This window comes from Lepisosteus platostomus, chromosome 16, assembly GCF_059453375.1.
Source record: "Lepisosteus platostomus isolate fLepPlt1 chromosome 16, fLepPlt1.hap1, whole genome shotgun sequence".
NCBI classification, from domain to species: Eukaryota; Metazoa; Chordata; class Actinopteri; order Semionotiformes; family Lepisosteidae; genus Lepisosteus; species Lepisosteus platostomus.
Genome location: NC_142626.1, coordinates 9,639,669 through 9,711,757, shown reverse-complemented (window position 1 = coordinate 9,711,757; position 72,089 = coordinate 9,639,669). Strand labels below are relative to the sequence as shown.

The following is a 72,089-nucleotide window of genomic DNA, read 5'->3' as shown; positions in this document are numbered from 1 at the left end:
CAATACACCATCAATTAATACTTCATCTGTCATTATTACAGATCAGAGAGCTTCATCAGTAGGGCCCTGCTGACCTCACCCAGCTGAGAGAACTGCATACTACGGTCAGCCTTTCATGAGTGATGGGCTCCCTGCGACCCCTAGTGGTTCAGCCACTGTAACTACCACCTCTCAACAGTTTCCTTGTGCCATCTCGGAACTCTTGTCACAAAACACTCATTCCTCCTAACTAGCTGTTGAAAGTAATGAACGAGTTTTGAAAGTGGGCAGCACTGGTCACTTCTAAGGTCCGACTTAGTATTGTCTTATAATTTACACCTCTAAACTGATTACATTAGAAACATTCAATCACACATATTGCTCTCTAGGTTCACTTTAGAAACACTCAAATTGAAATCAAATAACTTTAGATGTATTACTACTCAATTACTCTTTTGCAAAGTAATAACAATTACCAGTCCAACTGAAATATATTAATATTTTTGTTGTTTAATAAGAAATACATTTGGATTTGTATGGTATCCATCTATTGATAAAGATATGGATGCATTAATGCATTATGTCGACAATGATTAATATGTTCAAAACATAACTCAAAGCCTATTGGGGTCAAAAAAGGGACAATGGACATGGTTTAGGGTCCATATGAATAAATTCCAATTGGATTCAAAGTGCCATTTCCTTGCTGTAAAGGAAGCCAGTATTGTTTAATTGTAATAGACAGATTTCCAGTATGTGTTTATGTAATTCTGGCAGAGCATTGTAATATTGACCCAACCGCATACTGTTTTTCAGGAGAAAAGAATTCCACTATGGGAAATATCGTTTCAAACTAATAGTGACCAGGGAAAACATTGTTTGGTAAACATGATTTAAATTTTCTTTAAAATATTAAGAATTAAGCAGAAGTATCAATCCTGTCCAATGTCAGCCAGGAACGTTCTACAGTATATTCATGTTTTTGCACTAATGTGATCCAGTGTTCCACTTTGTATGCTGCTAAGTACTATTACTGCTCAAACCATGTGAAGAGATGGTTTAATTTAGTCCCTTATTTCAGTAACCCCTAGAGGGCAACAGGTGTTGTTTTGGATTTGCTGCAACAAGTTTAGTACTGTGCTGTGGACTAATTTCAGTGGTCAAGTTTGTTGCAATTGGTTTTTAAAGTAGCGCACTAGTTTAGCTCGGAGCTGTGTGCTCACCACGGGTTAACTCCATATCTTATTTGCAGTACTGCTACTTCAACTAGAGCATGTCCATTATTGTCACACCAGAAAGAATAATGTACAATACACAAAGATATACAGTAATTATAGAGAGACAGAGGAATTACACCCGGGAGAGTAGGAATCACACAACACCTTCAGTGGAAACTGGGGAACGCATGGGTTCAATTGCAGCAATATTTATTGGATATTGAAACTTTCAATTGCTAGAAAGGGAGGAAATGAATGCACCTCTAACAGGATCACAGTACAGTAACGATCCGAAATCTGAAGAATACGTCTGTAGCGCCCTCAGCAGGCAGTGTTGGGCACTGAGCAGGCAAGCAGTGGGGCTGGTGATGTCAGCTCTTGGAGAGCATGCTGGGATAGTTGGAACTTGTCTGGGAGAGTTAGGAAATGTCAAGGACATTGCTAACTCCTGTGACTTGAGGGGAAGGACAGGAGTTTGTGTAAATGGTATGTGAGTGCACATGTGTGGAGATCCCATGTTTCCCGATCCGAGTCTGTGACCTCATGTTCCCACCCTGACACACTGACATCTGTCAGTCATGACGCCTCCGTCACTAGGAAACAGTCTTCAAATTTTCTTTGATATATTTTTAAGTTTTATGTTTGAGAAGTTATTGTTTTACAGGTGCCTGATACTTTGTTTTCTATTTTTCCAGTGAGTTGGAGTTTTTGGTTTTTATTTGTGCACTGTATACATGTGTTCTAATTTCTCAAGCTCTGGCATGTGCGAAGCACTTACAGCAAAGAAAAATACTCTTACTAGAAAAGGTGATGATTATACATTCTATTATTGAAGATAATCCGACACGCTCTTTGCTGGCTGCTGTTCCTTCTTCGCCATTTTAAAACAGACTCATCCATCAAGTTCCACTAGAAATCATTGATCAACACTCGAGTCCTCAGTTCGTGAACGAATCGAGTGCTGTGGTTTTTAACTTTTGGGAAAGCAAGTGCAAATACTCAATTAGCAAGAAGCACAGACAGAAGTAGCGGCCTGTTCCCTCTGTGACTTCACTCTGTTTCCGTGTTCAACACCATGAGCAACATGACTCACTTTCCAGGGGGAACCGCCTCGGTGACAGTCGTTCGCATTGAAGGCGCCTCTCTGAGCAGCGCGCTCCAATCCAGGGGCTCCGTGCCCGCGGCGAAAACTGGTCTTCGTCATCATTGGTGTCCTGCCTGACGCTGCTTCTTCCTTGCCGGTATGAAACAGACTCATCTATCCAGCTGCCCGACACCACGCAGGCTTCTGTCCTGCGAGAAACGACCCGAGCCAGCGGGACTTTCCGAACCGACCGAACTCACAGCCTGACTGATGTACCATTGGTTGCCTTTACTTAAACATCCCATTGAATATCCGTCATTTAGTGGTTTCTGTGATGTTTATGATTCAAGTTCAAGTTCAAGTTTATTGTCATTATACTCATATACAGGTATATGGTATAACGAAATGTTATTTAGCTAGCTCTCGGACATAAGTAGTACAAAGAAAAAAACGAAAACAAAAACAACAACAACAACAACAACAACAACAACAAAACAATTGTTTAACAAAAGAAAGACAGAGACAACAGACAGTGTGCAAAAAACAACAACAGGCAATGTGCAAAAACAAAAACAGGCAATGTGCAATAAAACAGCAAAAGGCAATGTGCAAAACAGCAAAAAGGTAACAGGTTATGTGCAAAAATATGCATCAACAGAATGAAATAAAGGGATAGAAATTATGGGGAGTGAGCTTTTGAAATGCATGGTAGAGGTAGATTTACAATGTGTGTTTGGGTTTTTGGTAAGAGAGAAGGCACTGTGAGGTTCAGATCATAGGTGAGAGTTGAGATGAGAGTGAGAGAGGCTGGGAGTTTAACAGTTTGATAGTGCGGGGGTAAAAACTGTCTCTGAGTCTGGTAGTCCGGGCCCAAATGTGCCGGTACCGTTTTCCAGATGGTAGCAGATCATAAAGTCTGTAGCTGGGGTGTGTGGGGTCTTTGATGATGCTTAGAGCTTTCCTCAAGCACCGTCTGTCATAAATGTCCTGTATAGATGGGAGGGCAGCCCCAGTGATGGACTGGGCAGTTTTCACCACCCGCTGTAGGGCTTTACGGTCAGCAGTACTGCAGCTGCCATGCCACACTGTGATGCAACCTGTCAGTGTGCTTTCTGTACTGCATCTGTAAAAGTTAGTGAGGATCTGGGGACATATCTTAGCCTTCTTCAACCGTCTTAGGAAGTACAGGCGCTGTTGAGCTTTTTTGATCAGACAGGTGGCATTGAGAGACCATGTGAGGTCCTCGGTGATATGGACGCCAAGGAATTTGAAGTTTCTGACCCTTTCCACTTCAGTCACGTTGATGTGGATAGGGGCATGTCCGGTTTGCAGTTTCCTGATATCAACGATCAGCTCCTTGGTTTTGCTGACGTTGAGGGTGAGGTTGTTGTCATCACACCACGTTGTAAGGAGATTGACCTCCTCCCTGTAGGCCCTCTCATCATTGTCTGTGATCAGACCTACAACTGTGGTGTCATCGGCAAACTTGATGATGGAGTTGGTGTTGTGTTTGGCCTTACTGTCGTGGGTATAGAGGGAGTAGAGCAATGGACTAAGCACACACCCCTGGGGGACCTTAGTGTTTAGAGTTAGTGTGCCAGAGGTGTGGTTTCCAAGCAAAAAATGTTTTTTTGATTTTATTATATTTATTATCTATAATGTTAATTAACATTATTTTATTAGTAATTTTCACTTTCATAGCCTATTAAGCTTAATACCTAAATACATCTAAACATTATTTATGTGTATTTATTACACAGTTTATAAATGATGTACAAACCCAGCTCTGTTCACTGTGATTGTAGTAGTTCTGCAGCTGTTCTCAGCCTCAGTCCTAAGTGGTTCCTGTTGATGAGCCAAAGCAGCTCCTGTAGAGCTGAGTGAGGTTTTTGTACAGACTTGTATCACAGTGTGAATGGCTAACTATAGCCACTCTGACCACTGTAATTATCTCCTGCATCTTCAGCCTGGACTCCAGTGATTGTCAGTGTAAAGGCTGTTCCAGAACCACTGCCAGTGAATCGATCAGGAACCCCAGAATAACGGTTTGTTGCAACATAAACCAGGAGCTGTGGAGCCTGACCAGGTTTCTGCAGCTACCAGTGCAGGTAGTTGCTAATAGACTGACTGGCTGTACAGCTGATGGAGACAGAGCTTCCTGGGAGAAGAGACTGAGCTGGAGACTGAGTCAGAACAATCTGCCCACTGGACACTGGAAGTGAAATAGCAACAAGAATTATAAATACATGCTTTTTATGAATATGTAAATATATACACCAGCAGCCATATCAGCCTGCAACTCACAACTGGCAACCCACTGAAGCTAAGCAGGTGTGAGCCTGGTCAGTACCTGGATAGGAGACCTCCTGGGAAAAACTAAGGTTGCTTCTGGAAGAGGTGTTATTGGGGCCAGCAGGGGGCGCTCGCCCTGTGGTCCATGTGGGTCCTAATGCCCCAGTATAGTGATGGGGACACTATATTGTAAACTGGCGCCGTCCTATGGATGAGATGTAAAACTGAGGTCCTGACTCTCTGTGGTCATTAAAAATCCCAGGGCGTTTCTCGAAAAAGAGTAGGGGTCCTGGCTAAATTTCCCATTGGCCCTTACCAATCATGGCTTCCTAATAATCCCCGAATTGGCTGAATAACTCTGCTCTCCTCCCCACTAATAGCTGATGTGTGGTGAGTGTTCTGGCTCATTATGGCTGCCGTCGCATCATCCACACTGGTGGCGGTGGAGGGGAGTCCCCATTACCTGTAAAGCGCTTTGAGTGCTACATAAGTGTAAGCAATTATTATTATTATTATTGTTATTATTATTATTATTATTATATATACATTGGTTACATTTCTGTTGAAGTTCTTTAAATTGTAGATTTATTCTAAATTTATTCTTTCACACTTTTGTTAATATTGTAAAATTAATGTTAATAAAATAAAAATAGAGAACCAATACTTTTTACAAACATTTGTATTATATATATTTGCCCTAGAAAATACATTTGCTACATTTCTATTGATGTTCTTTAAATTTGAGGTTTGTTCTAATTTTATTCTAAGATCTTTAAAACTGAGGTTAATATTAGGTTAATATTGGGAAATTAATGTTAAAAATATTGTAAATATTTTTTACTTATTCTAAATTTATTCAATCTTTAAAATTTAACTTTTAAAGGTAAATTAATGTTAATAAAATAAATATAATAAAATTAGAGAAGTATTTTCTTTAATCCTGACCTTGAGCAAAGAGCCCCAGTGTCCCCAGCAGTAGAATCAGTGGCATCATTGTCCTGTGTGTGTCAGTGACTCTGAAAGGGCTGAACAGTGACTGATCCACACTGTGAGTCTTAAAGTGTTTGGAGCAGTGAGGCGGCACAGGTATGCAAAGCTCCTTCCTGTAAGCAAATCCTATCACAGACAGTTAGAAAAGCTGATATGGGAGAACAGGTGCAATCTGCAAGGGTTGGGTCTGTTGTTATGTGTATATAATATGTAGTGCATATACCGCTAGATCAGTACTCTGACATTAGAGCTCTATTACATCCTGGCTCCCCTCAGTTTGCTATTGCCCTTCTGCCCAAGACACCCTCAGCATGATCATTCAGTGATGGACCTGATAACATCCTAATCAATCCTCAGCTGTGATTTTGTATCTTAACAGTTAGCACCCAGCTCATTTCATTGGTAAACTCACTGGCTCCTCTTCTCTCTCCAACTAACTTGGCAATTCTGACTTTACCCACCAGGTGACTGCAAAGCAGTCCAAATCAGGGTTTACCTTTTTTCCAACATGCCAGACCCAAAGAGTGAGTCGGTGAAGAACTGAATTCTGCCCAATAAATTCTTACTGCAACAAACTAAATCTTCTTTTTCATGAACCAATTGTTAATTTTAACTGATCATTGGAACTGTGAAAGTTGGACTCTGAATATAGTTGCATTCAGAATATCTAAACACATTCAGTTAAGCACTGTAGCTGGGGCAAACCAAGTTTATCCCACCTGTCTTCCTTGTGGCTGTACCCAGACAGACAACTGTGACCAGAATGTTCTAAGTGGGGTATTTAAGGCAGGCCTATCTCTAATTAAAAACAAGCTTTTTCTTTAAACATTCTGAAAGCATTGATCCAGCAGAGACTCACCTTCCCCTGGAGGTCCTCTTGCCAGCACTTGGGGATCCCAGTCCTCCACTGGCCTTGCTACAGAACCTGCTATTCCTCTGTCTGTTTATTCTCGCCAATCTCTCCCCAGTGACCCTGCTGTCTACTTTCCACACAGCTCCTCTTGCACTGGTCTCCCCACCTTCTCCACAGACAGTTTCCAGTCTGCAGACTGCAGCCTTCACTCGCTCCCAGCCCAGTCAGCCCACTCATCTCTTGCTCTCTGCTTCCTGCTCTCTTCCTCACCTCCATCTCATCTCTCTGATCTCCCAAAGATCCCTGCAGTCCTGCGCTTGGGGCTCAACCTGTCATTTCACTGCAGGGCTTAATAGTGGCTGCAGCATAACATACATGGTGTACAACTTATTGATGCAACACCAAAAACATGTATAATAAACTATCAGTCTTAATAGAATATATTTGTGAAATGATCTGCTGATAGAAAAGTTTGATCATTCACTCAGGACTACCAAGATAAGACGTAATAACATCAGAGTTAATATATATCACATACATTAACTCTAATTAGATCATATCTCATAATATATATATCAGCTATAAAGTGTTGTTGTCAACCTTGTAGATTATGTCAGTCTCAAGCAGTTAAATAATATTTTTCTGACAGTTAATTAGCAGATTCTACTGGAAAATCCCTTACTACCAAACTTTTATTAACTTTTTATTTTTGTTTTTGTTTTTGCTACAAAATACTAGTTTCTGAATACCCTTCCACTCACCAGATATTCTATAAATACCAGTGTCTCACATCTGAAGTCATAGTAATTATTTTTAATAAAAGGTCCATCTTACTTTGTAATCTCCTCAAACAATGTTTCTGACAGCACAGTCTGATGATTTTAATATTTTAATTTTTATCGTAATACCTTTTTAATTTGTCTCCTGTTGATCATCATGTCCTGTTGATCAGCAAGCAGAAAGGGCACAGGAATGTAGCTGAAGAGGCCCCTGTCTTTAGCTCCATATGGCTCTCATGCTGTGATCTCAGCCACAGAGTGACCTGGTGCTTTTTGTGTGTGGGGAAGTGAGGGAGATGAGTTTGTCTTTCTCAGGACAGTGATGACCCAGTACTCTCCATGATGGATGTTTGCCAAAGGTGGCTGGATGTCTAGCAGAGAGTCATCTAGACATGATCATAAGGTCCAAGGTCACTTTTCATCACCTAGAGGAAGATCCATCAATGGGAGAACTCTAGGGTGGTACCAGAACCTAACCTGACAGCAACTCAGCCAATCACCAGCTGTGATGTACAGAATTGTGTCCAAGATATTCTTTCTGCAACAGAAGAAATCTTGTGTTCATGAACCAACTGTTATGTTTGCTGTCTATGTTTGCTGTCTAAGACAGTTGGACTCTTTCTTTTGTCGACATGTTGGATGTCCGAATATATTCAAAAATAAGTTGTAGCTGGGACAAACCAAGTTCTCTCACCTGTCTACCTTGGGCCAGAACCAGGAAATCAAACGGTGTACAAACTTTGTTTTTAAAGACTAAAGTTCAGCAAGACATGGTTATCCACAGGTGAACCCAGCTGCCTGTCTGACTGCATTTCCACAGCAACTGGCCAGACTGGTAAAACTATCCAACTCCACAGTGCCCCAGCTGCTATGGACCTTGGTGTGAGTGTGTGAGTGTTTGTGTTTGTGTATCTATCTGCCCCACATCTTCACTCTTAAAATTATTTAAATGAGAAATAGAATAATCACAGTTCTTTGAATAATGTGACTGTGTTAAATGATCTCTTACAGTAGTGTAATAAACTTGTAAGTGCACCTGCAGGAGGTTCCAGCTGCAGCAGTGCAGTCTTTGGGCAGTCCTGCTGAGGGAGGTTTTTGTACGGCTGTGTAACACTGTGTGAACAGAGCTTTACTGTTGATGTAGTGGTAACTCTGACAGTAATAATCTGCTGCATCTTCAGCAACTACAGTATGTTGGGCTGGGGAGCAGCACATTGAACAGAACATCTCTGACTTCAGGGATCGACTCTGGGGGAGTTTGCCCTCTGGTGGCACCAAAGTGATTTTACTTTTCTGTGAAAAAGAAATTGCGAAAACTATGAAAGAGAAAAGTACATTGAATGTACAGTACTTTTCTAAGCCAATATAATTTTCCATCTCCAGAACTCACTGACCTTGTGCAAAACCTGAAAACCGTCAGAGAGCCAAACATTCCCTTGTAGCACCAGTTGTGTTTCCTGCTTTTAAAGAGGTTATTTTTCCAAACACTACAATCCCCCTGAAGCTCCTCAAATCCAGTGCAGAACAGGCTCTTTGTGGGTCCTGGCAGCAAAATAGAGTATCATCCTGGTTTCTTACTAAATACAATCATATTAAAAATTAACAAGTAATAGGTTTATTCCACGCTGAAAAAAAGAAGAAAGAGAACACAACGTTTCAGCCACGGAGTCTTCTTCAGGTGTCACACTTGAAGAAGGCTCCACGGCCGAAACGTTGTGTTCTCTTTCTTCTTTTTTTCAGCATGGAATAAACCTATTACTTGTTCCTTTGCAGCCTACGCATCCTGACGCAGCTACCCACCTGAACTACATATTAAAAATTATACATACTGGAGATCATCGGATTTGTAATTGGTTTCAGATCTGTACATGTAGGAACAGTAGGAACTGTTCAATCAGAATTAAAAGCTGACAAAAACAGGTTGTGTAAAGATCCGTGTGCAGATGCTGCACAACTGAAGTGTGATAAAAGTGTAAACAAGCAAGAATATCAATGAAGTTATGAAAATGCATTGGAGGAGCAGAACTCAGCTGGAATGAAAACCAGCAGACTGTGTTTCTGCAGCCCCAGGGCTGGGAGCCACTGCTCTGATTTATTTTCATGCCCAGGGAAATGTGAGAATGACTCTCAGTGAGACTCTGACCTCTGGAGGGGCTCTGTCTGGGCATACAGACCTCCAGGCTTTAGAGATCACTGTGCTTTTGAAAGAGCCCAGAGGCCCTGCAGGTTTTTTTAAAGCTCCGTCTTTATAAATGGAACGGCTTCAGCAGATGCTTTGTCATTCACATGCAGGGCCGCCCTCACAGCAGAAATCCTGGACATCTCGATCCCCGCATGGAGCAGAGCGGTGTGTTCCCCCAATAAGCAGACTCTCTGAAAGGGCACGAGCAGGTCCTGGTGATAATCCATCAGTTGGAAGGGTGTGAAGAGCACAAAGGCAGCCAGGCTGGACTCATCTAGGCTCCAATTCTTCACCAGCCCACCTTCGTACAGAGCGTGGACGCCATTGCCATGGATGGCGGCCAGGTCGCTCAGCGCCAGCTCCTGGCAGGCCTCGTTGCTCCTCTCCAGGAAGAACAGGGACTTGTCCAACCAGGTGTGAGATGCCAGACCACATCTTTGTGAAAAGGTCTCTTGTAGTACTAAAATAAATATGTAATTGCACCTGCAGTACTGTAGGTCTCAGCTGCAGCAGTGCAGTTGCTGTGCAGCCCTGCTGAGGGAGGTTTATGTACGGCTGTGTAACACTGTGTGAACAGATTTTTACTGCTGATGTAGTGGTAACCCTGACAGTAATAATCTGCTGCATCTTCAGCCTGGACTCCTGTGATGGTCAGAGTGAAGTCAGTCCCAGATCCACTGCCACTGAAACGCTCTGGGATCCCAGTATAACGGGAAGATGCATAATAGATCAGGAGTTTAGGAGCTTCTCCAGCTTTCTGTTGGTACCAGGCTAGGTGGTTATTACCATACACTGCAGGACTGGTCTTACAGCTCACAGTGACTGTCTGTCCAGAGAGAACAGATTTCACTGTTGGAGTCTGAGTCACAGTAACCTGTCCACTGGATTCTGGAAACAAGACAAAACACAGAAAATGCAGGAATTCAAGAACTAGAATGCTTTAATTTATTTTAGCTATTTTTACATTTCTGTTAAGCTTGTACATAATACGCTAACAGCCACATCTTCCATCACAAATTAAAAATATATTTCAGACAACAACTAGCTAAGTATTAAATTGTACTCTGAACAAAGATGAGGAGAGTCCAGATGAAGATGGTGATGAAAGTCATTGTTGCTGTAGGTTCTGTTGCCATGAAGGGCAGCTCTCAGTCATGAAGTGTTAAACTCACAGGGCTATAAACACTCCCAGAGCACTGAAGCATGTGCTGCCAATGCAAAGTGTCTCTTCTATGCAAATTGTCTTCCTAGCTTCAGCACCACTTGTAGCAAGGCAGTATTCCATCTGGGTACTATGGAAGCCTCACTGGCGGAAATGGGATTCTATAAAAATTAGTGTAATTAATTTGATTTTTATCAGGGCACTGTACAAGACAAGTCTTCAGGCCTATAGATCCTATAATCCTGTACGATTCGTGAATATAGCGTAACGGAACGGCCGACATACAAGTTGTACGAGTGTGGTGACAGCACCACCCTCCCCTGCGCATAACAGGGATGCTGGCCGCCGGGGCTAAAGATAGTGTTCTTTAGCTCAGCTGGCAAGACATGGGTTCAAGCCAATGCAGTGAGGCACAAACTAGGGTGGGAGCGGAGAGGGCACAAGCCCTAGATCCCGAATCCTTTGCAATAACAAAAGGACAGACAGTGAAATGTGGGCTATTTTGAAGTCGCAAATGTGAGATATGAAGTCGCAATTCTGAGATACTAACTCAGAATTCTGAGTTACTAAGTCGCAATTCTGAGTTACTAAGTCAGACTTCTGAGTTACTAAGTCGGAATTCTGAGATGCTAAGTCGCAATTCTCAGTTACTAAGTCGCAATTCTGAGATACCATAGCACGTTTTTTTTTTACTCCCTGGCGGAAACGGGCTTCCATAGTTATTCTATTATTCACCACAAAAAAAAAATATCCTACACTATAAACACCCCAAAGGGCTGGTTTGGCTGTGAAGTTGTCTTCGACTTTCACTTTGTGTCCTTTTCTCTTATTTAATAATTTTAAAATCACCAGTTTCTTACTCTGGGTTTCTGAGATCCATATCAACAGGCAGGAATTTATTTTCCTGGAAATCAATGTGTCCACAAAGGACTATGGTGAAATTCACTAAGTCTTGTGCTTCTCCTGCAGCTTCTTTCTTTCTGGTACTGTATCTACCTGTACATTTGCAAGCAGTGTGGTTCACTGCCTGTCAAGATTTAAGAACGAACAGGAAACAAGTGGAGGCCATTGGGCACATCAAGGTTGTTTGGTTGCTACTATCTCAGTGATGTGAGAATCTCATGCTTCTGTTTCTTGAAAGAATCCAGAGTATCAGCTTCACCAACACAGCTGGGAAGGTTTTTCCATACTGCTACAGCACTGTGGGTGAAGAAGAGTGGATCCGATGCGGTATTTTCTGAAAATATGGAAGAAGATGCTCTACTTCAGCAGTGGTGAATTGAGCTCAACGTGAGCATTTTCTCCAGGAATTTTCTCCTGTTTAATACAGTACATAATTTTAAGAGGACCTACTGTATACAGAAGAAACACACAAGATTTTTGTGATTCATCACTGTTGGCAATTGTATGTCTGCATAAAAAGAGCCCCAAAAAGTATTGTAAGAGGGCCAGCACAAATTCAGCTTAGAGACAATGTTTTCCAGCTCTGATCTCTGAGAGATTTTGTAAGTCCAGACAGAACATGTGATGAAAGAATTTCCACTCCCTCGCAAAGATCAGGGGTGTGAATTAACAAAGTAGAACTACTTCACCACACTACAGTACTTAAGCACAGTTATTGAGATCTGTACTTAAGTATTTTAACTTTTGCCCAAGAATTGTTGTATAGAAAAGACGCTACTATTACTCCACTCCATTTCCCAGAAACATCTGTATTTCTTGTTCCGTCAGGGATTCTGATGTTTTTATGGGCTGGGATTCTGATGGGTTAAAGCAGGGGTGCTTGTTGATTGCTAGTGTTCTAAGCCCTGTTGGTTTTTACCTCCTAAGAACAACACAGGGCTTCCCAGTTTAACATCCTTAATGGAGATCATAAAACATGGACCTTAAACGTGGAATTATTTTCCAAAGGAAATATGGAAATAGTGGTTAATAGGGATCTAGAATACATTACATGTGACTATTTCTCCATAAGAATCAATGTATTACAACACTAATAGGGACCTAGGGACATGATGACATGAGTCTATAGTAGTGTCCATTCATGTTGTCACGGGAGCCGGTTTTGACTCCCTTGGAGTGCGTTATTAAAGACGCATCCTATATGCATCCAATATGCAGATGGTATAATCCGTAAAAGACAATGGAGGAAGGAACAACGGGGTTAGGATGGTTGACAAGACGGGGGACTGTGACTGTAGTGAGCAGGTGCAGGAGGGAAATGCGGAAGCAACCAAGTCCAAGGAAGTCCAAAAAGGGAAGTTGGGTCGCAGTCCGTAATCCAAGAGCCGGGAGATCCATCCAAGACAAACAGTTAAAAATGGGAACCGGGTCAGAACCGGCACAGAAACAGGAACTAAAAACATAACAGGACCAGGCGCTCTTAATCCCAGACCCAGGCAGTCAGGACGCCGGGGAAAAGGCCTGCCTTCAGACAACCCGGAAAATAGGCAAGCCTTGTGGCATCCATCTTCCAATACTGAGCCAGAAACTGAAGAGAAGCTAGGCTTTTAACCAAAAATCAAATGAGATGCACCTGAAAATCATAAAAACTAATCATAACCGAAAGGGGTAGGAGCGCCCTCTAGAGGAGGGATGTGGAACGTAACTCATGTCTTCTGTCTGTAAACAGAATGACCCATTACGCTGAGCACTTAAATGTAATGTGTCCTGGTCTGAAAGAAACACCTAGAATTTGAAAATTAACAATGAATGAGAAAAAAAGAGTGAAGGTGTCAGTGATGAACAATATTTTTAATAAAATAAATAAAAATAAACATTACAGTGCAGAATGTTCATCACTGGAACCCCACAAGGCTGCTGTCTGAGTCCAAGGTTGTACTCCCTATTTACTCACGACTGCACAGCAAGACACAGCAACAACCGCATCATTAAGTTTGCCGATGACACCACTATAATAGGACTGATCAGTGATGATGACGAGTCCACTTACATGGATGAAGTTGTACAGCTGCTTAGGTGGTGTCATAGCAATAACCTGGACTTGAACATAAAGAAAACGAAAGAGCTAATAGTGGACTTTCGGAGACACAGGCCATACACTTACAGCCCACTCAGTATTGATGGAACGGAAGTGGAAACAGTCACCAGCTTTAGGTTTTTGGGAATTCACATCTCTAAAGATCTAACCTGGACTGTTAGAACACTGACTCTATCATGAAGAAGGCTCAGCAGCGCCTTTATTTCTTGAGGTGCCTCAAGCGATGGGGGATGCCAATACATGTGTTGGTGAACTTCTACTGCTGCACCATCGAGAGCGTCCTCACCAACGGGATCACCGTGTGGTATGGCAACACCTCTTCGCGAGAAAGAAAGGCACTGCAGAGAATGGTCAATATGGCCCAGAAGATCATCGGCTGCGGTCTCACCAAGATTAAACAGCTCTATGAGGACCGCTGCCGGGATAGAATTCTGGCCATCACCCCAGGCATGAGCTCTTCACCCCACTGCCCTCAGGCAAGAGATATAAGAGCATACGGACAATTACCACTAGATTCTTCAATAGCTTCTATCCACAAGCAGTGAGACTGGCGAACACATTTAGCCATCCCCCTCGGACCACACCTACACCATCACCATCTACCTCTTTATGATTTCTTATCTATTGCACATCTCCAGTCATTGTTTACACGTCTGTATTGTTTACATTCAAACTGTCTACATGTTTACTTGCACATTGTCTATTGTTTGTTTGTACATTGTCTTGATGCACTGTTTGCACTTTGTCTTGTTTTTTACACTTGTTTTACAATCGAGAGACTTTCTGTAAGTAAGAATTCCATTGTACCAGTACCAGTTACATATGGCAATAAAGTTCAAGTTCAGTTCAGTTCAGTTCAGTTCTTAAAATTTTAAATTTAAATAGCATTAACATGTAGTGTGATGTGTATGAACAGTGCACACAAAGATTCAAGAAACACACAGCAAAATACTTTTAAATGAAACCTTTATGTACAGCATAATGTTAATTAAAATGATATTAAATACTGTATATATGATAAAAAGGGAAATACAGTAAATTTTCTCATATTTGAACTTATTTAGCAACATAGTTGCACTGAACTTTGCAATCAGAGGTTAAAGTCAGGGCATAAAAATTACATCAACATGGCAAACACATACAAGTTTTAAATAATATAGTAAGTGAATATCTATAATGATTGTTATATATGAGAAAGCTATTTTACAATAATTTTGCTAGGTTTTTTTACACTGCATCCTTTGGACTTAAGTCAGGGAATTTTTACGCGCACAATCATAAAACGTCAGTGTTATAAATGCTGGGAGATGTTAAGCAGGGACCCTCAGTATACACGTCAATCTAATGTTTTAGCCCTAAAGTGAGCCAAGTGCTGAACCTATTGATTTTGTCTCTTAATTTCAAAGCTGTGGACCTGATAGAAAAGGCGCTGAATGTTCTCCAAGCTTAGAGCAGCACACAGAGAGGAAGGTTTCTGCCCTCACTGGACCAGCTTGTAGAGATCTGACTCTGGCCTGAGGTCAGTACTCCTGACCTGGCTGGAGCACATTTAAATGCACACCTGCTGTACGAGACCTGTCTGAAATAACTGTTGTACGTGACGCCTCATGAGTAACTGAAAGGAAAGGATAACATTATCAGGAAAAACCACTGGGCCAGTAGTGGAAATATTTTCATCTCAATACGATTGGTAGTGGTCAATCACAAACTTCCATTCACGGTGTAGCGGCGAGGCTTAATAATAATGCAGAATTAAGTGTTTCTGAGCTTCCCAAATGAGGCCCCATTTCTCTGTTCATCTCTGTGGTGCAGCCACAGAGAAACCATTCATGCAAGATGTTTTCTTTTGATAAGGACAGCTCCCAAAGGGGGATGCACTTAGCTAAGCCTGGCTATCATGATCAATGGTCACCCATTGGCGCCTATCTGTCTAGGGAGTGCCAGTTGGACATCTGGACTGCATTACTAAGTGTCAGGAGTAAGTGACTCATATCTCACCTTGATCAACCAATCAGGGACCGGTAGGGCCGAGTAACCCACGTGGGACTCTGATGCCCATGGAACTTTCAGCCAATCAATGAGCTGAAGTTCCTCCAGGTAAAAACAGGCAACACAGAGAGCCTGAGAGATTCAGATTCAGATTCAGATTCAGATTCAGAAAGGGAGATTCAACAAGATTCAGATTCAGATTCAACAAGATTCAGTAAGATTCTAAAGGGAATTCAAAGGAGAATTCCAGGGCAGGACGGCCCAGGAGCAGAAGGCTCCCAAGGGCAGGACATTCTCGCAGCGCGCCTCCTGACCATCCTGAGACTCAGCCCGGACAACCACGGAACGGCCAGTGTGTCCGAGTGCCAGAACTTTCCTTTGTTCTAAGAGTCTAGAGTGGAGGTTGCCAGAGAGTAACCAGCAGCAGGCCTCGTGAACAGGTCGGAACTGTGGAAAGCTGAATCACTATTCAGAACTAGCTCTTCATCAGGAACGAACCGGTCCTCTTCCTGACTTGCTGGGACCCACAATCATCTTTTCTCCTGTGCACAAACTTTGCTAGTTAAAGCCAACAGTGAACATCAGCAGCGCACCGTCGCAAGCCGCACAGCACAGCCTGGCACCGAGCCAGAGAGCGCGGATTGGACAGCAACAGCCTGCAACTGTTCCTTTGTGCCCGCAGGAGATCTGAATCCCCAAAGATTGGATGAGTATTCAACTTCAATGCATTACAGCTCGAGAATTCAATTGTTATCCCAACCAGTTGATATCAATTTAATTCCTAAGAGTTATGTACTTGTTTTGAGTATCTAATGTAGAAGTTGTAACCAAGTTCACTTTACGAAACGGTCTAAATGAATGATATACGGAACGTATGTCCTCTTGATATGTGTAACACTTTGTAACTGATTGAATATATACCTTTTGTATTCTGATAACCCTCTCGATAAGATCTGTTAGGTTTACATGCATATTCTATGTATTAATAAATGTATCCTCGTGTATTAGTACCTGTGTGTGCGCGTTGTTTGAGTTATGTCGCATGGTTGGATTCTAAAGCCATCAAAAGAATCAACTTTGTGATTTACTGCTACAATTAATAATTGTCTCAGTAAATGCCCAAACCCTACAGAACTGGTGCCTTCAGAGAGCCACTATGATTACATATTTGGCGTCCCTGAACCGGTTTTCCCTAAATTATTTGGCGTCCCTGGGTCGGCTTAATCTACAACGGTAATAACATAGGGTGACCAGAGCTGGACTCTGACTATACAACCCCCTGCTAGAGTTCAGGACATCGTGGAGGTTGTGCCTTATGTGTGTCTTCTCTCATTTTTTTTTGGAAATATCTGCTTTCATCACAAATTAAACATCTCAAACCTTCACTGAACTGCTTTTTGACTCCTTGAATCCCTACACAGCCATCGTCCACACCAAATGTCTACTTCTGTAGACAAAGACACATAATTGCTAATGTGAACTGGACAGGTTTATTTTCTACAGACACACTGGCATGTCATGCTCCTGCAGACACCTTAACACTGTGCAGAAAATATACACAACCACAACCTTCAAACATAACAACTCATACAGCAATTTGTCCCTGTGCTCCAGCAGCATGCTGGGATTGTTTGTAAATTAATATTTATCTACAAATTATTTTTGTATGTTTAGTACACATAATTTATAAATGTTGTTCAATCTCAGCTCTGTTCAGGAGCTCTGCAGCTGTTCTCAGCCTCAGTCCTCCGTGGTTCCTGTTGATGAGCCAGAGCAGCTCCTGTAGAGCTGAGGGAGGTTTTTGTACGGCTGTGTAACACTGTGTGAACACTCCGCTGCGTAGACTCTGACAGTAATAATCTGCTGCATCTTCAGCCTGGACTTCTGTGATGGTCAGAGTGAAGTCTGTCCCAGATCCACTGCCACTGAAACGACCTGGAATCCCAGACTGACGGATTGAAGCCCCATAGATCAGGAGTTTGGGAGCTTCTCCAACTTTCTGATGGTACCAAGCAAGACAGGGGTAATTTGAGCCACTGTAAGAACAGGTACCCACAGAACTGCTGGTCTTGCATCTCACAGTGACTGTCTGTGCTGGGAAAACAGATGTCACTGATGGAGTCTGAGTCACAGTAATCTGTCCACTGGAACCTGGAACGAAATAAATAAAGGTATTACTGGGAATGTAATTTCATAATGATATGCCTGAAATGCCCAAAATAGAATCATTTCTTGCAATCAGTTTCTGCATTGAAAAAGGACCAAAACGCGTTATGTTTCATTGCATTAATTTAATTTCTACTCACCATGAAAGCTGACAAGTGTCCAGATGAAGATGGTGATGAGAGTCATTGTGGCTGTGGGTTCTGTTGCCATGAAGGGCAGCTCTCAGTCATGAAGTGTTAAGCTCACAGGGCTATAAACACTCCCAGAGCACTGAAGCATGTGCTGCCAATGCAAAGTGTCTCTTCTATGCAAATTGTCTTCCTGGCTTCAGCAGCACTTGTAGCCAGTCAGTGCTGGAATCACAGGCTACACTGAAGACATGTCTGCTGGAATCTGCTGGTCCTGCATCATTATTCATATTCCAGGAGTTACTACAGGTTACAAACCTCATGTTTTCTAGAAGATATAGTCCATTGTTTCTGACCAAATTCACTTTGGGATCTTGTTCTATTCTAACAGCATGGGACAGTTACTGATATATGTTTGCCCACTGTTGTTTTTAGTTAAGACTCACAACATGGATCTTCCACTGTTCAGTCCTTTCAGAGCCACTGACTCACACAGGACAATGATGCCGCTGATTCTACTGCTGGTCTTGCAGCTCACAGTGACTGTCTGTGCCGGGAGAACAGATGTTGCTGATGGAGTCTGAGTCACAGTAATCTGGCCACTGGAACCTGGAACAAAATAAATGTATTACTGGGAATATAACTTTATAATGTTAAAATGCCTGAAATACCTAAAGTAGATTTGTTTCATCACTTTGCAAATGGTTCCAGAACTGAAAACCTTATATAAAGTACAGTACCTTTACATGAATTTAATGGCTACTCACCATGAAAGCAGCCAAGTGTCCAGATGAAGATAGTGATATAGGTCATTGGTTCTGTGGGTTCTGTTACCATGAAGGGCAGCTGTCAGTCATGAAGTGTTAAACTCACAGGGCTATAAACACTCCCAGAGAACCGAAGCATGTGCTGCCAATGCAAAGTATCTCCTCTATGCAATTTGTCTTCCTGGGTTCAGCAGCAATTGTAGCCAGTCAGTGCTGGAAACACAGTTTCTGCTCTGACGTCTATGAAGACATGTCTACTGGAATCTTGAACTGCTCATTCTGAATGATAAATGAAACCTCTTTATCACAGGAATATTCCAGGAGTCACTACAAGTAACAAACCTTAAACCCAAATTTAACTCTGTTTTAGAAGATGCTATCAATTGTTTCTGATGAAATTTAGTTTGGGATCTTATTCTTATTCTTATTCTATTCAATCAACATATAACGGTTACTGAGATAACGTGCTCACTGATGTGTTTAATCAAGACTCACAGTGTGGATTAGTCACTGTTCTCAAGGGCACTTCGCTCGAGGTGGGCATTGAAATAAAAATTAATAAAAATGTTTTTACTAAGTTAATTTAAGTAGGTGGCTGCGTCAGCATGCGTAGGCTACAAAGGAACAAGTAAAGGTTTATTCCAGGCTTAAAAGAGAAGAAAAGAAACACAATATTTTAGCTTTGTGTTTATTTTCTTCTCTTTTCAGTATGGAATAACCCTTAATAATAATAATAATAATAATAATAATAATAATAATAATAATAATAATAATAATAATAATAATAATAATAATAATAATAATATTGCTTACACTTATATAGCACTTTTCTGGACACTCCGCTCAAAGAGCTTTACAGGTAATGACAGGGACTCCCCTCCACCACCACCAATGTGCAGCCCCACCTGGATGATGCGATGGCAGCCATAGTGCGCCAGAATGTTCACCACACATCAGCTCTCAGTGGGGAGGAGAGCAGAGTAATGAAGCCAATTCAAGTTGTTCCTAAGTTAATTTTAGTCCTGTTATTTTAATACTAACATAAATCTTATTCACAATAGGTCAATTAAAAAAAGAAAATAAAACAAACAAATGCGTTTTCTCAGGCAAATCAACACTACTGTGCAGTGCTTAGGTGGAACTCTAGGATTTGTATCTGAAAAATCATGGAACAGAAGGTGTTTTAATCATTTAAATATCCATCCATCCATTTTCTAACCTCTGTATCCAATATAGGACCACAGGAGAACCTGAGCCTATCTGCAAGATGGAGCTGACAGGGAAGGCTGCTGTCCTGCGAGCTCCCATTCGTCCTTGTCTATTTCTTTATTTTTTGTTGTTTTTCATACTGCTAACTGCACATACTGCTTGCTCGGTGATTAGTTATGACCGACAAACACTTATAAACATAAGATCGAATATTGGCACAGTTAAATCTACACCAATAATAACTGCCGACTATATGGACTGTGGTGTCTCACCTGTACCTGTACTGGGAAGAAGACGGCGTCGCAGGAAGAGGGGTAAACGGACAGGCGTTCTGGGAAGATTGAGGCAACGCAGCAGTAGCGCCCCGCTCCCGAGTATACTTCTTGCTAATGTTCAGTCACTGGACAATAAACTGGATGAACTGAGGGCAAGGCTTGCTTTCCAACGGGACATCAAGAACTGCAACATGCTGGCGTTCACTGAGACCTGGCTTGACCCGTCTGTTCCGGACTCTGCTATCATCCCGGGAGGATTTCCTATTCACCATCAGGACAGAACAACGGATTCGGGTAAGAGCAAAGGCGGCGGGGTATGCTTCATGGAAAACAATTCCTGGTGTACAGATGTGGAGATTATTTCAACATCTTGCTCTACACATCTTGAACATTTGACAATAAAATGTTGCCCTTTCTATCTCCCGAGGGAGTTCACATCGGTAGTTCTCACAGTGGTGTATATTCCGCCGCAGGCAAATTACACAAAGGCACTGGATGAACTTCACTCTCACCTTAACAGACATGATAATACACATCCTGAGGGAGCATTCATCATAGCGGGTGATTTCAATGGTGCTAACTTGAAGAAAACAATGCCTAACTTACATTAACACATTGACTGCCCGACGTGAGGAACAAACACTTTGGACAATGTTTACACTCCCTTCCGGGATGGTTACAAAGCCCTCCCCCGACCTCCTTTCGGCAAATCCGATCACACCTCCATTCTGCTACTTCCCGTTTACAAGCAGAAGCTTAAACAGGAGAGGCCAACGTTAAGAACCATTCAATGTTGGTTGAATGAATCGGATTTTATACTAAATAACTGTTTTGCTATCACTGACTGGCAGATCTTCCACGAAGCTGCTGAAAATAAAATCAATCTGTATACGGACTATGTTACTGGCTACATCAGTAAATGTATTGAAGACGTGGTTCCCAGGATTACTGTTCGCACCTATCCAAATCAGAAACGTGGGTAAATGGTGAGATACGCTCCAAACTGAAAGCTAGGACAGTTGCTTTCAATTCTGGCGATATGGATCAATACAAAAAATCCAGATACGACCTCAGGAAAGCTATCAAAATAGCTAAATACAACTACAGAGTAAAATTAGAGTCATATTATCATGGCTGCAACGCACGGGCCATGTGGAGTGGTATATGCACCATTACAGACTACAAAACGCAAGCCAGCTATATTGCACAACAGTCTACCTCTCTTCCTGATGAGCTAAATTCATTCTATGCTCGGTTTGAGGTCAGAAACGCAGATCCAGTCAGGAAGATTCCAGAAATCCAAGATGGAAACCCACTGATCAAACCCTGATGCCATCCCCGGCCGCGTTCTGAAGGCATGTCCAGACCAGCTGGCAGATGTCTTCTCAGACATATTCAATCTCTCTCTAGCTCAGTCTATAGTTCCTTCCTGTTTTAAGAAAACCACCATTGTCCCTGTTCCTAAGAAACCCAGAGTCAGCTGCCTGAATGACTACCGCCCTGTTGCACTCACAGCAGTTACAGATGCAGCCATTCAAAATGGGCGAGGTATTTCGCGGCATACCCCAGTGGGCGTGTCACGGTATCACGCAGTGTCACGCGGTTAACCGTGCGTCATTTGACGCTCTGCCGGAAACTATCCGGTGTCACCTTGTAAAACCGCCAGGGGGAGCTTAACCTCTCATGTACAGCATTTGAGCCTTTAATTTTGAACTGTGTATTACAGCATGTTAATCATCAGTCATTAAAATGTTGGTATATTTTATGAAAGCAAGATTGCTCAGTTGGACAAAAGTACACAACCTACCTTCATCAGAAATATTTATGCATCAAAGCCTTTACCGAAGATATTACTAATAGTATTAATAATGGATGACTTTGGACAAGCTGTATACTCAAAGTATAATTTCTTTAGCACATTTGTACAAGCACTTGGAATCTGTCCAAGCCATACTTTGTCAGGCATTTTGTTTTACTTCAACGGGCATAAAAACTTCCTTGCTTTTAACAGGGCGTTTCATAATTTTTAACTATGAAAATGATTTAAAATGCGACACTTATCATTCAACTAGAGCTCAAAATATCACAAGGATCCTCAAGAGCACAGCAAAGAGTGTATTAAAAGACACTTGTATTTATCAATGCTTTCTTTTCCGTATACCAGATTTTATGGAACCACTTCAGAAGGGTGTCAGCCAGTCAGATTCCAGGAATCGGTACTTTAAAGGAAAAATACACACGGTATTCCATTTCTCCCTAACGATTTTAAGCATCGAAGTATTTAACTAGCATGTGAAATAGCGTGTGAAAAAGTGGTAGTTTTAAGCTTTTCTGCTAATATAATATGGAATCGCGTATCTAAAGAATTTAATAACGGTATGATTATATTGGTGTACTGCGACAGGGCTGTGTAGGGCTGTTTCGCCTCCCTGTGCATGGGAGCTGTCTTGTAGCCAACTGGTATAGGTGTGTGACTAACAACGCAAAGGTTGTGTGTTCGAATCCAGTTGCTGCTGGACTTTTCTTTTAACAAACATTTCTTCAAAAAAATAGAATAGCGATATTATGGACAATCAATTGACTTTTATATTTCAAAATATCGCAACATGATCGATTCTAAGTCATTTTTGATAACAATGAATAGTCACCTTCTTCCCTTTTGACAACGGTCCCTGCTTCTGCTTCCTGATTCTATTGTTTGTGTGTGTGCAACAGAGTAAATTTTCATAGAGAAATGGAGGCTGGACAGTATGCGTTACAATATAAACATTTATATTGATTTAAATCGTGTTCTGATTTAAATCGCAAACGCGTGTTTAATTATATGTGGTTTTTAATCATAATCAGGCTAATGCAACATAAATTGATACACTATCTTTGTCTTCTAAGTATCTTAATAAACTTTCTACCCGTCAAGATTTATATTTCTTGGGATTTTGGGATCAAACGTGGAAGGATTAGATTGTAATCGTTTTTATTTGTCAAATACGTGATTGTATTTCTGAATGTTATGTGACACCTACAGTAGTTCACTGCTTTAAATACATCGAATTAAGAAAGTTATGTGTAGCACATTAGATCTTTTTTCTGAACCAGGGAAAATCTGATCATGTTTCTCTATAACAATAATAAAAAACTTTATTTTACATATTGCCTTTAAAAGTGGCATCTCAAAGCAATACAGTAGATCGAAAAACAGTTAAAAGGGACCAAATTAAATACCAGACAATCGCAAACGCGTTTTCAATAAAATTATTTTATTCATTCAGCAGAGAGTGAGAGGGACATCCAGCAGAGAGAGACACGCACACCGGTTTTCATTGACAAAATTGTTTTTTTTTCAATTCCTCTTGTCTAACAGGAATGTTTTGTTTGTGGACAGACTGTTAGACTAGAGGAAAAGAGCGCCTCCTCCTGCGAAGCATTAATCGCGTATCTAAGGAAAATTGCAGTATACCTTTGTTCATGCACATCATTATACAGTATCTCATTTTGTATTTCGATAAAAAAAATCATTTGCCAAGCCACTATTGTTGTTATTGTTTTTATCCTGTAAAGCGCTTTGAGGAGCGCCACACCATCCTTACACAAAGCAGAAACTGATTGTATTTTCCGATAACATACAAGTGCAAAGATTACAGATTTTAATCGTCTTTTTTCTGAACCAGGGAAAATCTGATCATGTTTCTCTATAACAATAATAAAAAACTTTATTTTACATATCACCTTTAAAAGTGGCGTCTCAAAGCAATACTGTAGACCGTAAAAACAGTTAAAAGGGACCAAGGTAAATACCAGACAATCGCAAACGCGTTTTCAATAAAATTAATTTATTCATTCAGCAGAGAGTGAGAGGGACATCCAGCAGAGAGAGACACACACACCGGTTTTCATTGACAAAAAGTAACGTGAGACTGTCTTTCTCAGACTTAAATTCCCGAATGTCCCCCGCCCCGGTCAACAATCCTAGGAAGAACACGAAACAGCCTGTTAATAAAATTGTTACAATTTTGTTTTCGGTCAGTTCTTCCTCCCAGAATTTATAGATCGCATCGATCAGTTCCTGCTTTGTGACGGGCTTAGGGGTTTTCCGATCGTAGTCTTTCAACGAATGCCAAACCATCTCTATCGGATTTAGATCTGGGGATTTGGCTGGAGTTTTCACCCAGTTCACTCCTTCTGCTATAAGCCTCGCCCTTGCTGCTGTGTGTTTCGGATCGTTGTCTTGAAAGAGACGGTGCCTTGATCCAAACTGCTCCCTGATATATGGGGCAGCATGCTGTGTGTGCTTCTACCACGACTTCCTCTAAGAATACACGGTCCATAATTCCTTCGAAAATAAGAAGTGGTCTCGGGCCTCTTCTAGATATACCCCCCAGACATGAACCTTCAGTGGATGTTTGGGTTTTGGCTTGTCCACATGTCTCCCCTTTTTGCAAAATGCCATTGTTGAAAACTGTTCCAGAGCCACTGTTGTTTCGTCGGTAAAAAGTACATCCTGAAATGCCTCCCCCTGTTCAATCCATTGGAGCGCTTGCTTGAGTCTTTCCTCTTTGTTTTTTAGCCTTATCATGGGGCATGTGTTGGTTTTTCTGTATCTCCATCCAAGCCTCCTGCGTACTCTTTTTATCGATGTCGGGCTAATATTCGCACCGAGGTCAGCCCATAGCCGTCTTTGGACTTGCATCGCTGGTAGCTCATCATTTTCATCGGTCAGTTTGTCGATAGCTCGCACAATAGGACTTGAAAAAAAAGAGATCAGCAGTTAATTTTAAAAATAATGTGCGTAGTTGTATTTACATGCAAGAAAGGTATTTTTAGAAATTTATTTACCTTTGAATCGTCCTCGGTTTAGATTCTCTTTGCCTCCTCTCCCCTTTATAATGCCGTCTCACTGTGCTTTCAGAAACGAAGATGTCCATCGAAGCCAACTGCTGTACAATGTCCCGTGTTGACTTCCCATGCTAATGCCAGGGAAAGACAAAGCGATACAGTGGTGCAGCTTGAATTCTGTACCTATATACTGTATGGTATGGTACAGATAAAACTTACACCATACCGATGAGCTAATGCCAGGGAAAGACACTCCTATTTTATTCAAAACACAATACGCCAGGAAATGTGTCTGATGCATTAGCAAGTTAAAACAATTGGGTCGAAAACCTGGGCGTAACACCATTTCCTTTTTCTGATCACTCACTTTCTGGATACACATCTCACCTGTCCTGTTCTTTGTTTTCCTGGTTTGCTGATTATGCCTGCTGCGGTCCACTCCTACCCTCACACCTAAAGAATACTATTTTAAATTTCTTGGCGCAGTTCATTAACCCTTGTATGTGCTGTCCGCGCCCAAAATGCAATTTAAAAAAAGTAAAAAACCGCGCTCAAAATGCAATTTAGAGCTTAATAAGATACACTCCACAGGCATTCACAACAGCAACATATGAAACGTTTATTTTTTAATCGCGTATCTAAGGAAATCTCAGTATTTTGCACGTACTGTATAGTTAAGTTATTACTTGGTTTTCAAAGTGCAATGAAATACAATATTGTTGTTGCTGCTGTTCTGGTTGTTTTTATCCTGTAAAGCGTTTTGAGAAGCCACCTTTAAAGGCGATATATACTGTAAAACCGTTGATTCTTATGGAATGTGTTCCGCAGGAGATTCAGATTTGTATTTATTTATTTTTTAATCGCGTATCTAAGGAAATCTCAGTATAACTTTGTTCATGAACAAACAGTGGCATGTAACATTATTATTAGTTTTTTTGTTAACAAGGCTCGCCAGCTAATGTGAATCGAAACCTGTCTTGCTAGCTTTTAAAGTCGTGTGAGGTGTAAACGACAATTGAAATAGAGAAAAAAAGACCTGACTGACAAGATTTAATTAATGTAGATCAGTAAATCAAGGGACAAAACAACTATTGCGCCCGGGTCCTCAAAGGGCTTTGACGTGCTAATGCGTTGGTTTAACAGTCCGGGTTTGGCAAGCCTCTAATGTCTCCCGACTTCGGCAAAAGGCACCTGCCTTTCATTGGAAGACAATGAACACACTCTAGCCGTACATGTGAATATAGCATAAATACACCAAGGGATTGGGTGAGCTCCCATCACAAAAAAAAACTGTGAACCTGCACTACAGTGACCATAGTACAGTATGGAGACCAAGACCTTTTACGGGAAGAGATGGGGTGCTTCTGCCGCCCCAGCTTCCAAAGAGCGAAGGGTAAGCAAATACAGCAGACTTCATATGAAATACGCGATTACAGCGCATATTACAAGGTATTATTGCCGTTTTGAATTTTAAATTCAATTATAATTATTTATTCGTAGCCTGTTCTTCAAGAAAACACCGCACGGGCGAAACGATCTACCACCAGGACAGTAAAAAAGAAAGCGGTAAGACGGAAAAAAAGAAAAGTTTATTTTGACTTCTGTTCCGCGACTGATGAATACTACTGTGTGACTTTATTTCTTACATGAATTATGTTATTTTGCCACAGGCCGTGGGTCTCTGCTCTCAGCCACTGGCCAGGGTGCCAACCTGTAGAAGCAGCACCTGCATGGAGACATTTCGGCAGCAGCGGGAGCAGTACGATGCATTAGTGGGGAGGATTGGGAGGCTAGAGACACTCCTGAAAATGCAGAGGAAGGAGACAGTATGTTCCAGCAGTCAAACAGTTGAGCAGCTGTCTCCCGAAAAGTGCCTCTCCCCGCCGCGCAGGTTGCAATGCCTGGCGGAAGCTCTGCCCCCCGCAGAGCACACACCGCCTCAGGACACTCCATCCCGGCCTCTCCATTCACCACCGCGCAGAAATCTGTTGATGCCGTCCCCGCCGTCTATCTCCCCCCAGGAAGCACAGTGGAATTCACAGAGGCCAGTGGGACGAATAATTCTCCCAGATGTCCAACTGCTACCCATCACCCAGGAGATAGAGGGGGGGTTGTACTTGCAGTGCATCGGCATAGATTGGAAAGCAAGAGCCGACCGCTACACCGCTCTCGTGTTTCGAAATCTTGTGACTTTTGAAATTTACTGGGGGTGGACCACGTCTGTAAATTTCGATGGGTCCAGAGGCAAAAGTGCCTTGCCTTGCAATCTCCGGGAAACCATTAGTAGCATGGTGAATCGGAGATTCTCAACACTTGCTGCGTGCGACTGGAAAAGAATTCGTGATCGGATCAACGAAATGCTTCGTAGGAGGAGGCGCTCTTTTTCTCTAGTCTAACAGTCTGTCCACAAACAAAACATTCCTGTTAGACAAGAGGAATTGAAAAAAAACAATTTTGTCAATGAAAACCGGTGTGTGTGTCTCTCTCTGCTGGATGTCCCTCTCACTCTCTGCTGAATGAATAAAATAATTTTATTGAAAACGCGTTTGCGATTGTCTGGTATTTAATTTGGTCCCTTTTAACTGTTTTTCGATCTACTGTATTGCTTTGAGATGCCACTTTTAAAGGCGATATGTAAAATAAAGTTTTTTTATTATTGTTATAGAGAAACATGATCAGATTTTCCCTGGTTCAGAAAAAAGATCTAAAGTGCTACATATAACTTTCTTAATTCGATGTATTTAAAGCAGTGAACTACTGTAGGTGTCACATAACATTCAGAAATACAATCACGTATTTGACAAATAAAAACGATTACAATCTAATCCTTCCACGTTTGATCCCAAAATCCCAAGAAATATAAATCTTGACGGGTAGAAAGCTATGCTGAAAGTTTATTAAGATACTTAGAAGACAAAGATACTGTATCAATTTATGTTGCATTAGCCTGATTATGATTAAAAAACACATATAATTAAACACGCGTTTGCGATTTAAATCAGAACACGATTTAAATCAATATAAATGTTTATATTGTAACACATACTGTCCAGCCTCCATTTCTCTATAAAAATTTACTCTGTTGCACACACACACACAATAGAAGCAGGAACCGCTGTCAGAAGGGAAGAAGGTGACAATTCATTGTTATCAAAAATAACATGATCATGTTGCGATATTTTGAAATATAAAAGTCAGTTGATTGTCCATAATATCGCTATTCTATTTTTTCGAAGAAATGTTTGTTAAAAGAAAAGTCCAGCACCAGCTGGATTCAAACACACAACCTGCCAGTTGTTAGTCAGGCATGTAGACCAGTAGGCTACAAGACAGCTTGCATGAACAGGGAGGCAAAACAGCCCTACACAGCCCTGTCGCAGTACATGAATATAATCATACCGTTATTAAATTCTTTAGATACGCAATTCCATATTATATTCCCTATTAATCAAATTCTAAAAGTATGCTTGTTGACTCCGGTATCACGTTAGTTAAAGACTTCGATGCTTAAAATGTTTAGGGAGAAATGGAATACTGGTGTGTATTTTTTTCTTTAAAGTACCAAGACCAGCTATATACTGTATGTTTATGTTCCAAAATTAATATCGTTTATGGCCTTCACACGCGTTACAGTATGCTCCTATTCTTTTTATGCTCAGCTACTAAGATTTCCCTTCAGTGGTAAAATTCAATACAACGGGCACAGTAAAGACGTTTACAGTAAGTCTTTCTACGACAGACCAATGCACCACGAGTGCCCCTGTCGGTCAACCAATCATGTACCGCGGTACGCAACGTCATCTTGCGTCATGATACGCGACACCGCAGCCAATTACCTGCGGTACGTGTCTGTACCGCGCACTTTGAATGGCTGCATCTGTATCATGAAGTGCTTCGAGAGGCTGGTCAAAGCATACATCACCTCCTCACTGCCTGACACCCTAGACCCACTGCAGTTTGCATATCGCCAGAACAGATCAACAGAAGATGCTATTGCCATTGCCCTTCATACTGCCCTCTCACACCTGGATAAGAAAGGAACATATGTGAGAATGCTGTTCGCATTGAACACCTCCCTCTGTAATTGGATCCTGGACTTCTTGACAGAACGTCTGCAGGTGGTGAGGGTGGGCACCAACATATCCTCTACCCTGACTCTAAACACTGGAGCCCCCCAAGGCTGCATGCTTAGCCCTGTCCTCTACTCCTTATTTACCCATGACTGTGTCACCAGGCATAACTCAAACTCCATCATTAAGTTTGCAAGACGATACAACAGTCATTGGCCTGATCACAGATGTTGAGGAGTCTGCATACAGGGAGGAGGTTGAAACCCTGACAGCATGGTGCCAGGAGAACAACCTCTCTCTTAACATCAGTAAGACAAAGGAGATGATTGTGGACTATAGGAAACATCAGGGAGGAGACCACACACCTATTTACATCAATGGGACTGCAGTGGAGAGGGTCAGCAGTTTTAAGTTCCTGGGAGTTAACATCTCAGTGGACTTAACCTGGACCCACCATACCAACATCGTGGTCAAGACAGCACGGCAGCGCCTGTTCTTTCTCCGCAGGCTAAAGAAGTTCGGCATGCCGTCACATATCCAGGCCAACTTCTACAGGTGCACTATTGAGAGCATCCTGACTGGTTGCATCACTGCCTGGTATGGGAACTGCTCCGCCCAGGATAGCAAAGTACTGCAGAGGGTGGTGAAGTCAGCACAGCTTATCACCAAATGTGAGCTACCAAGCATCCAGGATATCTACTCAGCTAGATGTCTGAAGAAGGCCAGGTCCATTCTCAAGGACCTCAGTCATCCCAGTCACAAACTGTTTTCCCTCCTACCGTCCAGTAAACGGTACCAAAGCATTCGGTCAAAGTCCAACAGACTACGGAACAGCTTCTACCTCCAGGCAATAAGACTGCTAAATAGCCAACCTGCAGCTCCTTTAGCAAATCACCTGTAATGGCTACATGGACACACAGTTTTCACTGTATTCAGCATAACTGCACTACATGTATATATTGCACACACCATGGACACATAACAGCTCTACACATATTACGTTTTATTCAATTTCAAGAATGTAACCTCAGTTTTGTGATTTTTGTGTTTTTGTGAATTTTGTGATTTTTGTGATTCTTGTGATTTTTGTGAGCTTGCAGAAAAAGACATTTCATTGCCAGCAACTACTGCTGCACGCCGTATTGTTGTGCATTTGATAAATAAACTTTGACTTTGACTTGAGCCCATCCTGGTAAGCAGCGGGCACAAGACAGGGTACACCCTGGACGGGACACCAGTCCGTCACAGGGCTGTTCCAAGCAGTCTTTCATTTTTTCTCCAGACTGGACCCCAATAAATAGGAACAGTGCAGTCTGGCTGCCGCTGTGCCAAGTGGTCTCTTTATCCCCCAGACCCTGTTAGACAGGGAGAGCCCAGTCTGGATGCTGCTGTGCAAAGTTGTGTGCTTTTTTTCGTGTTTCCTTTTTTGGTTTCTCCTGACCTCACACTGGTGCCTCTACCCCCAGAAACTTTTACAATGTAAGGTTCAAATGATTTTTTTTGCGGAATAATATCTATTTTATTTTCAGTGAATTGACTTGTCTTTCTCTTTGTACATTCTATAATGTATTTCAGATAAACTCATACAAGACAGTTCTGATAATTTGTGAAAGTAATTAGTAAGTATTTTGACATCTCTGTAACAGAATGTTCAAAAACTAGCTGTTAGTTCACATCATTAACAGCAATAAAAACTAAATAAATAAGGGCAATATACACGTGGTGTTTTCTTTTATTATTCATGCAGTACATGACAGCACTGCCCCCGTTTAACCTGGCCTCATCAGATCTTAGAAGCTGAGTACAGTGTCATCCAAAGAAAACCAGGTTTCTGCTGTCAGTGGTGCTGCTCAACTAGAATGTTAAAATAGCTACTCTATTTTTGGTTAAACTAAAAGGTTACTCAAAATAAAAATAATCAATTTTATTACAATAAATTTAATATATTTTAATGTTAAAATTTACAATTGTTTCTTCAATTAAGAATGATATAAAACCATTAAAATGACCTGCATTTGTACAAGCTCACAAAATATACGTCAATGCTCTGGGAGTGTTTATAGTAAATTAACATATTATATACGTAATATTAACAACATATTAATAACATAATATTAACATTATTTGGATTAAGTGGAATTACGAAAATTCCAAAAATGGAGAAATTCCACTTTAAATTATGAAAATCAATTTGTAAAGCGAGGTACCAGTGAGTAAAAGAAAATAGATGCATGCGGGTGACGAGATAAGAAGGAAATGGTTAACGGGGGTGATCAGAAATCGTAGTCAAAAGGGAAAGCGAAAAGGTCCAAAAGCCAGAAAACGCAACAAATCTTCAATATCCAACACATTTTCCAGGAGTCGAGGTCAAGTAGGCAATCCAAAAGTCCATAAACAACGAAGCAGTCTAGTTACAGGAAGGCTCTGATGTGAGGCTCACAGAGTACAACCCAATACGAGGAAACAGACAGCAGGGTTTAAATAGACAGAAGGGGAGGCATGGTGATGGGCTAACGAGGCCTGGTTAACCTACGCCTCCCCAGAGTGGATGAAGTAGGCTGTAACCGTGTAAGTGCCCAAATGTTAATTAGTTTTAACATTATTTTACGTTTCATAACTTAAATACATCTACTTAAACATATATAGAATATTCTAAATATATCTACTGTAGATGCAGGAGATTGTTGCTACCATAAATATGGTAGTTGCTGTTACAGACGTGGCCTGCAGTCCATGTCGGGTTTTGTTGTAGACCCTATGCGATGCGGTAAGAGCTGGAGAGCTGGAGGTGTGGTATGGGAAACACACAGGGGTTTAATAGTGCACAAAATAACAGTGACAGTCCATGAGACAGTGAGCAGGGGAGACAAAGAATGGCATCCAAAACCGAGCAGGTCCAAAGGCAGGTCAGGGCACAGTCCAAGAGTCCATCAACAATTAATCCATCCTCTGACGCGACAAGGTTAAAATCCCCGGGAAGGGGGAAAACACGAACACACGCAAAACTAGGATGACGGGGCGAGTTCCTCCATACCCCTGGCTCAGGAAATGGGAGGTGTCAGGGATGAGGCCTACGCCCTCAGGCGATGGACGTAGGGTATCCTAGGCGGGCCTCAAGACATCCGTATCCTAATGTTGAGCCCCGAGGACTGGAGGAGCTAGACTTTAAATAGTGGTAGACATAACAGGGTACACCTGGGGAACATATCAACAATCACGGGACTAATGACAGGAGTATTGGAGCCCCCTCTATGAGAGGAATGTCAGGCGTGAAAGTTACCCTCTCAAACAGTGATACACATCTTTTCAAAAACCTCCCTCAGCTCTACAGGAGCTATTTGATATTTAATTTTACATTTTACAATTTTACAAAATTATTTAACATTTATATTTACAAGTATATGTAATGACTTAAATATATCTACAACGTATGTACTGTATGTGTGCTTATTACACAATATTTGTAAATGATATACAAACCCAGCCCTGTTCAGTGTGATTGTAGCAGCTCTGCAGCTCTCAGCCTCAGTACTCTGTGGTACCTATTGATGAGCCAGAGCAGCTCCTGTAGAGCTGAGGGAGGGTTTTGTACGGGTGTGTAGCATTGTGTGAGAGGAGTACTGCCATACTGCTGACAGTAATAATCTCCTGCATCTTCAGCCTGGACTCCTGTGATGGTCAGAGTGAAGTCAGACCCAACTGTCACTGAAAGGCTCTGGGATCCTAGTCTCACATGTTGCTGCATAAATCAGAAGTTTGGGAGCTTCTCCAGATTTCTGATGGTACCACACAAGACAGAGGCCAAATGAACTACTACTGTACTACCACAGTAACAGCTACCCAGAGAACTGCTGGTCTTACATCTTACAGTGACTGTCTGTGATGGGAGAGCAGATGTCAATGATGGAGTCTGATTCACAGTAATCTGGCCACTGGACTCTGAAACAAAAAAAACAAACAAATGTCTTACTAGAAATTCAATTTGATTATGTTAAAATGCCTGAAATGCCTAGATCAGGTTTGTGCAATCCACTTGCAAACATTTCAATCCAGTTTCTGGACTAAAAAAATAATATAAAATAACTTTACATTGCAAATCGCCCTGTGTTATGTAACATTGCATTAATTTAATGGCTAATCACCATGAAAGCTGACAAGTGTCCAGATGAAGATGGTGATGAAAGTCATTGCTGCTGTGGGTTCTGTTGCCATGAAGGGCAGCTCTCAGTCATGAAGTGTTAAACTCACAGGGCTATAAACACTCCCAGAGCACTGAAGCATGTGCTGCCAATGCAAAGTGTCTCTGCTATGCAAATTATCTCCCTTAATAGAGCAGGACTTTTAGCCAGTATGAGCTGTAAACACAGTTTGTGCACAGGTCTGTGAAGACATGTCTACTGGAATCAGGTCCTGCATCATTCTGAATGATAAATAATGATAAATGTGTTTGTTTGTCACAAGAATATTCCAGGAGTCAATACAGCTAAAAAAAACAGTTCTACTTCATGTTTTCCTGAAATATTGTCCATTGTTTCTGATTAAATTCACCATATGCCAATTACATTTGCATTTAGTTAAATCTTACAGTGTGTATCAGTCACTGTTCAGCCCTTTCAGAGTCACTGACACACACAGGACAATGATGCCTCTGAGTCTGCTGCTGGGGACAATGGGGCTCTTTGCTCATAGTGAGAACTGAAAAAAAAATCAGTCTAGTATTTAAGTTAACTAATTAGTAAAGTTCATTTTAGTCCTACTATCTTAATACTAACAGAAATCATTATTACAATAGGTAAATAAAAAAAAATGAAATACATGGAAAAGTAGCAAATATATTTTTTAGGCAAATATGCAGTACGCACAGTAAGCAACATACAATATACAATACAATATACTGTACAAGTTACAATATTTACAAACAAGGTGTGCATCTTGACAGAAAACCCCTGACCACTGCCAAGTATTCAAATCCTATTTTTTTTCTAGTTGAGCTTCATTTTTATTAGAATCTCAGTCTCTAGGGGCCACATCTCCTCCAGGACATGGTGTTCCGACACAGCGCTTATCAACATCTGTGTTTTCCAGCACTGGGATTTTGCGGCCATCAAAGCAGCCCTCCACACTCTACTGTTACGGATTTGGTAAGAGAAACCGAAACCAGTGAGTGAACCCACTTGCAGGAGCTGACAAAGCCTAGCCGTGATCCAAAGAAAGCTGTAGTCGAAGGAACGAGCTGAGAGTCCAGGGGAAGCCAGAGATCCAAAAGGGAACGAGTTACCGAAGCCAAAGCTTGATCCGAAATCTTAGACAATAGAGCAATCCGATAGTCCAGGGGTAGCCAGAGATCCAAAACAGAACGTGAGTAACGAAGCCAAGCCATGATCCGAAAAGCCGTAGTCAAAAGGGGAAAAACCGTAAACCGAAAGTCAAGAAGAACACAAGGTAGAAGAAGGAGTAGCGCAACCAGGAAGCTCGAAAGGAAAAACCAATACTGAGCAAGGAGGTAGGGAAAGACAGGTGTTTAAGTAGGATGAGTAGGGGGTGTGGTGGTGAATAGGAAAACTGATAGGAAAACTGATGGAGTAGGGCTATGCCTACTTCTGCCTCTTCCGTTGCCGGGAGGCAGGGATCGTAACATTACCCCCCCCCTCTACGGGCAGCTCCTGACGCCCTAGCGGGACGATCCGGGAAGTTAAGGTGGAAGTCTTGGATGAGGTTGGGATCCAGAATATCCTTCTCCGGAACCCACGAACGCTCCTCCGGACCGTAGCCTTCCCAATCGACTAGATATTGTAGGGATCCACGAGACTATCGGGAATCCAGGATTTTATTGACAGTGTAAGCAGGGAGTCCATCAATTACTCGAGGCGGTGGGGGTTTTTGTTGCGGTTTAGACAGGGTGGATCTGTGAAAGGGCTTAAGGAGGGAAACATGGAAAGTAGGGTGGATCCGAAGAGTAGGAGGCAAGGCCAGACGGTAAGTTACTGGGGTAATCTGGGTGAGGACACGAAAAGGACCAATGTACCTGGGAGCAAGCTGGCCAGAAGGTTGCTTAAGAGGAAGGTTACGGGTAGACAACCAAACAAACTGACCACGTCGAAATCTGGGTGGGATACGACGGCGCCGATCAGTCACCTTCTTTTGCTGAGCTGCGGTGCGATGAAGGGTGGCTTTGGCCTTCCTCCAGAAGGTCTGCAGGTTTGTGATATAGTCCTGAACCGATGGGACCTCCGTGTTGGGATGGGAGTCTGGGATAAGAGGAGGTTGATAACCTAAGGCACACTTAAAGGGAGACGTGCCAGTAGATGTGGTATACAATGAATTGTGTGCATACTCTGCCCATGGAAGCAAGTCCGTAAGTAGGTCAGCAGTTCCTGGTTCATGCGTTCCGTCTGACCGTTGGCCTGAGGGTGATAAGCTGAAGTAAGTGAAACTGAAGCGCCCAGCGACTTACAGAAGGCCTTCCAAAATCGGGAGACAAACTGAGGGCCCCTATCTGAAACAATATCTTTAGGGATGCAATGCAGTCGGAAGATATGCAGTACGAACAATTCTGCTAGTTCTCGAGCTGTAGGTAAAGATGGCAGGGGAATAAAATGAGCAGATTTGGAGAAGCGGTCTACCACTACCATAATAGTAGTGTGTCCATGGCTAGGTGGAAGGTCAGTAATAAAATCAACTGAGAGGTGGGTCCAGGGACGGTTAGGGATGGGTAAGGGTTGAAGAAGGCCCGCCGCCCTCATCCGGGAAGACTTCATTTGAGAACAGATAGAGCAGGCCTGGACATACTCCTTGACATCCTTGGCCATAGTTGGCCACCAGAAGTCTCTGGAGATGAAATCCAAGGTACGCTGGAATCCAGGGTGTCCAGCGAAGCGGGAGTCATGTCCCCATTGTAAAACTGCAGATCTGACTGGATTAGAGACAAATAATTTGTCCTGAGGGCACTGAGGAGGTACCGTCTGTCCTACCAAGGCTCGTCGAACAATTACCTCAATGTCCCATCTTACAGCTGCCAGGAACTTACCAGATGGGATGATGGGTTCTGGAATCAATTCGGCCTAAGGAGGGTCGTGGATCCGTGAGAGAGCATCTGCTTTGATGTTCTCAGAACCTGGAGTGTAGGTGATAAAGAAGTTAAACCTGGTAAAAAAAAGGGACCACCTAGCCTGGCGAGGACAATGACGTTTGGCCGATTGCAGATACTCCAGGTTTTTGTGATCAGTGTAAATCAAAAATGGGTGACGAGCACCCTCTAGCCAGTGCCTCCATTCCTCCAATGCCAGCTTAATGGCCAAGAGCTCACGGTTACCAACGTCATAGTTCATTTGTGCAGGGGATAACTTCTTAGAGAAGAAGGCACAGGGGTGAAGAATCTGTTTTTCTCCATGACGTTGAGAGAGAACAGCACCCACACCATGGCCAGAAGCATCCACTTCGACCACAAAAGGCAAAGTAGGATTAGGGTGTTTTAGGATGGGGGCTGTTGTGAATAGGTGTTTCAGGCGCTGAAATGCTTCTTCTGCTTGAGGGGTCCATTTGCCTTGTCTTGGTCCTTTATGAGTTAAAGAGGTTATTGGAGTGACAACCGAGCTGAAGTTTCGAATAAACTTCCTGTAAAAGTTAGCAAAGCCGAGAAATCGTTGTATGTGTTTGAGATTCTTGGGTGTGGGCCAATCAGTAATCGCAGAGACTTTACTCGAATCCATTTCCACCCCCTCTGGAGAGATGACGTAACCTAAAAAATGAATCTTCAAAGCATGGAAGGTGCACTTCTCCAGTTTGACATAAAATTTATTCTTAATGAGCCGGGAGAGTACTTCTCTGACATGGAGAACATGATCCTGGAAGGAATCAGAAAAAATTAGAATGTCATCTAAATAAACCAAGACAAATCTTTGTAGGAGATCACGAAAAAGATGTCATTAATAAAAGACTGAAACACTGCTGGGGCATAACCAAACCAAAAGGCATGACCAAATATTCGTAATGTCCATGGGTTGTCATGAATGCCGTCTTCCACTCATCCCCTTCCCGAATGCGGATTAGATTATAGGCCCCTCGTAAATCCAGTTTGGTGAAGATCTTGGCCCCATGCACAGACTCAAGTGCTGCTGGAATTAGAGGCAAAGGGTACCGATTCTTGATTGTGATCTCGTTGAGGCCACGATAGTCGATGCAGGGACGGAGCCCACCATCCTTCTTTTCCACAAATAAAAAACTGGCACATGCTGGTGAAGTGGATGGACGTATAAGTCCAGCCTTCAGAGAATCTTGTATGTAAACTTTCAGGGCCTCAGATTCAGAATTGGAGAGCGGAAAAATACGACCTTTAGGAGGGATAGTACCTGGCAAAAGGTCAATGGCACAATCATATGGTCGATGAGGTGGGAGGGCCAAGGCCTCCTGCTCATTAAATGCTTCCTGTAGATCAGAATATTGAGGGGGTATGGTAGTGTAAGAAAACCGGCTCAGGGACGCCAAATATGTAATCATTGCCATAGCAAAATTAAATGTAGTGGCTCTCTGAAGGCACCAGTTCTGTAGGGTTTGGGCATTTACTGAGACAATTATTAATTGTAGCAGTAAATCACAAAGTTGATTCTTTTGATGGCTTTAGAATCCAACCATGCGACATAACTCAACGCACACACACACAGGTACTAATGCACGAGGATACATTTATTAATACATAAAATATGCATGTAAACCTAACAGATCTTATCGAGAGGGTTATCAGAATACAAAAGGTATATTCGGTCAGTTACAAAGTGTTACACATATCAAGAGGACATACGTTCAGTATATCATTCATTTATACCGTTTCGTAAATGAACTTGGTTATAACTTCTACAATAGATACTCAAAACAAGTACATAACTCTTAGGAATTAAATTGATATCAACGGTTGGGATAACAATTGAATTCTCGAGCTGTAATGCATTGAAGTTGAATACTCATCCAATCTTTGGGGATTCAGATCTCTTGCGGGCACAAAGAAACAGTTGCAGGCTGTTGCTGTCCAATCCGCGCTCTCTGGCTCCGTGCCAGGCTGTGCTGTGCGGCTTGCGACATTGCGCTGCTGATGCTCACTGTCCGGCTAGTTAGTGTTGGCTTTAACTAGCAAAGTTTGTGCACAGGAGAAAAGATGACTGTGGGTCCCAGCAAGTCAGGAAGAGGACCGGTTCGTTCCTGATGAAGCGCTAGTTCTGAATAGTGATTCAGCTGTCCACAGTTCCGACCTGTTTACGAGGCCTGCTGCTGGTGCTAACCTCGGGTGGATCCTCTAGTTACTCTCTGGCAACCCCCGCTCTCGACTCTTAGAACAAAGGAAAGTTCTGGCACTCGGACACACTGGCCGTTCCGTGGTTGTCCGGGCTGAGTCTCAGGATGGTCAGGAGGCGCGCTGCGAGAATGTCCTGCCCTTGGGAGCCTTCTGCTCCTGGGCTGTCCTGCCCTGGAATTCTCCTTTGAATTCCCTTTATAATTCTCCTCAGAATCTTACTGAATCTTCCAGGCTCTCTGTGTTGCCTGTTTTTACCTGGAGGAACTTCAGCTCATTGATTGGCTGAAAGTTCCATGGGCATCAGAGTCCCACGTGGGTTACTCGGCCCTACCAGTCCCTGATTGGTTGATCAAGGTGAGATATGAGTCACTTACTCCTGACACTTAGTAATGCAGTCCAGATGTCCATCTGGCACTCCCTAGACAGATAGTCGCCAATGGATGACCATTGATCATGATAGCCAGGCTTAGCTAAGTGCATCCCCCTTTGGGAGCTGTCCTTATCAAACCTTAAATCAGCCTGCATGAATAGTTTCTCTGTGGCTGCACCACAGAGATGAACAGAGAAATGGGGCCTCATTTGGGAAAGCTCAGAAACACTTAATTCTGCCTTATTAATAAGCCTCGCCGCTACAGTAGGAACCCCGGAAGGGGACGTCGCCGTGAGTGCAATTCTTACGGGTAGACGACAGCAATTTCTAATACATCTGGGACCCAAAGCTAAAATTTATTTACGGGACCAAGAAATGTTAGGTTCATGCTGTTGTAGCCAAGGAAAGCCTAGTACAAGGGGATGTGTTGGGGTCTCAAGGAGATAAAACCAGATGTCTTCCACATGGGTGGCGCCAATCTGCAAGCTTATAATTTCAGTTTGCCACCTAATAAGTCCTGGAGATACGGGGGAACCATCAATAGATTGAACACGAAGAGGTGTAGTCACCAGGGTCAATGGTAAGTTCCAAGTTCGAGCGATGGAGGCGTCTATAAAGTTTCCTGCCGCCCCTGAGTCAATAAAAGCAAGAAGAGGTTTCCTTTCATTACCCCAGAATAGTGTAGATAGAATAAAAAATCCTGAGGAAAACTGAGGGGATTGAGTTATCTCACTCACCTTAGGATCTTGAGAAAGTGGGCGGCGCTTAAAGGATGAGTATGAAGCAGGGCAGGCAGCTTTAAAGTGTCCTAATTTCCCACAGTACATGCAGCGACCCTCTCGTTGGCGTCTCTCTCGTTCTTCAGGGGTTAACCGGGTGCGGGCTATTTCCATAGGTTGTTCTGAGTCTAAAGATCTGATAGGTGATGGCCGAGGAGCCTCTAGTATTGGGGTCCGAGACCTTTCAGCACTCCTTTGACGAATTCTGAGTTCTAATTCCAACACCTGGGAAATTACTTCCTCCAAGGTTCTGCCCAATGGCGGCATATTTACCATGTGGTCCTTTATTTCTTCGCTAAGTCCTTGACGGAAAAGAAAAATAAGGACCTCATCATCCCAGTGAGTCTCCGCTGCTGCTACTCGAAAATCTATAGCATAATCTTGTGCAGACCGGCGGCCCTGGTGGATGGAGGAGAGGCGGAACGCGGAGTCTTGACCAACTACGGGACGACAAAATACCCCCTTAAATTTTCCTAAAAAGAGATCATAATCCTGAACTTCAGGAGCCCCACGATCAAGCAGAGCAGTAGCCCATTCCAAAGAGCGGCCAGTTAACAGTGAAACTATGAAGGCGATCTTGTCCTGAGGAGAAAAAAAAGTTTCCGGATGGAGCCTGAAAACCAGCGCACACTGTGCTAAGAAGCCCCGACATTTCGTAGGGTTGCCGTCAAACCTGTCAGGTGGAGTTAGTGGAAGAGGTCGAGGGGCAGGTGTAGGAGCTGGCGGGGGCGGAGCCGAAGCGGCAGCTCCAGCGTTGCTTCCTCGATTGCCAGTGGGCGGCATTGCTGACAGGTGCGCAGAGATCTGCTGGACGGAAGCCTGTAGCTGGAGTAAGGCTTGCCAGTGCTGGTCCAAAACCGAGCGAATCTCCTCTTGCTCCGCTGGGTCCATGTTAAGTGGCTCAGTATTCTGTTACGGATTCAGTAAGAGAAACTGAAACCAGTGAGTGAACCCACTTGCAGGAGCTGACAAAGCCTAGCCGTGATCCAAAGAAAGCTGTAGTCGAAGGAACAAGCCAAGAGTCCAGGGGAAGCCAGAGATCCAAAAGGGAACGAGTTACCGAAGCCAAAGCGTGATCGGAAATCTTAGACAATCGAGCAATCCGATAGTCCAGGGGTAGCCAGAGATCCAAAACAGAACGTGAGTAACGAAGCCAAGCCGTGACCCGAAAAGCCGTGTCAAAAGGGGAAAAACCGTAAACCGAAAGCCAAGAAGAAAACAAGGTAGAAGAAGGAGCAGCGCAACCAGGAAGCTCGAAAGGAAAAACCAATACTGAGCAAGGAGGTAGGGAAAGACAGGTGTTTAAGTAGGATGAGACGGGGGTGTGGTGGTGAATAGGAAAACTGATAGGAAAACTGATGGAGTAGGGCTACACCTACTTCTGCCTCTTCCGTTGCCGGGAGGCAGGGATCGTAACATCTACCACTCAGACGGTAGGCACACTTCAGACACACAAGGACAAATTATCAGCTTGTGCTGGCTGGGCTGCTCCAGCAACCTGGCTAATTACTTATTTATCGTGAAGCTCCAGAACAAGGCAGTGCCCGTCATCATCTTCCTGCTCATTAGTCCAACCTGTGCTCCTGGACTTCAGCGTCGTCATCTTCATCCCTCCACCTTCTGTTGCCCTTGACACACAGCTCAACATCAGCTGTCAGCAGACAGGTTGTATTCCTCCACTTCCTCCCCTACAATATCTTCACATACTGTGAGATCTAGCCTATGCTGGAGAACAAAAGCTCTCCTCCTGAGCACCTTCAATACCTGCTCTGATCCCATCATCTCTGTCTTCTCTTCTGCTTTCCTGGAGACCTTCAGACCTTCAAAAAGGTTTTAAACACAAGCTCAATAAAGAGGCAAACTCCTCAGTCTAACTCCCTGGGACTTCCCCACATTCCTCCATCCAATGACTCACTGGGCTGTGGGTGTGGCTCAATGGTTTAAAGTAAATTTTGACTAATGTTCTTTTTAAAGTGCATGATTTAGACCAATATCCTTTTCCATTTTTATTTTCCGAGATGTTTTTAAGGGACAAAAAAAGAAAATGAGTTAACAGATAAGCATATCTGATTGATAAATTAATTGAAAGCAATTAATTAATCAAATATATACATCAACAAAATAAATGTTCCAAAATCTTTCCACAATTCACTTAAAATGAAAAACAGAAATTATTTAATTTTAAAAGTATTCATACCCCTTGTATTCATACCCCAAGCTCAAGTTCACACAGGGTGAATACAGTACATTACCTCAAAAGTTACACAATTTGTTGATTGACTCCACCAGTGTAAGAAATTACTGGATCACCTGTTGTCAATTATTTTGTAAATATAAATAGCCCTCTTTCTGTGAGATCTTACAGCATGGTAGAGACTTTCTAAAAGAAGTCAGAGATATTATTATAGAAAGGGGGAGGAATCTAGTGAAGGGTACAAGACTATCGCCTCCGTGGGGTCCATTGTACAGAAGTGGAAGAGTATGAAACTACAGCCACACTGCTTAGATCAGGCCGTCCTCCTAAACTTAGTTGCTGGACTAGAAGGGCACTTGTCAAGAAGCTACTGCGAAGCCAACTGTGACACCGAACAAGCTACAGAAGTCAGTGGCTGTGATGGAAGTTAAAGCACATGGGTCAACGAGGCTTTCTACAAAAAGAGCTTCCATGGGAGGTTTCAAGGAAAAAGCCCTGGCTGAGAAACCCATATCTTTGAATGCAAAGAGTTTGCAAAATCCCATCTAGAATATACTGCAGAGACGTTGCAAAAAGTCTTCTGGTCTGACAAGACAAGTGGAACATTTTGACCTGAATGGTCAGAGGTACTGCATGTACTGTATGGCTCAAATCCAACAATGCACATCAGCCAAGTTACATCATCCCCTCTATAAGGTATGGCGGTGGCAGCATCATGTTATCAGGATCAAGAAGATGAATCGTGTATATCACCGACAAATCCTGGACAAAAACCAGCTACCCTCTGCCAAAGAGCTCAAAATGGGGAGGATGTTTGTTTTTCAAGCAACAAACAGACTAGATAGGCTACAAAGACCTTTGAGCCAGTCTTATGTTCTTATTTTTATTGGCAAAGTATATTTCTTCCATGATTAAATTTCAGATGTAGGAATACAGTAACTAACATCTACTATCTATGTCTTACAGTCCTTTCAAATTCAGAGTTGGGCTTTACTTAAAAACATTATTAAGCCCCTTCAAAAAAGAGAGTTCTACATGTCCAAATTAAATAATCATAGCTGTATTCATATTTTTTCATCCCAAAGGATTGCAAAGAGCCTTATACATATGAGGGCAACTCTTCAGCTGAGCTAAAATGAAATAAGGAGAGGGCAGATTGTGCAAACCCTGCTCCCTATTGAATTACCACACAGATAAATAAAAGAGACACAGATTAACATTTAGCCTGGATAAAGTGGTTAGAAAATGGATGAATAGATAAACAATTATCAGATCTTTCTGAAATATCAAGACTCATCACAATGTTAAACATGAACACTGGTGGTCCTAATAACCAGAGGTATACAACTACAGTAGAAGCCCTACTTCCACACAAAAAGGCCAGTGATTAAAAAAAAACATTTTATCATATATTTATCATTTATTTTTGCATGTATGCTTTATTTTTATTTGGTCATATTGACAAGATGTTTAACCCTTTTTAGTTTAGAGTTAGATGTTTCATGTCCTGTGCTTTTTAACTGTGTCCTCAGGTTAGCTCTTTCATTTCTTAATGCCAGACTACAGGGATTATTGAGATTCAATGCTGGGCCTCTGACACAGATAAAAACATATTTCTGTATCTCTGTCTCCCCCTACAGGTGTTTCTTGCAGCAGCAGGTAAAATAACTTGGTGGACCACTTTCCCAGATGGCTGTACTTCTTCTCTTTGCCTTGAAGACACCTCAGTGCCTCTCAGTGCCTCTCAGTGCCTTTCCTGTCACTCTGATTGTTTAAGTGAAACAGTCCTTTTACACTCCGTGTCTGTTTCTACAAATCAATATCCTCTACCTTTAGAAATTCAGCAACTAAAGAAAGTTTCACCAGGCTCCTAAAACTCCTTTTCAACATACAGAAATGTCTTTAAATTGTTTAACTGACAATTTACGGTCTGGCTCAATCAATGGAATACATTGCCAAGCCAGTGAAAGAAGTAAACATATTTTCTTCAAGCAGACAGGCACTGTGATCTTGAGTTATTCTTTACATTCGCCCCTAGATGTCAGAGAAAGATTGTTGTTCTGTTGTTATGTGCTGTTAGGTGTTTTTTTTTACATATAGGACTGTACTGTGTTTATTGATATATAGTGGAGCTCCTGTATACTGTATATATAAGAACAGCTCACTCTGCCACCATAGAGCAAGGAAGATGCACTGAGGCAGAGTGGACTAATAACATGCAGATTCACATAATACACAGTTAACTGACATCATTAATCATAAGGGTGACTTACATGCAAATTATTTAGCCCACAAGCCTGCGTGGTTTGCATCAAGAGAGTCAGACAGCATTGAATCTGGACTCATCACCACTCGGACATCTTTTCAAATTAGAAAAAGACATCAGCCATGGTGTCGGTCATTTCAATCACCTGGATTATTTTATTCTACACTTTTGGTGAGTCAAATAAATATTTCTCTACGTTTAGTTCAAGTCGGTAGGTGCATCATCATGCAAAGGCTGCAAAGGAACAAGTTAAAGGTTTATTCTATGCTGAAAAGAGAAGAAAGGAAACACAATGTTTCAGCAGTGGAGCCTTCTTCGGGTGTTAAAAACATTGTGTTTCCTTTCTTCTCTCTTCAGCATGGAATAAACCTATTAATTGTTCCTTGCTCTACATTTGTTTTGTATTTTCACTTAAAATATATTACTATAAAATATGATCTGTCTGATACAGATTGTTTTTGTGTTGTTTCTGCAGGGACTGAGTGTCAGATCACAATGACTCAAACTCCAGCCACACTCTCAGTGTCTCCTGGGCAGGATGTCAGTCTCCAGTGCAGCACAAGTCTGGACATTAGCTGGAAAATAGTCTGGTACCAACTCCAGGCTGGACACAGTCCTAAACTGCTGATTAAAGCTGGGGATGAGCGATTTGATGGGCTTCCAACTTGATTAAATGACAGCTGATCCAGAACTGTTTTCACCTTCAAAATCACTCCAGGACTCCACGTGGAAGATGCAGGAGATTATTACTGTCAGCAGTATAGAAGCTTTCACAGAGTGATACATAATAATAAGGAGAAAAGAGTGATGCAATTAATAGATGGGGATTATTAGGAGGCCAAAAGGAAATTAAACCAGGGTAACACCCCTGCTTTCTTCAAGAAACACTGTGGGATTTCTAATGACCACAGAGACTCAGGACCTCAGTTTTACATCTCATCTGAAGAAAGGCTCCTTTTTATAGTCTGGCATCCCCGTCACTATACTGAGGCATTAGGACCTACACAGACCACAGGGTGAGTGTCCCCCACTGACCCCTTAATATCTCTCCCAGCAGAAACATTGGTTTTTCCCAGGCGTCTCCCATCGAGCTACTGACCAGGCTTACACCTGCTGAGCTTTAGTGGGCTGCCAGTTGTGAGTTGCAGGGTGATATATTCTTCTTCTAGAAAGTGAGAAAGGACACATACAATGAGTCAAACTGCCAACCAGTCTTTCTGCTGTTTTCTGGTTGGCATTTTGGCTCCTTCTTGCTCATACTCTTGCTCATAATCTTTCTCTATCTCACTAGGAGTGAATCCAATGTGAAGTTAGCCTGTGTTACTGTACATACTGTACATCCTCGGTTCATCTCATACATCTGTATGTAGGATATTTTTTATTTTACCGCTCCCAACCAGATTTATTCAGTTGTAAATACCTAGTAGTTACAAATGAGCTTCAAAATTCTTGTTCACTCCAGTGTTTTCTAACACAAAACACTTTGTTAATCTAATTTCTTTCCTAAAATTAGCTTTCGAATTACTGTCTTTAAGGCTGTTCACTTTCATGATAATCTCTTTATAATAATAATAATAAACTTTATTTTATATAGCGCCTTTAAAAGTGGCTTCTCAAAGCGCTTTACAGGATGACAATAACAATAAATAAGAAGACTACAACAATAAATAAGAAAATTTCACAAGACAGGACACAATTATAATTACAACAATACAACAATAACAATAGATGAGACCGTGGAAGATGGTATTAAGAAGAGCAGAGGGGTGAAGAATGGAAGCAGTTAAGTAAAGGCTTTTCTGAAAAGGAGGGTTTTGAGTCTGGATTTGAAGGAGTTTAGAGAAGGTGACTCTCTAATATCCTTGGGCAAGGAATTCCAGAGCTTGGGGGCATAGCAGGAGAAGGCCCTGTCGCCCATACAATGTAGACGGGCTTGGGGGACAGTAAGGAGGGCAGAATTTGAAGAGCGGAGGTTGCGAGGTGGGGAGTAGGGCGATAAAAGTTCAGACAGGTATTGAGATGCCAAGCCATGTAAAGCCTTGTAGGTGAGCATGAGGATTTTAAAGTCTACGCGGAATTTGACCGGAAGCCAGTGCAAGGACTCCAGGATAGGAATAATGTGAACACTTGCACTAGATCTGGTCAGGATTCTGGCTGCTGAATTTTGGACATACTGCAGCTTGTTCAGAGTAGATTTAGATACCCCAGGGAGCAGAGCATTGCAGTAGTCAATTCGAGAGAATACAAATATGTTGATCAGCTTTTCAGCCACAGTTAATGATAGCATAGGGCGTAGTCTTGCAATATTTCTAAGGTGAAAAAAAGATGTTTTGACAGTATGCTGTACATGTGGGTCGAATGTTAAGCCAGAATCGAATATAACCCCAAGGTTTTTCAATTTTGATTGGAGCTCAAGTACAGAGCCATCTACAGACAGGGTTACAGGACTGGCTTTACGAAGTTGATGTGGGGTACCAATAAGCATGACTTCAGTCTTGTCACAGTTAAGATGAAGGAAGTTTTGAGTCATCCAAATTTTTATGTCAGAGATGCAATTAGATAGAATAGAGACAGCCACATCAGTGTCGGGTTTGGTATGGATGTATATTTGAGTATCGTCAGCGTAAAAATGAAAGCTGAGGCCATGTGATCTTAAAAGCTGACCAAGTGGGAACATGTAAATGCTGAAGAGCAAGGGGCCCAGTATTGAGCCCTGAGGGACACCAGACTTGACAAGACCAATTTCAGACCTGTACCCATTGAGAGAGACAAAGTGACAGCGATCAGTGAGGTAAGACTTAAACCATTTGAGGGCAGTGTCAGAGACTCCAAACACAGTCTCGAGACGAGAAAGCAAGATGTTATGGTCAACAGTGTCAAAGGCAGCACTGAGATCAAGAAGGATGAGTATGGAAAGAGAACCAGAATCAGAAGCTATTAGGAGATCGTTGGTGACTTTGACTAGGGCGGTTTCTGTGCTGTGAAGTTGACGGAAGCCAGATTGGAGGGGTTCGAAAAGGTTGTTTGTCATGAGGTGGTTATGTAACTGAAGTGTGACAGCACGTTCTAGAATTTTAGAGAGAAAGGGTAAGTTGGAGATGGGGCGAAAGTTGTTAAGATTGTCGAGAGCCATGTTAGGCTTCTTTGGCACTGGGGTAATAGCAGCAGTTTTGAGGACCGTTGGTCCTCTTTGTTTGTTTCATCCTCTTTTTCCTTTCACTTGAAAGGGGAGTTTGATCTCTTTTTTAGATTTTCCTTTCTCTTTGCTTGACTGGACTGTTTTTACATAGCTCAGTAATAAAAGAGTTAAAGAGCAGGAAAAACAATGCCTTACATCAGCTATTCTCAGAATTCTGCACATCATTTGAACATGATCGTCATACCTGACTTCCCCAACTTTCACAGCAACACTAACTATGGGAGAAAGCTGTCCTAGAAATTAGCCTTTCTTGCAGAAGGGGAGGACTGCTGGTGTCATTCATGCCTTTCTCAGCTGAGCTCCTCCCAGGGAGGGTGTCAGCCCTAACCCCAGGACATTGGCTTTCAAATCACATCACTCTTCAGCCCATTCCTCATTCATAACCGAGCTTCAGATCCCTCTCTCTGTGTGCACACACTATGATGGCCCTAAACAATGACCAGGATTTCTCAAGGTGCTCTTCAGTATAAATATCCTGACCTGAGAGAGCTTGGAGCTCTGTTATTGTGTTTGACACCGAGCCCCTCGAGATCCATCTCCATGGTTATTCCCAAGGTCCACTTTGCTTTCTTGCCTCAGCTCTGTTATCTGTGTGTCTCTTGGCTTCACCCCTGGCTTTTAACTTGACTGAACCTCATGTCTCCTGATCAGCCCTTGCGCTTGGCTACAGTGTCTCCCCAGTTACAACCCTCGCTTGTTTTGCATTATGACCCTGGACTGTTGTTACCAGCATCCTACAGGTCTACCAGTCAACCACGACCCAGGAAATTCCATGTGAGCTGTGACCTGTGGCTGACCTGAGAGCAGCCCCTGACACATCATGATCCTCTGATGAAACTGTCAAATTCTTTCCTAGACTGTCTGCTGGTCGTCACCCAGTTGGATCTGCTTCAACACCATGACTGGATAGTTGGTTTGTCATGGAAATATAACTATCAAGGAAGCCACAAGAGAGAATTCTCACCTGAGTAAGGTCTTTATTTCAATATTGCAATATTGGGAGCCCTGCTCCCACTTCGCAAAGTGCAACCAGAGACTCAATTTGTTACAAGCAGTACAGGGTTTTTATAAGACGTTGCGCTGTAAAAAAGTTCAGGACTTGGTCCCTTCTAAAACTTCCCCTTTCTCTAAGAGAAAACAGATTACATCATAGAGCGAGAGAAGAAAAACTAGATTTGTTATTCAAAGCTTATCAGTTACTTTCAGCTTATTCTAATGACCCAGACAGCATATATTGTTTTGGTACATTGTCTTCTAAACTAACCTAAACAGTGTACTTTGTTGACGAACTGTTTTCTAAAATTCTGCACGTACTGTAGCACAGCAGTTACATCCTTGAAATATATTATCTAAAAGCACCAATATATTTTTTTCAAAGCTCTCTACATTTTTAAGAATCAATTTACTTATTAGATTTCCACTTCAGGTTATAGACCCAAAGTCCAGTGGGGTTAAAGGGTTTGTTACAACCTGATGGATCCTAATGACTGTGCAGTAGCTCCATTTTATTTTACTTTCACCTGAGAGAAATCTGAAACTGAAAGCATTTATTTGTGATACTTGGTCAGGAAGAATCTCTATTTCTCTGTCTCTCATTTGTCTTCGATGTTTGGGCTCTTGTGCAGAAGCCAGGTGTTTGGTGTCTCTTACCCTCCTGGCCACCTCACACACCTGCTGAAAGGGTGCCTGTTTGTAAATGGGGCAGATTGCCCTTTAACACAAGATCAGGCTGCGGGTTTTAAAAGTGAAAGTCTGGGAGGATGAAAGGCGCTGGAGTGTAATGCTCTGTTAAGCTCACGCAGTTCCCCCAGCGCAGCAGGAGGCAGCCTGAGAGGCAGAGCTGGGGGAGATGAGCAGGGTTTCAGCTCAGGGCTGTGAGGGGAGGCAGGTGAAGGCATCAACCATCTGGCTGTGTGGTTTCTCTCTGCTGCTGCCCTGAAACTGACTGTCAGGCTGCTGCTCTGTGATTGCAATCGCAGTCTTCTCCTGTGATTGTCTCTTTACTACTGTTCTGTGATTGTCGTTCTTCCTTCGTTCTGTGGTTCTGCCAAAAGCAAAACAGACTGAATTAAACGTATAGTTTCAAATCTAATTTAAAGGTGATTTAAAACAAATTAAGCTGGATTTCATGGGCTTGTTAGCACCAGTGTTGAGTCGTCTATCTGTGAAATACCATGTTGGCACTGAATATTATTCTTTCTTACTTTTTGCAAAAATATGAAATGAACTAACACATATGGAACTGTCAATGCCAAGTGATTGTATGAAGTGTGTCTATTGTGAGGAGGCACATTCAGCATATCGTATTGTATATTAAATAAACATTGTGTATCATATATCATATCTTTCTGGTTTATAGAAAAATGAGCACTTTGTAATAAGCCAAAGATTTTATCAGATTTTAGTTTTTAAATTTAAAGGTTTCTTAGATGAGAGTTAACTTTTGTTTTTCTTTATTTTAAAAGTATAATATATATCTGACTATATTGCAAATTTGTCCTCACAGCTCTCAGGTCCTAGGATGCCTTCTGCATGGAGTCTGGATGTTCTCACTCTGATCAAGATTAAGATTTTTCCTTGTGCTCCAGTTTCTTCCCACCTTCCAGCCCTGGGATAATCGATGTTTCCAAGTCTCCAGTGTATTAAAGTTCTCTAGACATCTGGACTAGACTCTGGACCAGGAATAAGAGAATAAAGGACTTTCTGATGATGGATGGACTCAAATTTATATGATACAAGAACACAACTCACAATGCATCTGACAATTAGACATGTCTATTGTGGCATTGGAGACTTCAGCCTTAGATGTACTATAAGTCTTAGTAATAATTAGTTCAATACTGCACATCGATACAGTTTCTAGTCTAACAGAACAGCAGAAAATGAAAATTAAGTATGAATAAGAAAGAAGAACTGAAAGGAAGACATTGGCAGTGGAGGGCTGGGAAAGAGCAGTTTGATGTAGGTTTTGGTACAGCTGTGGACAAGACTTTGCACCACATTATTCTCACTGACACAACTCTTTGATTTAAAATTAGAATTGGCAAATGTCTTGATTGATACAGAAGATGTACTGTAGTACTTTATTGGACAAGTAATCTGTGTAAATTAAATAAATTTATATAGTGACACCTAATGGCCTAAAGTGCTACTGCAGGCAGTGTCAACACATTCATTGTGCACCTTATGCACCTGGATGCACGTATGTTGCCTTTGTGTGGTTGTTTCTTCCCTGGAGTTGATCTCCCTAGTTAGACTCCTCACCTGGTCGCTGTTTGTAACCCTGTCAGCAGCAGAAGCACTAGTCCTCGGTACACTGGTTTGGTGGTGAGCAACAGTGTGACAGAGAGTAGGGGGTGAAGTTTATTATTAATTGCAGAGCTAACAAAGCAACGTTAGTCAGCAGTGCTTTGCATTGCTGTGATTGCTTATCTTTGGCTTCCTCTGCAAAAATTAACAAACCCAAGAGTGAGATTTGTTCTTGGGAACTAGAGGGAGTCAAAAATGCAACATGATCTTAAACTGTGAGAGAAGAGAATTAAGGTCCTGAGGATATATTTTGGAGAACAGGTGGAAACGGTGAATTGGCAGAACAAACTCTCAATCCAAAATGGAAACTCATGCAGCAGAAGGACAGGGACCTCACCCTGACAGGGAAGGTGCTGGTGATTAAAGTCAAGCTCTTGCCTATCCTGAATTTTTTGGCTTCCACCTTCCCATTACCATACCATTCTGCGGTGGTGCTGAGCAGATTGATGTTTCAATATCTATGAGGTGAGAAGCAGGAAAGACTCAGGAGGGAAATAATGTACAGGTCACTACCCTTGAGGCGAAGTCTGTCCCAGATATTGCTATGAAGCTGCTGTGCATCTTCTTGGACTCTGTTTTGAGATACCTTGCAACAGCATCTGATCCGCAAACCTGGACTTATTTCACTGGGCTTTGGGTAGGTAGGGAGGTGTTCAGAGTGTGGAGTATCAGACCCAAGCTGGATGTGCCTTTCTCTGACATGTTCCCTGCACTTTTTAAGATCTCCTTCAATTGGTCATCTTCCCCTCAGAGCTATCAGTATCCAAAAAATAGATCTCGTCCAGCTTGATAACAATCAGCTGACCCCTGTGGCAATTTTAACATCAGCCCAAACAAGAAACACACAACCTCCAGGTTTCTGTGCAATGTTCACAGAGACTTAGCCTGGAGTGTTATCCACCAGTGCTGACCAATATGAACCTTCTTCAAGCCCTCCACTCTCCCACCCCCACATGATCAGATCCTCCATTTGAGACTGAAGAGATGAAATTATCTCTGCCTTACACACATTGAATTTATTTATTTATGCTTTACGTTTATTGCATAAATAAATCAATTCAATGATTTCTGTAAAACAGTACTTGCTATTCCTGGTCTTAAAGGTTTTTCATCTTAATTCCCACTTGTATCCCCAGATCTTTTTATTGCCTGAGTTTGACGTAGCCAGTTGGACTCATTTTGATTTATATCATTCAGGATTGTGAACACATATGTCAAGCCCTCCACTCACCCACCCCTACATGATCAGATCCTCCATCTGAGACTGAAGAGATGAAATTACCTCTGCCTGGTACACATTAAATTTATTTATTTTATGAACAATGTATTCTAAATGAGGTCGGAGAAGTGTGAGGGATCATTTTAGCTCAAATGTCTTTATTATATCTTTATTTCTTTATATCTGATTCTCCCTCTCCTCTCGTCGCTGCCCTGCGCTGAGAGACGATGTGCCTCTTCTCTCCAGCCTCACTCCATGTTGCTTTTCTCCCAGGTGACACTCGGCCCTTGTTGACAGTTCTGCCCCCCTCCAGCAGGGAGCTGTCGGAGAAGAAGTCAGCCACGCCACAGGGTCTGACCAGCAGGGGCTTCCTGTCTGGCTGGAGCCTGTAGTGGACAGTGGACGGCCCCTTCAGGACCAGCGGGGTCACCAAGACCCCCGGCCTCCTGGACACCACTGGCCTGTACAGCTGGGGCAGCACCCTGACCCTGTCCAAGGCCCAGTGGTCCTCAGTGGGCATCGTGGTCTGTGAGGCCACCCACAGCTCCCAGGCTCCTCTCTCAACACTCCTGAAGAAATCCGAGTGTAAGAAATAGCCCAGCCCAGATTCCCAGCTTCATTCCCAGCTTAGAACTCCAGATAGTGGTGTTTAACTATAACTTGTCCGTGCTGTTATTCAGAAGCAGAAGGCTCTCACCCCCTTGCCTGTGTGACCTGTCGTCTTGAGCCAGTGAGCTGCTCGTGTTAGACCCCTCTCAGAGCTCTATTCACCTCTGTGGTGTGGAAATGTTCTGTTGCTGCTAGTGACGCATCAATCAGAATAATATAGAGTTTTTGGATCTTGAGCATCAGTGTTTTGAGTATTACTGATAAAAAAAGTGTCTTATATTGTACATCCCTGCAAGTAAACTGAAGTAGTTACTAATGATTTATTCTTCAAGACAGGCAGGGTCACGGTTCATCTATTGTCTAGGATAGTTTTTACACAGTGTGCCAATGAATAGAGTTCAGAACGAAAGTTCAGGAGGGATGACAAGAGCCAAGTTCAATCAGACTCAGCTGTCAGTAATTCAAAATCACCTCTGACCGTCACTTCCTCACCTAAAACATTATAAATACTGTATGTGATACCCCTTTCTCGCTCACATACATCTTTTACATCCCTCCTTCACCCCATCTCCTCACTCTGGTCACTCCTCACTCTGCAGGGGGGTCTCAGCCTCCTCATCCTCTGCCCAGGAGGTCATTCCTCAGCCAGGAGGGTTAAGACAGATTTTAACTGAATACTCCAGAATCCTCCAGTACTCTTAATTCTTGGGTGTTATCCCCTGTGGATATTCCCTTGTGGGTGTGCCCTGTGGTAAAGTGGGCTATGATACACACTCACACTTGACACATCCCAGAGTGAAGACTGACCCTCTGAGCTGCAGATTAAAAACTAATTGCTGTCAAATGTGTGCTGCTGTGCTGGCTACTACCTGTTAATACAAATCATTTTAGGTTAGTGGATCACTAACCTGTTGGGATAGTAGATCAGTAGTTTTAGTAGATAAGTAGATAGTAGATCAGTAATCTGTCATTTACATGTACATGCTGAAAGCTCTTCTGTTAGCCAGTTTTAAAGAATGAAATGTGTTTTTGAAATTTGATTGTGTCTGATGTTCTTCAGTGTGTTCTACAGCATTGACCCCAGACTAAAACCCAATTTGCAATGTGACTCAATGGTTCTAAGACCCTGTTTTGTTTTTTTTGTATGAGGTCATTACAAGCACCTCAATGAAAAAACGTCACACTATTCACAGCTACACTGAAAAAATACATACACCTGTCTTAACAAAATTGCAGTGAAAGAGGTGCCAGGCAATATTTTTAGAGCAGCAAACAAAACATCAGCTTTGCTATATAAGAAATAGATTTACAGAATTTTACAGTGCAACTTCTTCCAACCTGAGAAGGCTAACCTGTCTGGAATACTTCGTATGTATGATTCAGAAACTGAACATTAATTAAATCCTTCACCCTTTCCAGTTTTAGCCTTGAAACTTGAGAGTTTATCATTTTTCCAAACAAGGATTCGAGGATACATTAAGAAAGCATGAGACATCTTTTTCCACAAACAATTGTGAAATCTATCTAGATTTTTCACATTCTTTGTTTTTTTTGTAACACTGAATATTTATCTTGATCACAATTTTTGTTAGAAAACAATTTGTTTCCATGTGAGAAAAATTATAGCTTTTCACCACATCATGCTGTAACATCTTGTACATCACTATACAGTATGTACACATACAAAATAGAAGATCAAGCCTTTTACAATCTCTCCTCCAAAAACAGACAGTATCAATTGAAGTTCACGGACAATGGTTCTGCAGTCTAATATGTGATCTTGCTGTTTTAGATAGTGAGGTTGCCTGAATGACTTTTTACTGTTTGTAATCTGTGGTGCATTTAATTATTGTTATTTCAGCTGTAGCCATAGTCAACAACCCATGTTAACACCTGTGTGTGCAAAGCACCAGTGAACTTACAATTAAAGAAGGGATTGGATGTGCACAGTTTCTGTGCTCTTGAAACACTGGCACTGGTCAGGAAGGCTGCAGGACTGTAAGATATATATTAATTGGGAAACCAGGCAGAAACCAGGGGGATCTGTTGGGAGAATCTTCTAGGATCACTTCAGTACTCCAGGCTTACAAGGGCTGCTTGTGTTCTTCATGGCTCTTACTCACTTCACAAGGGGAATGTTGTTTTGTTGTTGGTGTGTTAGGATAGGAAATGGAAACAAAGTGCCAGGATTAGGAGTCAAGGCAAGATCTGAATGAAATGCAGAAAGACAATGACCATGACACAGAGGAGGAGTCTTTCAAAAGAGTCTTAATGGATTATGGATCAGATTGATAGTCCAACCAGCAGTTTCTTTTATTGCTCAAATCTTCTTTAGGTTCAAGGAGATTTATCATTTAACAAGAGCAAATGATAAAAATTGACACAATTTGTCTTGTGGAAGAGGGTGCTCATGAATTCAAAGTCCTTGTTTATCCAGGATGAAGAATTAAAGGCAATTTCCTGACTCATTAACTTGTGTAAATGGGAAACATCATCAGACAAATACAAAGGGAGACATCATCACAGAGTCCTGAGATCTTGAGATCCTGCCTCACTGGGTCTTGGGGAAAATGAGATGAGTCTTTGACACATGGCTTCTGCCCTTTCCTGCTGGACAGTGTGAGCAGGACACAAGACAGGAGAAGATGTTGGGCTGAACAGAGGAACAGGAATTCTGGACTTTCCATAAATCATGGAGGGACCTCTTTCTTGATTTAGAACTTCTTGACATCCTGAAGGATATTACAAAATCTTCAATGATCCTGAAACTCCTTGGTCCACAGTCCATTCATGACTGTATTTCATGGGAATAACGTACAGTGGCTGGAAACTGCATTCTTTACTTACCTTTACATGGAACTGAAATCAACCTTTCATATTTGGAATGTGTGGTCTTTGGATGATTTTTTTAACTTTCTAGAGATTCATTACTTTTATTGCACTGTGGATTCATCTTGGAATACATTTAATCACAATCCTGAGGAAAGAGACAAAGGTATGTTAAGTGTAAGTAAGTCACATGTGAATCAAGAATAGTCTATGATCAGAAATGACCTCCAGGTGTTATACAATCATAGGACAAATTAGAAACCTTACTTCCATTGTGTGTTGATGGTTCTACACAACAGCTTATATACAGTTTCGTTTCAGGAAATATATAGAACTTGTTTCAGAAGGCAAAGTCTTCTAAAATTAAGGTAAATTACACAAAGAATAGAATCAAATGCTGCACAGAGAAAGACAAGGGAATCAGAGATTGGAAAGATAAACTTCACAAGAAACAGAAGTATTGAACTGTGTGTCCAAGTGTCTTCAATCCCATTAGTGTTCACACATTACAGCAGAGACAGCAACACAAAATTCCTCTGTCAGGCAAGAGTTAGTCATCAGACTCTACTAAAACTGCAGCATTGCATCTAGTGGATATACTGTGTTGCACAAATTTCAGATTACGAATGCTTCTGTTAACAAAGACAGATTAAACAACCTTGATTTATATATATACCCAGAAACCTTTAATTTACAGCTTACATTCAGGTCTTGGGTTCAGGCAGGTTTAGTGACATTTGGGTTAAATGCAACAACAGGTTGGCTTTCAAAGTCTTGTTTTCCAGTGAACAGTTTGCTTCAGTCTTCTGAACTCTAAATAAACCAACATTTCCTCTCTTAAAATTGGTCCTCTATTCAAAAACACTTTGTTCTTTTTTTCATTGTCATTTGCTACATTTAACCTCTAAGCATGTATGATTCCTTTTAAAAGATGAGAAGAACATTTAACTGTGAAACATAAAGCTATGAAAATCTCTCTGTAAGTGTCCTGCATTTCATCCAACATATAGCCCTTGTGTTTTGTTCTTGAAAATAAAGTGCATTTAAAATTGTGATAGAGACAAATAACATGTTATAATTACAAAGGTGAAAGAAAAGCATTATTGGGTGTAGGCAGTGTATTGAAGAGCAGGGTCTGCTCTCTGCAGCAGCAGGAGGTTTTTGTACAGCATCTCTATGGCAGTGAAGCACTGTGGTACACTTTCGGACAAGGCACCAAGGTGGTTGTCAAATGTAAGTGACTTTTCTTCTTTTATTCAACTCCACAGGCTTGTTTGACTTTTTAAACGTTTTTATGATGTTTTAACTGTTATTCTGTGTTCTTTGTGCCTCCTGATCTTGGTCATTCTTAACCGATGTACAGTGCAGAATATTTATGGTTGAGGAGGGAAATCTTGACAGGACAGAAGCTGTTTCAGTTGAGCTTCTTCTGCGTGATTTTCCTCTCTTATGATCCTCAACGATCTTGGGTGATCCAGTCTTCTGGGCTGGTTTTTGGAATTAATGCTGATTCTTTCACAGAGAAACGAAACTTTCAAACACTAACCCTCTTTGTAAATAGATCTAAATGTAGAGTTTGAGAGTTTTTGGGGGCACTTAATGAGAGAAATAAAAGAGGAAAGACTCAAACTCAGTATGTTTATTTCTAAAAGAGGTATTTTAAACTCATCTTAACTGCAGCACAGTAATATCATCATAAACTAAACTGAGGTATTAAAGTATAGTGATTATATAGAGCAGGCAGTGCACAGGAGAGCTGGGTGCTCTCTCTGGAGGTTTTTGTACAGCCTCTCTTCGGTGATAAAACACTGTGGTGGACTTTCGGGCAAGGAACCAAGGTGGTGGTGAAATGTAAGTGACTTTTCTTTCTCTCCACTCAGCAGACTTTTCTTGTCTTTTCAAATGTTTTTATGATGTTTTAACTGTGGTCCTGTGTACTTTGTGCCTCCTGATCTTGGTCATTCTTAACTGATGTACAGTACAGAATATTTATGGTTGAGGAGGGAAATCTTGTCAGGACAGAAGCTGCTTCAGTCGAGCTTCTTCTGCAGCATTTTCCTCTCTCATGATCTTCAACGATCTTGGGTGACCCAGTCTTCTGGCCTGGTTAATGAAATTAATGCTGATTCTTTCACAGGGAAAAGAAGCTCTCACACAAACGTTCTTTGTTAAGAGATCTGAATGTACAGTTTAATTCATGCTCTTAATTATAGAAACAAAAGAGGAAAGACTCAAACTCAGCATGTTCAATTACAAAAGAGGTATTTTGAAGCAGCACAGTAATATCACCATTTATTAAACTGAGATATTAAAGTTTTGGAATCCAAGTGATCATAGAGCGGGCAGTGCACAGGAGAGCTGGGTGCTCTCTCTGGATGTTTTTGTACAGCCTCTCTATGGTTATATAACACTGTGGCTCACTTTCGGACAAGGAACCAAGGTGGTGGTGAAATGTAAGTGACTTCTCTTCTTTCTCTCAACTCAGCAGACTTGAAAGTCCTGGAATGTTTACATTTTAGCAGTTTAGAATCTTTAATTTCTCCTGGAGCCAGACTGTCCTGTTACATTATCCTGTTCAGGTTGGCTTTCAAAGTCTTCTCTGAACTTTTTGTTCAAGTCTTCCGAACTCTAAAATACCCCCAGCTTTTCTAGTGGTCATCAATTCAAAAATGCTTTTTATAGATGTTCAAGCAGGGAAGAATGTTTCCACTCCCAGTGTCAGTGACTGAAATCTGTCTTATTGTTTTCTTACCCTTGTATTTTGTGCCAGGTTGCTAAAAGTAAATCAAGATCAGGCACTTCACTTACAAAATTTAATTTTCTATGCACGCTAAATACAAACCACCAAAACTCCACTAATAGTGGTGTTCCTAATACTAATGAATTCCTATTGCCAGTCAGATTTGACATAAAGACTGCAGTGAGTATAATCACTGCAGTTCACGTTGAGACAGGACTGGTGAAGAAAACTGTTTTTTTTTCTTTTATTGTATTTACTCAGCAGAGAAAAACAAAACCTCTTTAGGTTTTTTTTTATCTTCATCAGAAGTAAGGTTATTTTTCAATACACCTTTACTCATCTGTAGGCAACGGAATCTAACTGAACTGGAGGCTGCTGTCACTGTTGAGGCTGAGGTCAACTGGCATTTTAAAATTCACCCCATTTGCAATGGAATGGTTTTTCTAAAGATACTGTTGCTTTTTCCTTAGACAGAGACATTATGTAAAGATAGAAATGATCAACATTCAATGTCTACTACTTCTGGTAACACTAGAATAGTGTAGGAATTTACAAATCATCATCATTATTTTCAATATTAAATAAAATTAATTTCAGTTGATTAATCACCTTTGTTATAGTAGTAATTAAATCAATAATGATATTGGTATTAGTATAATGCACTGCAGTATGTTCATATTAATATATTAATATACTTGCAATCCACAACTGCTATCTTTAATTATCTATAAATGATCAAGTAATGATCAGATGGGCTGATGAAAAAATAATATTTGAGAACGTAATAACGGACAAACTGCAGGTAAGTCTTTTAAACTTTTTTATGTGTAGAAATTGATGACTTCTAATGTACTGATCAGCACAGGATCAAAAGCATTGAAGTTATTTTATGAACCTTGTGAAAGTATTTCAATTTAAATCTTCAGGTTTTGTTGCAGCTGTTTCTTCAGACACATTTTCCTCTGCTGTGCTGCTCAGTAAAGCATGGAGTGGAACACAGATGACAGACCTAGCGCAGTTGTTTTATTAATAATGCCTAATGATAGTATTAGACTTTAATTTATATACAGTACAAACTCAAAAAATCATTTTAAAGTGCTTATACATTGCAGGCATGTGTGTTTACATGATTCTTGTCACATTTTGTAACAAATGAAAATTATTCCAGCACTACTCAAGTCCAGACCAGCATCAGCCTGTGCTTTTTTCAGTCTCAGCTAACAATTACCTCCACAGCTGAAGTTTAGTTTACAGCGCAGAAAAGTGACACTTACAGTATAATGTTTAATAAGATCCTGTGAAGTAATTTGTGCTGAGATTAATACATGTTGTCTTTAGGTTTAGAAGATTCTACATTGGTTTATTTCAAAATAAGTATTTCATGAAGACAATCCTAGTACAATAATCACTATTTGTTGATTCTGAATTTCAGCAGCAGGTAGAATGGGGAGTTAGTTCACTTGGTGGCTCTGTTTAAGTTTCAGTGAACTCATTGGAAACTGTGCTGGCTGATTCAGCAGACCTGTTCTAGCTGTATCAGAGGCGAACAGGCTGCTCAGGGTCACAGCTTGGAGTCCAGGCTGGTCCAGGACACCTGGTGCAGAGAACTCAGGCGCCACGATTCCAGCGAGAAGTCATCAGAACCTCAGAAAGGCTCTAAACAAGCAGAGACCTGTCCTGCTCACTAGGCTACTTGTAGCACATTTATCTGAGGATGTCAAGGGGCTGCTTTGAAAGCATTCTCATTGAAAATATGTGTAACTTTAAAATGTATGTATTGATATTAATTATTGGGTTTTAAAACTATAGAGTTTTTAAAACTAAGTTGCAAAGTGCAGTGTGTGTTGGTGCAAAGTTAGTGAGGCTCAGTCTCCTGCTGGACACCAGTCCTGACTCTCTGCCCTGCTCTGTCTCGCTCTCTCCTAGCTGGCGCCACCGTGAAGCCCACAGTGTCACTGTTCCCCCCGTCCCCCAGTGAGCTGTCCACCAACTCAGCCACACTGCTCTGCCTGCTCAGCGGCTACTCCCCCGAGGGGGCCAGTGTGGAGTGGACGGTGGATGGCTCCAAAGTGACCAGCGGGGTCCTGACCAGCGCAGAGGAGGGGAGGGACGGGAAATTCAGCCGCAGCAGCTCCCTGAAGCTGAGCAAGGCTGAGTGGGAGGCCAAGGAGGAGTACGTGTGCACGGTGACCCACGACAACTCGCCAGCCTCCTACAGCGTCCGCAGGAGTCAGTGCACGAGCGCCGCGGCGTGATGCTGTCCTGGGAGAAGAGGGGAAGAGCCGCCCTCCCCTCGGCCCCAGTGTGTCTGCAGATCCTGTCGAGCCACGCAGCAGCTCAGTAGCCTTGCATGTTAGTCTCAGCCTCCGGCCGTCACTAGAGCTTGTCTGGTAACTGGTGTGTGTTTGTGTAGTCTAGGACATTTTTCACTGTTTGTTTCGCTCTAGAAGTTCAAATTAAATATTGAAGTCAGAATCTGGAGTTGTGTCACTCTTTTTGTATGCGTTTGATTTTCTGAAAAGGAATATAAGATCTCCGGGTTGAGAAAGGCCCCAGTTTGACCCTGTGGCACAGAGAGCATCCATATCAAAGGCAGTTGGCAGCTCTTAACTGAAAGACAGGGGGTCTTCTTATTACAATAAAAATAATAATTTAATTGATTTACCTGACATCTTCATCATCAAAGATACCCAAAAATTAAAGAACTTAAAAATAATAATAAACTTTATTTTATATAGCGCCTTTAAATGTGGCTTCTCAAAGCGCTTTACAGAATGACAACAACAATAAATAAAAAGAATACACAAGATAAAACACAATTACAATATACAGAGGAGACCGTGGATGGTGGTACTAAGTATAGTAGGAGCAGAGGGGTAAAGAATGGAACCAGTTCAGAAAAGGCTCATCTAAAGAAGAAGGTGTTGAGTCTGGATTTGAAGGAGATTAGAGAAGGTGACTCTGATATCCTTGGGGAGAGAGAATATCAAGTATTATCATACAGTACATAATAATATATAATATACATTATAAAACATGATATGTTGAGTGGATGGATTAAAAAATCTTCTTTCATGGGTTATTATCAAACAATTCAGTGACAAAAAGTAGTGCAGCACAAGGGACAGTGACCTTCAGTGAAAGCAAGTCAGCTCGATGCAGAGTCGAGACAGCAGGGGCCTGAGGAGGCTGGAGACACACAGGTGTGTCTGGGGATCTGGCTCCACCTCAGAGGTGGACAACCAGCAGCACTGAAAGCCGGAGAGCAAAGAGAAGCAACATCTGGACTTGAACAGAGAGGAGGGGGAAGAATGAGAGATTATATATATTATATGTGTATTGAATACTGACACTGTGAAACTTTTCACATTACTTTGAGTTGCAAACTGAGCACTGACACGCTAGGATCTACAGTACCACAGTGTTTTCAAATTAACAATTGTTTTTCCTGGATACTGACAAAAAGAGTCAGCACACAATTCTGTGCTTGTCCTGCCGTTACTTGTCCTGTTTCTAATCTTTCATAGTTTGTGTACATTTTGCAACATGCCTTCGCATTTCACATCTATTTATCTAGTAGTAACATTTACACACCCTGTAAGTATATATCACCAGAATACATGTATCACATCTGATATAAATCAGAATAAGGAATATGGTCTTATAATGAGACCTCAGGCCAGCTCAATGGAGGGTCAGACAGCAGGGTCCTGAGGAGGCTGGAGATACCCAGGAGTGTCCAACAGGAGGCCAGTTGGCTCATCTTGCTTATTTGTCAGTTTAGTAGCAAATTGAATCTAAACTTTTTCTTAAAGGTGCCTAGAGTTTGGGCCTCAACTACCAGGGTGATACTGTATATTCTAGATACCCAGAACAGTTTGGTTACAGCATCAATTTTTATTTTCCATCCTGTATTATTTCCGTTTTAGTTACTTACTTTGCATCCTTGTTTGACTTCTGAGTGTGTAAAAGTCCCTATGTTGAATCTGTCTATAACCCATAACAGTGTGTATATCTGGAACAAATCTCTCAATTTCCTCTGTTCTAGTCTGATGAGATTTAGCTCCTTTAACTTGTCTGTACATGATAATCCACTGAAACTAGAATTTATTATTGTTGCTCTTCATTTAACTCTTTCTCAGACTGCATTCTCCTTTTTGATATGTTGCCTAAAACTGAAAACAATTTTCTAAATGAAGCCTTAGAATTGCCTTGTAAACCTTGAGTATAACCTCCCTGGAATTAGATTCAACACTTCCTGCTCTACACTCTAGCATTCAGTTTGCTTTACTGATTCCCCACATTGTCTGGATGAAGACATAGAACAATTTACCAGATCTCTTTTGTGTGTAACATCCTGCAGCCCAGACTCATTCATGCTAAATATAGACAATGTACACAACATTTTCCTCCTACCTGCCTGTGTCACTGTGCACTTAACAATGTTAAATTTCATACCAGGTGTCTTCCCAATTTCTGATTTTGTCTTTAAAGTCTTATTTAGTTCCCTTAAAACTGTTTCTGTGTTAACCACTCTCTCTCTCTCTAGTTTGATAACTATACCTGAAGCTGATGTTTATATGGAACAGGAAGATGATGGGCCAAAAACACATCCTTGAGGTACACCACTAGTTTCATCTGCCCCGATAAGTGTGGCACCCCTTAAGATTATGCACTATGCGCTTAAGGCTATGAACATTATGTTCCCTGTTAGTCTGTTACCAATCCATATATATAAAGAAAGGAGACCTGAATAGTGAATTTTGCAGTGCTGTGAATGTTTTGTGTCTTGACCATCGTGAGTTCTGTTGCATTTCACTCAGATTTCAGAGAAAGGTGTCTTTGTTCCTTCTTTCCTTTTAAGCCATGAGGTGTTTTGGTCTCTGGTCCATTTTAAGCTTCAAGGTGCATTTTCACTAAACTCTACTGGACACTGTAATTGTTTTTTACTTCAAGTTCTCCGCTTAAATGTCTAGTCACTTCAAAGCACATAAACAACAAACCAAATAAAAGGTGTTCCTAATTAATTCAATGATTAGTGATTAGATTAAAAAAATCTGCAGATCTAAAGGAGCTACTTGCAAATGTAAGTGGTAAGAATGGGCAGACGATCATCCTCTAACTTGTACTTGTAGCTTTCTCTTACAGACAGTCCGACAGAAAGGGCTCAACCGGTGAAGGCACCTTTTGGAGTTCAGGCTGGGCTCTAAAGAGCTGGACTGAATCTATGATATCATTTACTCACTACCATAACTTAAACACAGACACACAAAACACAGACACAGACACACTCACACCAGGGCCAATCTCCCATAAGCCAATTAACCTGACAGTATGTATTTGAACTGTGGCAGGAAAACAGAGCACCCAGAGAAACCACTAAGAGAATATACAGACTCCACACAGACAGCACCCCACGTCCAGAATTGAACCCAGGACCCCAGTGCTGCCAGGTCACACTATCCCTGCTATCATTATCATAAGTACAATTTAACAGAGTCTTCTAATAAACTCTCTCTCTCCTTCCAGGACCCAGCTACTGTCTCTTTGACACTACCTGTGCTGAATCTACAACAGTCAAATCCAAAACCGTCAGTACCTACCATCAATCTTAATTTGCAGTGTGTGAGCACTGGCCTTTTCCTAGGGATCAGCCTTTAATGTTTGTGAGGATTTTTGGGGGTTTTCATCTTAATTATTTTAATTACCATGCTGTACTGTGAATGGCCAGTGTGAATATTAATATTAATCGTGTTAAAGTCTTTAAAAACCTCTGAGGGAACTGCACAGTATTCTAAGTGCCGAAGAAAGAGAGTCAATTCATCTATCATGAAGGGATACGGGTGATGGTTTGTGAGACTGGAGCTGCCTGCTGCTCTCTGAGAGACTCTGACACCTGCAGCTGGTCTATTCTGGGAGAGCGTCGGTCACGCTGGGACACCTGCGCATCTCGCTATGCAAATCCTCTAGGCAGCGGTTTCGCTTTCTCCTCCCCGTCTTCCAGTTTCACAGCCAGAAATAGCCCGGGGACGGCAGGGCAGCGGTGCGCGGCCAGGGAGATTTGCCTGCCGTGGCAGAGAGCCAGCCGGGTGCACAGCGCAGTGGTTTCGGAGAGCTCAGCTGTCTGAGCCAGAGACAGGAGCTCAGGAGGAGGAGCTCAGCTGCGTTGTTCAACACACATGAGAGATGGAGAAACGCGAGGTGCTGTAACGATGCACAGATAATGAATTCAAATTTCTAGATTAAATGTAATTTTCCGAGACTGAAGATTTCTGGAACTGTCAATTACAAAAGAAGTTCAAGTAGGGAGCTGTGACAGCATGTGTGGGCTGCAAAGGAACAGGTAAAGGTTTATTCCAGGCTTAAAGGAAAATAAAAAAAGACATGTTTCAGGTGAGAGAAGAAGGATCCACAGCTGAAACGTTGTGCCTGTTTTCTTTTCAGCATGGAATAAACCTCTACCTGGTCGTTTTCAAAGATATTTGTTAAAATCTGACATATTAATAGAATTACAGATTAATTTAGTCTAAATTCCCACCAGAAATCTTAATTCACCTGAATCTTAATCTTAATGGCCTTTTTCTAGGGATCATCTTCTAACATTTGTGTAGATCTTTTGTGATTCCCCATTTTATTGATTTTAATTACTATGTTTTTATTTATACTAAACTATTATCCAGGTGTCAGAGTCTGGATTTTATTTATTGATCTGTAGTACACAGATTATATATCATATCTAGCAAATAATTTACTAACATAATTTAATTGACAATATCCTACCTGTAATTTTGAGCATTAAAATTACCATTTTATTTATACATCTGACATGCTCTTTAATTGCACCCAGGTTTAGTCTGAGTGCTGTATGAATGTTGGTAAACTCCTGTTTTTACTGCATTGATGAATGTTGACATCAGCAATAAGAAACGGTTTAAGAAACTTAATCTGCCTGGGCTCCTGTAAGATCGGCTTGTAAGGCATTAGTTTTACTTTTTTAGCTTGTTCTCACACTGAATCTAGGTTTCTAGCCTCTTTCTTAAATATTACAGCATCAAGTACTTTGTGAAACGATTCATACTGAACACTGTTTACTCAGTGTTTATTACTCATCTGGTGTTGTTTCTCCTACTAAACTTCACCCAGTTGTGAGCATCTGTGTGAACCTTATAATACATCTAGTATATGCCAGTATAAACCTTATAAAACATACAGTACATACCAGATAGTATACTGCTATATAACCTGAGAGCTGGACATTTCTATCTTAATTTTCACTATAAGATTGGAGAGGTCTGTGTGAGGGATGAATTGCTCTTGAATAGGGGCAGGGTGATTACCCAACTCAAAAAAAAAAAACTTTCCAGGGGTTAGGTTACTTAGACATGATGTTTTTACATGTTTTTTATTGGAAAGATGCAGTTTACTTATGTCAGAATTCCAGATATACAGTTACATTGAAGCTGCTGTATTTTGGAAATACCTCCCATGTTTATGTTGTCTCCTTGATTTGAGAAAGTGTTACTTGCTGGTGTTTTGTACACATTATAAAGATGTAAGCATGTTATCTAATCCCTAATCATTGCAGCCGAATCGGGCCAAAGATGTATTTTGACCTTTTCAACATTCCCTGGAGTCTACAAATTAATTCAGCCACGATGATTTTAGGGTATATGATATTTGTATATGATTTTATACAAAGTTGCAGCTTTTTTATGATATCACCACATGTTTTTCCTTGTTCCTGTCAGCTTGTTATGCTCCAATTGTCTTTATGCTTTCTCTAAGGAATGTCACCACTTAATGTTTGTACAGTATCTTGTGACAGATGGATCTTGTGGTAGTTTGGGAATAATCTCTATGAAAAAGATTACTTCAAGCCTGTCTGTTGAATCTGTCTGTACCGATCACAGCAAAACAAGAGAGATGTGCTGAAGTCAGAGGAACTAATCTAGGATAAACTGTGGCAAAGAGTGAAAGATGAACACAAAGCTTAACAAAGCAGAACAATGTTCAAAATACTATGGATACATACAGTATGTGATCTTTCAGAAAGTTTTTTTTATTTAATTGAATGTGGAAATTATAATATCTCTGCTTTCCCAGGAAATGGAGGTATTATAATGTAAAATGATAACTTAGACATCCTACCAAGTATTTTACCTGCTGTAAATACACGTACAGTACTGTACTGTTGCGATAATATTTTACTGCACTCACTGGGTAGAAAAAAGCTATTATTCTTGGAAAACAATTGCAGTGTTTAAGATTGTGTATGACTGTTCCAGCCTGTATTAAGATTAATGTAGTTTTGAAGCTGAGGTAACCAACTGCTATTCTTTGTGCTGGAAGTGACTCAGCAGAGTTACCAGCAGTGGCAGGAAATGGTAGGAGAATTGAAGGAGAGTCTTCAGTCTGTTCACTTGCATTTCAGATGCAGTATATACAGTACCTTATTATACACAACTAAGACTCACATCACATAAATTACAATCCACAGGGAGTTCTGGGATAAATAAACCTTTATTTTTCTGTCTGCTTCTCCTTCAGCTGAAATTGAACTTTTTACAGTTTACTGTTGCTTTTTTAAGTAAACTGTCAGAAGTTGCATTCTGATTTAAGTTGTACATTAAATGCCCGAATGTTGCACTTGTTATAGTAACAATCAGTTTTGCACTTAGATAAAGCAATAAAGATATGCTTTAAAAGTAATATGTGTCATTGGATTTCTTGTTCAATTAGCAGGAAAATATTGCGATTGCACAAAGACAAAATAAAATACAACAGAAATGCGGACAGCGGAGCACAGAAGCGTACGGAGGCTTATTATGATGAAATATCTCATTTATAGGAGATAGCATTGCGTTTATAGAGAAAAGTATCTTGTATATACGAGACATGTATTGCTTTTACACACAATAGTTCATTTGTGAACAATGGTGCCTACTATACTGTATAAATACTGAATACAGCATTGTACTGTATATTGTAACGAGACGGGGTCAGCGAGGATGGAGACAGGAAGTCGGGCTTTTTAAAACCACAGCGCTTTATTAGTAGGACATGCGTCCGGCTCCGCACCAGCAACAGAGAAAGTGAGAAAAGAGAGGAACAGGGTACAACACTCTGGGGTCATTTCGTGTACAGGTACGTGGTATAGAGTGGTAAGTGGGTACAGATATAAAAGGGGCTGCAAAACTGGGATAACTATTTACAGGGACCCCGGCAACCTATCCAGGTACACCCGTTCAGAATGGTCAGCGGCACTGGCCAGTGGCTCCCCTAGTCCCCGCCCTGACCACTACTACTGCTCCTGTCCTGCCCCTCGCCACGCACCCCAGCCAGGCGCTCTTCATCCTTGATGCCAGGGGAGGACGCCTCAATATGAAATAATATTGTCCAGTGCAAAGTAGCATTGACTTAAATAACAGCAGAACATTTCCACACTCCTCCTTTTGGAAAAAAAATCTAAAGGAACACGTGTTCTGTATTTTGTATACATGAAGTACAACGCCGTGTCAGTAAATATGGAAGTGCATTGCTGCCACCAAGGATAAAAATTTTTTTTCGCATTTTACGAGATAACGAGATAGCAATGATTACTTCATAGTAAACACAACCTGTTGTGTTGTGCACTGAACGCATGTAGAAGCTACCGTGACCTTAGCTGGCACTTTCGGTTTAATGATCGTGTCAATGTCCAGCGCTGCAGAATTTCTACGGATTTACTTTCGACTGGGGTTTAGTCATAATAAAGTCATGAAATTTTGAGCAAATATAAACAGAATCATTATAAGCATCGCAACCAGGTGTGTGGGATTAAGAGATCAAAGCAATGATTGCTCCGTTATGCACAGTTATACCTACCGGGGTAAAGTTAGCTCGAAGTTCGAAAACGATTTTGGCACGCCTGTAGCGCTTTCACGAAACCTCTTAGAGTTGCGAGAATGCTTGTTTTGTGTATAAAATACATTGTGGATGCTTTCTCAGCCTTTACTTTTTCGATTTTATGACATTTTTTTGACCATGCACGAATATTCTTTTGTCCATATCTTCGCAATGGAAGCACAGAACGCCGTCAAACCAAATGCATTTTAAAGACCACGACTTGTGGATATTTCCACAGCCTTTACATCAAACTATCAGTGAGCTAATTATCTTTTTTTAAACCTCCGGTTTTTCATCGATGCGTAATTACGCACGAACTGGAACCCGGGGGACCGCTGTGTGCACACGTTCACAACGCGAGAAATACTGTTCAATACGGCTTCATGCGAAAAACCCGTATATGACCATAGGAAGCAGAACAGCGCAGTCTCCCATTACCCAGACTGTAAGCACGGGAATAAAGCTTTGTTTGATTTCTGAAACCCTTCCTTTACGCCCTGTTTTCATTCAGGTAAGGGTCAACTATATTCACAATACTACTGACAGCAGGAAGATTAAAATATTCTTTTCTCAGCAGCTTATTAAAAACAGCTCCCATGATGTTCAAACTGATTTTTTACACAGAACACTGACACAGCTTTGCATTCTGAATCTCTTTTTCTCATGCTTTTATTTAATATGGCACAATGCACTGGGATAGGGGTATTCTGTTCACAAACCAATAGCATTTAAACCACAGCACCCACAATGCTGCAAGTGTTTTGCACACTAAGCAGGTCCTCTGACTTTTCCCAGCTTTATTTTGGGTTGTGGAACCTTTCTTTATATTTTTTAGGATTTTCTGAAGATAACACTACAGGTGGGATGGGTGGGTTGTCTTCATGGCTCAATAGCATTTCAAATACAGCACCCACACTGCTGAAACCAAGTGTTTTACACACCAGACAGGCCCCCAAACCTCATACAACCTTACTGTAGCTGTGGCCCCTTTCTTTAATTTTTTATGATTTTCTGAAGATTACACTACAGGTAATACACTGGGACGGGTGGGTCGTCTTCATGGCTCAATAGCATTTCAAATACAGCACCCACACTGCTGAAACCAAGTGTTTTACACACCAGACAGGCCCCCGAACCTCATACAACCTTACTGTAGCTGTGGCCCCTTTCTTTAATTTTTTATGATTTTCTGAAGATTACACTACAGGTAATACACTGGGACGGGTGGGTCGTCTTCATGGCTCAATAGCATTTCAAATACAGAACCCACTCTGCTGAAACCAAGTGTTTTACACACCAGACAGGCCCCCGAACCTCATACAACCTTACTGTGGCTGTGGCCCCTGTCTTTATTTTGTAATGAGTTTCTGAAGATAACACTACAGGTAATACACTGGGACAGGTGGGTCGTCTTCATGGCTCAATAGCATTTCAAATACAGCACCCACTCTGCTGAAACCAAGTGTTTTACACACCAGACAGGCCCCCGAACCTCATACAACCTTACTGTAGCTGTGGCCCCTTTCTTTAATTTTTTATGATTTTCTGAAGATTACACTACAGGTAATACACTGGGACGGGTGGGTCGTCTTCATGGCTCAATAGCATTTCAAATACAGCACCCACTCTGCTGAAACTAAGTGGTTTACACACCAGACAGGCCCCCAAACCTCATACAACCTTACTGTGGCTGTGGCCCCTGTCTTTATTTTGTAATGAGTTTCTGAAGATAACACTACAGGTAATACACTGGGATAGGGGGGTGCTATTCATGAGTCAAAAGCTTCATCACAACATCTGAAAATTTTAGATTTTACATTCTTTTTATTTCCCATGTTTCGTTTAGTTTTTTCCTAATTTCACATTTTAAATAAGCTATATCTGTAATCACAATGAAGGTGTGGTATGCAGTCTTGATGATGTGACTGTGTAACCATCAGGCACGAAGGAGAGAAAAACAAAAAACTCCAAAGGAGAAAAAAAATCTCTGGGGGTCCAAGGCCTGATGGTTGACCTCCCCTCCAGGTCCTGGTTGTGTATGACAAGTAGTTACTTGAAACAGTTCACATGCACAACCATGCAGATTGACACGGTAAATTCTATTTCATATATTATGTGAGACTAGATGTTAATGTTGAGTGTGTCCCATCCACTGGGTTGAGCAGTACAGGATCTTGAGTTTTGTAGGCTGGGTTCCTTGCTTCAGAAATCCAGGAGGATCCCTTGTCATGGGGGACGGAGCTCAATATCAACCAAAGGCACCGAAGAGAGAACAGTGGCAGGCATGGTGTGGAGAAAAAAAAAGGGTTAGACACAGAAAAAACAATTGCAACGTGGTTGTCTACTTACCCACTTGATATCTATGTTTCTGCACCTCCTAAAGAATTAGATCACTTGGGATAAAGAAGACTACAGAGACGATGTAGAAGACTACAGCATTGTTAAATATGCTTGTAGGTATGGGGCATCCTTAAAAAGGTCTGACATATATTTCCACAATTTAGGGGCTGTGTGCCTAAATGCTCTGCTACGTGCTTGCTATTGTTAACATAATCTGTTCATTGATCTAGACAGCATCCTACAACTACCTTAACCTTACTGTAAGAAAAGTATCACTTTGGTGTCTAGGCTGTTCTTTTTCATGAGTCTCCACTCCTGGAGATGTACATGGTACGATATTGAAAGCCAGTGGGGTTCGGACTTCGATGATGCAATTGTGTTTTATTGTTCCGGTTAGAATCCTTTTAGCACTGTGCCCTGTCTGAAGGTAGATAGAGTACTGTTTTGGAAACCTAATAAAAAGGAATCACCCTAGATACACTTCTATTTGATAGAAGCCATTTTTCTTTGATCTTTCTCACAACGGAGTGGAATTTCTTGATTAATCTATCTTACTAGGATGGATACAATTTTATCTGGAAATCTTTCACATAAATCATGTCATGGTGACATACTGTCGTTTTACATTTCTTTGCACTACTACAGTGATGTTAACAGTGTGTAGTGATCATATTTAAAAGGGACTGTGTTGTGTCATGATTAACTTTTTTACTGTTTTCATACAGACTTTGTTTGGTTTCTGGCAATAGATAACAAATGGTTTCTAGTGATTTTGTGTTCTAGTGTTTTTCATTATTGTTTGGCAAAGTGTACGAAAGTTTACTCTTACCCAAGATAAAATTTTTGGGGGGATATTGAAACTTGTACTTACGTGTCTTTTGGAGGTGAATTCTGCTGAGAACACGTTGACAGTCTTCTTGAGTTTCCAGCATGTCTTTTATGTAATGCTCGGGAGTAGGGGGTGGATGCTCACTCATCAACAGTGCCTGAAATATAAAACCGTAAGAAGGGTTACGAACTGCAAAGGATCCAAGGAGTATAAATGGGTCACAAATCAAGATCTAGGTATTTGCACAATTTGCCAGATCTCTCTTAATCAAACTCCTTTTTTCTTACTTTGTGTTTTTACAGCAAGACGTTATATTGTTTCTGTGCTAAATGGCAAGCTCTTTTAGGTGTTCATGGTTGTGTCTTTGTTTCTATACTATTGGAAAGAAACCTAGTAAGTGATTTGATGCATCCATGTCTAATCATTAATCTGACACAGTAATTCTATCTTTGAGATGCCTGTGTCATGTAATAAATTGCACAGATTATCAGTAATCTTTTATGTGTGCCTTCTTTGGTGTGTTTTTTGAAAAGTTATCTCTAATTTATAGAACCATTAATGCCAGAAGACAAGCCTGCAATCCAAACTTCTTAACAATAACAAACAATTATAACGTCCACTGAAATATGTCATCCTACTGTATGTTTCTGCTGAATCTAAAACTACATGTCCTGCTTAAAAAACCCTTTCATAGTGATAGTTTGCATGCAGAGCATACTCACCAAACTGGGGTTGGCAAAATGTACATATCCATGTTACTTCATTCTTTGCGCTTTCATACTCTTCTTTTGAGATGCACAATTCATGGAACCAGTTTTCACAACTGTCACACTGAATCTACACGGACAGTAAACCTTATATCAGTTCAGCTATCACCTTTCACTGGCATGTTTTGTTATTATGTGCTTACATTACACATACAGATAGAGATGATGTTCACTTACCCAGTTTGTCTGCCGCACTGGTGTTTCTCCACACATCAGGCACATGTCCTGGAGAGGAGCTATAATAAACATGCCAAATAGACTGATTTTTCCAATGTTATCTACAGATCATTGTTGCATAATTGAAGACAGTTTGATAGAGACCTTTTCGTATGCACTTTCCTGATTAGGTGTTCTACTGCTTCTTAAACCGCACATTGTCATGTCTCAGAATACTCCTGTCAACACCTGTTACCCTTTTTTGCGTCAGCGTGTGTTGCTATGATTTTAAGGGGGCACATGATAACACAGCTATCATGTTTCAGTTTGCTTTGC

General features: G+C 41.5%; 2 protein-coding genes, 1 pseudogene and 1 gene segment (V, D, J or C); 2 read left to right on the top strand and 2 right to left on the bottom strand.

Moving 5' to 3' along the window:
* Positions 1 to 17,004: 17,004 nt before the first annotated feature.
* LOC148646838 (immunoglobulin kappa variable 4-1-like) lies at positions 17,005 to 17,987 on the bottom strand. The segment is given in 2 exon segments: positions 17,005 to 17,679; positions 17,835 to 17,987. Coding segments are annotated over 2 exon segments (537 nt in total).
* Positions 17,988 to 43,924: 25,937 nt separating this feature from the next.
* On the top strand, positions 43,925 to 60,251 carry LOC148646836 (immunoglobulin kappa light chain-like). Its single transcript, XM_088609382.1, has 4 exons — positions 43,925 to 44,042; positions 44,347 to 44,531; positions 57,351 to 57,489; positions 59,703 to 60,251. The coding sequence occupies exons 1-4, from the start codon at positions 43,994 to 43,996 to the stop codon at positions 60,029 to 60,031; spliced, it is 702 nt and encodes a 233-aa protein (XP_088465508.1). The 5' UTR covers positions 43,925 to 43,993; the 3' UTR covers positions 60,032 to 60,251.
* Positions 44,702 to 52,443, top strand: LOC148646837 (Ig lambda chain C region-like; annotated as a pseudogene). Its single transcript, XR_015927637.1, has 3 exons — positions 44,702 to 44,887; positions 47,927 to 51,670; positions 51,872 to 52,443. The product of XR_015927637.1 is annotated as an Ig lambda chain C region-like (transcript).
* A 9,214-nt stretch (positions 60,252 to 69,465) lies between the features above and the next one.
* Positions 69,466 to 72,089, bottom strand: part of LOC148646835 (uncharacterized) — a 6,235-nt gene continuing 3,611 nt past the window's right edge. For both annotated transcript variants that reach the window (XM_088608960.1, XM_088608961.1), the window contains 3 exons: positions 71,775 to 71,833; positions 71,553 to 71,667; positions 69,466 to 70,987 (listed from right to left, as the gene is read on the bottom strand). In XM_088608960.1, the coding sequence (XP_088465086.1) occupies positions 70,971 to 70,987; positions 71,553 to 71,667; positions 71,775 to 71,833 (191 nt within the window). In that variant the 3' untranslated portion in view covers positions 69,466 to 70,970. The remainder of the gene's footprint in view (positions 70,988 to 71,552; positions 71,668 to 71,774; positions 71,834 to 72,089) is intronic.

What these genes read in the sequence shown, in the direction of transcription:
- LOC148646836 (XM_088609382.1), top strand. Translation starts at nt 43,994, where the DNA reads ATGGTGTCGGTCATTTCAATCACCTGGATTATTTTATTCTACACTTTT. An exon ending in TATTTTATTCTACACTTTTG is followed by an intron (nt 44,043 to 44,346) that starts GTGAGTCAAATA and finishes TTGTTTCTGCAG; the next exon opens with GGACTGAGTGTCAGATCACA. An exon ending in AACCAAGGTGGTGGTGAAAT is followed by an intron (nt 57,490 to 59,702) that starts GTAAGTGACTTC and finishes GCTCTCTCCTAG; the next exon opens with CTGGCGCCACCGTGAAGCCC.